We start from the raw sequence: 60,948 nt of genomic DNA, 5'->3' as shown, positions 1-60,948 counted from the left end.
TAGAGGGTGAGAATGGTCCCAGTGCGGCCTCTAATGAACGACGTCATTGGCTTTTCACCGGTGATGAATAGCTTGGGAGCCGTTTGCTAAAGGTACAACCTACATTAGAAGAAACTTTATGACCGGCCAACTAAAACCACCCACCAGCTGTCCGTTTCAACCATCATACTAAATTACAACTAGTAGTGTCTAATTGAAACTGTCGCATTTCACATTACTATTAATACTAAAGTTAATTCGAAATTAAACTCAAAACTATAAACTCATAAAGTTCTAACTGGCTTTGGCTTCGGTCCTCCTCCTCCATTCGATGTTTATTTAGACTTATGACACATTAATATTGATAAGCGTGATTATTTACTGAGTGGTCTATAGGGTAACAAAATAAAAGGTTTTACCTATTTTGTAGGTCAGATTTAAAAAATTAACCGATTGACACACAGCAGAGATGAACAGGATGCGTTTCTGTGAAGGATCTGGGAGTCGAAATTTTTTTTTCCTTCTGTAGTTTCGATTACTTTACATTGAAACAGCCTCAAAAATAATGTGGGGTAAAATATAACCTGATATTGCCATAGTAAATTAATTGAGTTCCTAAATAGATATGCGTCTCCTTGGGTAGCATTCGGCTCTGCTGTAAACTAGCAGTCGAACACGTGATCATCTCATAAAATAATTTCAGCTTCCTATACTTATAAATCCATAAACCACTCTATTTACTTCGTAACCTATGTTTACGTGAGCTTATTTCAAAATAAACTCAAGCAAACACTTGGCGCCATAATTAAAAAAATTAAATCTCTTTAAAAATAGATTCATAATAATTAACTTGCCTCTATTCTCTTTCTATATAATCTCGCTGCATAAATTAAACTTCTCACAGTCGAGAAACCTCAACTTCATCTTCAAGCCTACCTAAAAAAAAAAAAAAAATTGTTCTATCCGTTATAAGTTATTAATAATTTTTTTTTTATTCCTCTGGTAGCTCAGGAGCATTTAAGAAATCGTTACAGCTTTCATCCATCAGTTATACAATAAATTATTTCCTTATTGGTCTATGTCTCTGTAATGATTTACTAGTCATCCAGTATCTAATACCCAGTATTCTATACCTAATACTGAGTACTCAATATCTTATACCCAATACTCAATATCCAGTATCGAGTACCTAATACTCAGTACCTAGTATCTATTGCCTAGTACTCAGTACTCAGCGCCTAATACTCAGTATCTAGTACCTAATACCCAGTACCAGCAACCAATACCCAGTATCGAGTACCTAATAGAATCTAGTATCCATTGTCTAATAATCAGTATACAATACTTAATGCGTAATACTCAGTACTCGGCACCAAGTACTTAATACCCAGTACTCAGTACTCAATACCTAATACCTGGTACTCAGTATCCAGTATTTGATATCCAGTATCGAGTACCTAATATCCAGTATTAGTAACTAATACGCAGTACAAATTACCTAATAATATCTAGTATTCATTGCCTAATACTCGGTATCCAATACCTAATACCCAGTACTCATCGCCGGGTATTTGATACCCATTACCGAATACTTAATACCCAGTACTTAGTATCTACTTTCTAATACTCAGTACCCAATACCTAATATCCAATACCAAGTACTTGATACTCAGTATTCAATACTAAGTACCTAATACACAGTACCTTGTACTTAATATCCAGTACCTAGTCCTCAGTAAACAGTACTTGCTACCCAGTATCCAATACCTAATAGCCAGTACCCAATACCCAGTACCGATACCTAATACCCAGTACCTAGTACCTAAAATCCAGTACCCAGTACTTACTACTCAGTATTCAATACTAAGTACCTGATACCCAGTACCTCATACTTAATATCCAGTACTCAGTACTCAGTAAACAGTACTTGCTACCCAGTATCCAATACCTAATAACCAGTACTAAGTACCCAGTTCCTAATATTCAGTAGCCGATACCCAGTACCGAGTACCTAATACACTGTATCTAGTATCCATTGTCTAATACCTCATATCTAAAACCCAGTTCCCAGTACCTAATACTCAGTACCTAGTACCCGTATCTACTATCGAATAACCCATATCCTGTAAAACATAATGCGCATTGCAGGCTATTCATGTAAATCGTGACGTTGATAACCCAGCTGAGAACTCTGCAAGACAATTTAACTCATAAATATACTCGGCATCTCCCCTTGGCTTCGTCTTCTTTCAGCTTTTAGCCATCTCCAGTTCTGGAAGCTCTACATATATAAGTGCAGATGGTAATTTAGATTGGGCTATTGATTAAAAAGACAGCCAGGCAACCGTTCTTTTATTGTCATCGGCAATCTCCGATCAGTCTATAGATAAATGTACAACTATAGTAAGTAGTATTGTTATCAAGATATGTATAGTGTGATATCGGCACGGGGAATCGAAAATAAACTTTGTGTAATTTAGGATCTTCTGGGGGTCGAACATGCCTTGTTTATAGATAAACAAGATCATTAGTCGTGATCTCGAGTCAGAGACCACTTGGTTATCAAGTGAGTTCTCAAGACTCTGGGTATATAAAGTCTAGGGTCTAGGGTATAGACTGGGTTTAGTCGCCCGCTACATGTTTTAGCGCATGCAGAAGAGGGTTTTCCTCAAGAGACTTAACTTCAAAAGCTTAACTTTAACATCACTATCACATTCACCAAAATTGTAAACCTGTAATATCTACCACAGGAAAATGACATTTGCATACGTTGATTTAAATATTATTATTATTATTTTTATTATTATTATTATTATTATTATTATTATTATTATTATTATCATTATTATTATTATTATTATTATTATTATTATTATTATTATTATTATTATTATTATTATTATTATTATTATTATTATTATTATTATTATTATTATTATTATTATTATTATTATTATTATTATTATTATTATTATCATTATTATTATTATTATTATTATTATTATTATTATTATTATTATTATTATTATTATTATTATCATTATTATTATTATTATTATTATTATTATTATTATTATTATTATTATTATTATTATTATTATTATTATTATTATCATTATTATTATTATTATTATTATTATTATTATTATTATTATTATTATTATTATTATTATTATTATTATTATTATTATTATTATTATTTTTATTATTTTTATTATTATTATTATCATTATTATTATTATTATTATTATTATTATTTTTATTATTTTTATTATTATTATTATTATTATTATTATTATTATTATTATTATTATTATTATTATTATTATTATTATTATTATCATTATTATTATTATTTTTATTATTATTATTATTATTATTATTATTATTATTATTATTATTATCATTATTATTATTATTATTATTATTATTATTATTATTATTATTATTATTATTATTATTATTATTATTATTATTATTATCATTATTATTATTATTATTATTATTATTATTATTATTATTATTATTATTATTATTATTATTATTATTATTATTTTTATTATTTTTATTATTATTATTATTATTATTATTATTATTATTATTATTATTATTATTATTATTATTATTATTATTATTATTATTATCATCATTATTATTATTATTATTATTATTATTATTATTATTATTATTATTATTATTATTATTATTATTATTATCATTATTATTATTATTATTATTATTATTATTATTATTATTATTATTATTATTATTATTATTATTATTATTATTATTTTTATTATTATTATTATTATTATTATTATTATTATTATTATTATTATTATTATTATTATTATTATTATTATTATTATTATTATTATTATTATTATTATTATTATTATTATTATTATCATTTGCAATCTAAAAAATTTTATTTTGAAATTATAATTTTTTTTTTTTTATTTTATTTAAATAATTTTCTGGTCATGCGCGAACTAAAGATTTAGTTTTTGTCTCGATTACAGGGAAGATCAAAATTTAGTAAAAAAAAATTTTTAAGATTTCCATTAAATTTAAAAAAAAAAAATTTCAAATAATTTGTCATCCCCATTTTACCCCTCCCTGAATTAAAATCAAAATTAAAATATTCTCACAGTTTTTTTTTTTAAATTTCAAAAAAATTTCTCAAATTATTTTTATAAAATTAAATAAAATTTTTTGATTATTTTTCACGCCCATTTTCCCCATGCCCACCCCGAAACCCCAGCCGATTTTACCCCACGTAATTATCATAATAAAATAATTCCAGTACTCTTTCCAACACATACATTAAATTGACGAATCAAAAGACAAAAGATAATGAAAAACCCGGGGTATATATTAAAAAAACTTGACTCTTGTTGCGTCATGTCATCGCTTACTTCAAAAGACAGTTCTACGTTTCTCATACTTTATATTATAATCCCCATTTTTTTTTCATTCCTCAGTCATACATTTATACATATTTATATATTTATATATATACCATACTTCCTTCTCTGTTCCTCTTATTGTCAACGCCGGGAGCGAAGCAGAATGACGCTTTTCGCTTGAGCGTAGCCCCGAGTAGCGAATTCAGAGCCGGATACTTCAGTGAGTGACGTTCAGGCGGTCGATGCGACGCGTGCGCCGTCAGCCTCGTGCGGTAGCGTCATGTAGTTAATGACAACCATACCATCACACCAATTCTTACCCTTGCCCCACTCACTTACTGTTTTATTTTTGTCTTATATATATTTATATATTTATAATTAGACTGATCCAGCTTTTAATTAATTCTTGGATAATTATAATTATAAAAATAATACCCGACTATTACACGGCGAGATGGTTTGCAAAAAATTTACGTGGCTTTCAAAAATTTTTCTTTGCCATCCCGCCGTGTCTGTCTTATTTATAAATTTTTTTTTTAAAAATATATTAAATTTATTTTTATTTATTTATTTACAATATTTGTTTATATTATATATATATAAGGTTGTGATTTGTAGTGTGAGAACAATTCGAATTTATAAATTATTTGGATCAAATCAAATCCAACTATTCGATTCGAATTTTCGAAAAATCCGAATTTTTCGATTTATTCGTAAGTTAGAATTTTTTGCTGATTTTCGAAAAATTCGAAACGTGGATAATTGTTAAATTTACGAATAATTCGAAAAGATCTGAATTATTCTAATAGTTTCGAATTATTCGAAGAGCTTCGAGTTATTTTGAAAGTTTCGAATAATTCGAAACTTTCGAATAGTTATAAAATCGATATATAATTAGGATTATTCGAAAAGCTACGAATAATTAGAATTATTCGAAAAGTTACGAATAATTCGAAAAGATTACAATTATTCGAAGAGATTCGAGAAATACAAATAGATTCGAATTATTCGAATAATTTCAAATTATTTAATAAGTTTCGAGTTATTTGAATAGTTTTGAATAATTTGAATATTTTCGAATAACTCGAATAGTTTCGAATAATTTGAAACTTTCAGATAGTTCGAAAATTGATGAATAATTCGAAACTATTACAACTATTCCAAGAGATTCGAGAAACACAAATAGATTCAATTATTCGAATAGTTTCAAATTATTCGATAAGTTTCAAGTTATTTGAATAGTTTTGAATAATTCGAATATTTTCGAATAACTCGAATAGTTTCGAATAATTTGAAACTTTCAGATAGTTCGAAAATTGATGAATAATTCGAAACTATTACAACTATTCCAAGAGATTCGAGAAACACAAATAGATTCGAATTATTCGAATAGTTTCAAATTATTCGAATAGTTTCGAATAATTCAAAAAGTTTCGAATAACTTAAAAATCATCCAATAATTCAAAACTTTTTGAATAATTCGAAAATTCGAATCGAATAGTTATATTCGATCCGAACCCGATTCGCACACCCTAGTAGTAACATTAAGAAAAATTTGACTAGTCATCAGAAGGTCAGCGGTTCGATCCCAGGTCACGGTATTTTATTTCATTTTATTATTTTTTTTTTTTTTCCAAAATAAAAAAAAAGAGAATAATAATAAAGTAGCGAATGAAATTATTTGAAACAAATGCAAGTGTTCTGTCTTGTCGGGAGTAAAATGCAATAGATAAAAAATCGAAGTATGATAAAATAGATAGTTCCCTGAAAAAAAAAAGGTCTAAAACTAAAAAGGATATCGGGTTGCAAACATCTCGAGGATCTTTTATCCGCAAATAGACGGGGGTGACAGAGTGAGTGAAACCTTTTTTACGTGGCTTTTTGCGTTAACAGAGCATCCGTCGGATCGTCGGGGTAAAGACCCAGAAATCTACCACCAGGAATTTGTCAGTCAATTCTTGTTCTTTATCCTCTGCTATTTTTTTCTTACTAAACTCTTATATTTCTTTTTATCTTATATTTTTGTTTAACTCTTTTTATCATACGAAGAATGTCTTCGGGAAACAATTGAATCCTTTAGCAATTCTTTTTGCCTCGGGTAGTTTTTCTCTTCCTTTCCATCTCCATCCTCATTTCCATCTTCATCCCCGTCAGTCTCTGCGTCTCCGTCTCCGTCTCCATCTTTGTCTCTATTTTAATTTTATTTTTATGCTGTCTGCAAAGAGACACATCACTTACTTTTTGTATCAAATACTTTGATATCCGGTGTATGAAATACTTAAATATTTATCATTTCTTTGCTACTAGACTTTACATTTATCGTCGTCTTCATTTGCCGCGGGTATGATTGACTATTAAATAAAAATAATAAGCGAATCAATAAATCGGATGACTGAGACCGAGTGGGGGCTCAATAAAAGGGTATAAGTTATTACCTGGTCAGTCCCGTCACCGAAAGACGTTTCCAAATGCTCGTGGATTTTCTGTTGATTGAATCTCTGACTCCGTCGACGTGGAATTTCAGCGGGCAAAATTTTACGTCTCTGCTTTGGTAATTTACTGCGTGCCTGACTGTGGGAATAGAACATAGAAAAATTGCTGACGATAACGGGTACCGGTAGAGCAATAGTCAATACCCCGGCTAGAGCACACAGTCCGCCGACGAACATCCCAGGAAATGTCTTGGGTGTCATGTCACCGTAACCAACTGTCGTCATGGTTACTAGTGCCCACCAAAGTCCCTCTGGTATACTATTAAAGTCATTCTCCGGATTTTCCTGTAGTCCAATATAATATCAACCCACGTTATCATACATATTTAACTATTTATATATATATCCAGAAAATAATTTATTTTTTAAAGAAAAGGAATTTATTATCGAAATGTTGATGGAATCCCAAGTAAAATGAGTACCAACAAGGCTATGTTATTTTCAAAATTTTTTTTTTCAGTTTTTTCAAAAAAAAAAACGACTTTTTTACTTTTGTTAGCAAAATATATCATGTGACCACTTATTCAACTCTACTCTCAAAGATCTAGGTCTCAAAATAAAAAATTTTCGAAATTTTGACTAAATTTTTTAATTTTCAAAATATATCGATGTGGGTACTCAAATTAGAGGAAATCACCTCACAAATACAGCCGTACCGTCATTTTTCCTTTCAACCCTGACCCTAAAGAAAAAGAGTCCCTAATCAGTAGATCGAGTTTTTAAAAAAATACCTGCAATCGCTCTGCATAGAAGATGAGACTCGCGAACACAACGATCCCAAGTACAAGGAAGAAAACCAGTAGGCCCAATTCTTTTGCCGAGGCCTTAAAAGTGTGGATGAGAATCCTCAGACCCGGAGAGTGTCTGGTCAGTTTAAAAAGCCTGAGAACTCGTACAATAGACAAAACCTCAACGTAGATATTTGATTTGGTCATAAAGAGCTCTGTATAAAAGCTAAGTGTTGCTGCCATATCGATTACATTCACTGGCGATGCTACCAAACGTTTGAAGCTGGGACTGACCTTAAAAAGATTAAAAATTACATTTACGGTCAGTGGTAATTACGATTAATCTAGCGCCCATTGTATTGGCTCTGTTCCAATTTAACCGGTTGTTAAAATTTATAATGAAGTGAAAAGGAATGAAATAAAATATAATTAAGTGAATAAATAAAAATAAATTTACCAGGCACCTGATGACGATTTCCAGAGCGAACCAGGCATTACAAATGTGTTCGATATAATAAAAAACTTTACGAGCAGTATGAGTTCGTGAATGTTTAACGTTTACGTGATTTGTTTTCAGACAAAACGATAAAACTGAAAGACATATAAAGAGAATAGACAAACAGGCAATATATTTTGCGAATTTTGATGAATAAGGTTCCTCTACAACCGCCCAAATACGCGGCTTAAGTCGTTGCCACCGTGTTAATGTTCCACGCAAGTATTCTTCCTCGTATCCGAACAAATGGGCTGTTTCTTGATCAGACAGTTTAACACCCTCGACGTCAAGTTTGTCGAGAATCGCTAGGGTCGCTTTTGTGTCTTTGTAAGTGCTGTAGGTACTCCAGCAGCATGGCTCGACCTGGAACGCCGAACAAGAGCTTTTGTAGAAAATTTAATTTTTTTTTTTGGTTCTATAATTAATTTTGGCCCATAATAGGACACTTACTAGATCTGGGTAATGGGTAAGCGAATTTTAGTGACGTTAATTAGCGTAATTAGTAGAAAATTTGGTCTTGGGGGCGGAACTGGTCGATAGTTTTTGGGCGCCAGCCTGGAGTTCAATGAAAAACTTGAGTAACTTTGGTTCGGGTAGTTGGATTTGATTGGAAAATTTTTTTCGTGTAGTTTAGGGTCTCTAGTATGAGGAAATTTTGGAAATTTATTTTTAAAAAATTAGGTAGCTGTTTTTTTTGACAAAAAACCGAGTCGGGTTTAAAATGGAATTTTTTCTGCGGTTCCGGAGGTTGATTTTGAAAACAAAAAAAAATAAAGTTTGTTCTCGATTGTGGCCTATTAAGAGAGGTTTGTTGAAGTTATTTTGGTGGCAAAGAAATGTCAATTGCGTTAATTATATGTGAATTTTTGTTCAGAAACAGGAACTGGCCATAGTTTGGGCGCCATCATGGGGTCGAGCGAAAAACTTCTGTAAGTTTGGTTCCAATGACCAGATTCAAATAAAATAAATTTTTCCTTGTAATTAAGGGTCTCTAGCATCAGCAAATTTCGAAAATTTATTTTTAAAAAATTAATTAATTACTTTTTAATCAAAAAAACAGTATCAGGTTCAAAATCGAAATTTCGTTTTCTTCAATTTTGGGCCACGAATTTCGAAAAAAAAAATATTGTAGCTCTGATTACTTGAAATTGACATCAATTTTATACTTTTCAGGCCAAAATTAATTTTTTTTCGAAAACATAATTTTTTTTTTCGTCAATTGAAAATTTTTTTTAATATCTAGGTGGCCGTTTTACCCAAGTAATTTGCCTGACTGCGAAATTACTTCGTCCCATATTTTCATTTTTGTGAAAAAAATATTGTATTGGAAAAAAGTGAAATATTTTTATCAAAGAGGAATTTTATTGTAAAATGAGTATATTTATCATTGATAAATATATATAGATATATTAGTCTATATAAATATGGGTAAGATCATAGTGGTGGTTATCAGTAATATTGGATCGGGTGAATAGTCAACAGAGTATAAACTTTTGTGTTGTTGGTACATCCGTTGGAGGTTTAACGTGTCTCTTGTGTGATAAACTTTCTCGTTCATGGATGCGGGGATCACATGCAGAGGCGAAGAATGAGAATAGAAAAACTCGATGCCAAGGAATATTGTACCGAGTTTCTGGCACGAAGAGTGAAAGAACTGTGCAAGTCAAAAAATAAACTAAACTAAACTATAAAAAAAAGATAAATAAAATTCAATAGAACGAAATAAAAAATTCTCAACGTATGAGCGTACTTTAGTTACTCTTAAATACGTTTCACACTTGAGTATTTTATAATGTGTTGGAACTTTTCACGTGATTAAATGAACAATTTTATGGTTTATTATTTTTTTTATTCAATTTTTAAATTTTTTTTTTAAGCAAATTACTGATAATTAGAGAAAAATTTATAATGAAATTTCGTACAATAAATTTAGAAAAAATTTTATATGGGGAATTTTATTAAAAAGTCAAAAAAAAAAAAAAAGAATTCTGAGGAATTTTGAATTTTTTATTATGAGAAATTTTTAAGACGTTATTCATAACCGAAATTTCAAGATTATTGAAAACAATGATTTTTATGGGGAATTTTGACAAAATAATTAGTTATGGGAAATTTTAAAAAATATATGTATAATTTTATTTTATGAGTAATTTTGAAAGATTGATTATTATGAGGAATTTTGACAAAATAATTAGTTATGGGAAATTTTAAAAAATATATGTATAATTTTATTTTATGAGTAATTTTGAAAGATTGATTATTATGAGGAATTTTGACAAAAGCAATTAATTATGGGGAATTTTAAAAATATAAGTAAAATTTTATTTTATCAGGAATTTTGAAATTTTGTTGTAGGGAAGAATTTTTATGGGGTATTTTAAAGGATTAACTATTATGAGGAATTTTGACAATATTAATAAGTTATGGGGAATTTTCATAAAATTAATAAAATTTATTTTTATGAGGTATTTTAAAGAATTAATAATCTGGAGAATTTCGCAGAAATTATTAATAATGAGGATTTTTAAAAAAAAACAAATAAAATAATTTTTTTTGAGGAATTTTGAAAAATTTTCTATGGGGAATTTGACAAGAGTAATGTTATGGGAAATTTTGAAAACATAAATAAAATTTCCTTTTATCAGGAATTTTGAAAGATTTATTGTGGGGAATTTTCAAAAAATTAATAAAAAAAAATTTTATGAGGTATTTTGAAAGATTATCAATCTGGAGAATTTTGACAACATTATTAGAAATTAGAATTTAAAAAAAAAAAAAAAACAAATAAAATTTTTCTTTCATTAGGAATTTTAAAGAATCTTCTATGGGGAATTTTCAAATTGGTTATCATGGTGAATTTTAACAAAAACTATTCGCTGTAAGAAATTTTAAGAAAATTAATATTCTATTTTTTTATGAGGAGTTTTGAAGAACTTATTATGGGAAATTTTGACAAGTGACTTGTTATGAGGAATTTTTAAAAAATTATTTTTTCAAATAACTTAATTTTCATTTATGAAAATAAGAAAAAAGATAAAAGTCTAGTGCTATTGAAAAAAAAAAAATTACCTGATTAGAGTCAAGGCCCCAGAATTCAAGTTCTTCTTCAAATAATGGACCGCAAACATCGCTGGGATAATGAAGCTTGCCGGTACGATAATAATTAAGAACTTGATTAAACACACCGGGATGCCTGTCGAAGAAATATTCATTTAAATTTGAATCATAATTAACAAGCGCTTCTGTTAAACGCGACAGCCGTGTCGCTGGTATTTTTTTAAGTGTCGACTTATAAGTTTCGTGTCTTATACCGCCGACATTTAAAATAACTTTATTCAATTCCATCCTCATATATTTATGGTTTAAAGTCGCCCATTAAATATTATCACTTGATTATTAACCAAACCGATAGAACAAATAACCAATTGATCGAAAATTTGAAAATAATAGAGAGCTAATTTAAAACAAATATTTAGTCACTTGTACTAATTTTATAATTCGTCCATGCAGATCATTAAATTTAAACATACTGATTCTATTTTCCAGCGAGGCCTTTTTACGCTTCTATAAACTCAACATTCAACTGTTTATTTATGATCCCAGATGGCGTTCAGATACGATTATTCAATCTATGTTATCAGATTTAATAAATCATAGAATTATTTATTATTATTATTATTAATACGCAGCCAATATTCATTAACATTTCTCATTTATTATGCATTCAATTTTCCTCAGTGCGCTGCATTATTTATTTTTAATTATTTTATCACAAATAAATTATTAGCCCACTAATTTAATTATAATTATTAATTTTAGTAATTTATTTATCACTCTACAAGCTGTCGAAAAATTTTTGAAATTTTAGTTTGAAAAATTTTCGACAGGTGGCGCATAGAAGATAAATTTCTCACATGCAAAAATTCACACGACAAAATTTCATTACTTTCATCCTTAAATATTTACCACAATTCAAATTTGAAAAACCCGGGAAAATTTGAATTTTTGAATTGTCATTCTTTGTTTTTCGGATTTCGAGATAATGATTTTTATTTAAAAAATTTTTTTGTGCAGCTATTCCATCAAAATTCATCATTTTTCGTCCAAAACTAATTATCGAACTCACTGCAAAAATTTTTTAAATTTTAGTTTTCAAATTTTCCGCTAGATGGCCAACGTCGCAAAATTATTTCGCTAGTAGAAACTTCCTGAAGACTATTACGCGTCAAGCCAGCAAATTTTGGTAAGCATATATCAGAAAGAAGAGGGGGGAATATGAAACCTTAAAAAATTTCCAAATCTCTGGGGTAAGATGGGCCAACTACAAAAAAAACGAAATTTCGTACTAAAAATTTCGAAAAAGTGATTTGTCACGTCCATCTTATCCTGACTTTGTTTCCCGGGTTTTAAAAATTTCCATTTCACTTAAAAAAAATTTGAATATTTTCCAACAATTAAATCTGCAGATTAATAGTAAAAAAAAGTGATGCTGTAAATCTTCTTAGAGTTAAAAATAATCCATTTATTTACATCTCCATAATTCATTATAATTTATTACTTTCATTTTTATTTTTATACTTAAACTACAGTAATTTAAAAATTTTAAATAAACTGACAATGTTTATGATGTAAAGCTATGATTTATATTTTTTTTAAGATTATAAACGAGCTTATTCATAATAACTAACAGAAGTTTCAAACTACTAATTTGTTTGCAACAATATTTCATCGCTGATCCACTCTAGTGCATACAAAACTACTCTAATTCAGCTGCGAGATCACAAAACATTCCTCATAAAAAATATTCAGTCTTGCCAGATTCCCTGATAGCCAAGTTGGCGAGAAACTGACGAGAAACTTGCAGCCACAACTGGACACCAAGTTGACCGCCAACAGTTGGTACCTCCAATAGTTGATAGACATTTTCTGAGAAAGTTGGTGGCACAAGTTGCTTGCAAAAGTTGACAATCATAAGTTGACGGTAAGTTTCTTTTCAATTTCCTCAGAAACTTGCATTTCAGTTGCGGCTCCATACTGGCGCCAACTTTCTGAGAAAGTTGGCGTTAACTTGTAGCCAAAAGTTGCAAAAGCTGAAGTTGCCGAAAACTTGTCGTCAAGTTGGTCGAAAACTAATGAATGACCAACTTTTTCATGATCAACTCGTGTTCCCAGGGTTAAGGTCTCGTTTGATCTCTTACCGGCCTCTGGCTAAAATGATCTCCGGGTAAGCAGGCGCGAGTCTTTTTACCGACAGAATGTTTTATCACACATGGGAAAAAATAATTCCTTCCGTGCCGACAGTCAACAACTAGACAGCCTCAGTTCAGAACACCAGATGGCAGGACAAGTGAAATCCCAGCTGTAGTTAATGGTAACGGCTGGACCAGCGCGCGCGCATCCCTTTCAATCTCCACTCTATCCATCGACTCTCCCCTCTCTGGGGGTTGAAAAAAAGTATACGGCAATTCATCCCTCGATGGGTGAACATCCCTCGGATATGCAGCAGCAGTAATCCCCGAGATGTCTTGCCCCACTTCTATTTCGCGCGCGTGAGAGAGAGTAGGCGTCAGGGCGCGCGTTGTGGACGCCGCCCGTGGTCTTTCCCGGTCGCGGACCCTTGTTATTTTTCTCAATATTTTTATCTTCATCTTCTCCACAATTACAAAACTCGTCACTCCAAATTTGTGACAAAAAAACAACAAACGGGTAAACTAAAGTCTGAAAATGATTTTAAAGATAAATAAAAAAATTTTTCCCCAAGAAGTGAATTAATTAAAAAAAAAAAAAAAAATCCATATCCGTCCGAGTGTAATATTTATAAAATTGCTGTAAGTTAATCCGTCGGTATCTACCGTGAAACAGTCAACCAATCGATTAAGTGAAAGCTCGACAGTCGACGATGTGAAAAAAAATTAATAAAAATATGTCTTTTGGTGTGATGGTGAAATGAAGTGGCCTTGGCACTGTCCAACGTAAAAATGAGTGTCAGGGTGGGGGATTATTATTATAAATAACTGGGTCCATTAATTAGGGCAATTTATTCCCGCCCCATCGGATATTGTTGTCATAAAAACACATCCCCCATAATCACACTTACCCACTTTTCCCGCATCTCCGATCGATAAGCTCAAGGAGTCCGACTGGTTGTGTACAGCGGGTGCGGCTTACAATTGGACATTATTATTAACAAAAGGCATGGCTGGTGTCTCACCAGCAACAATAAGAACACCAATGGGTAGAGCACGGAGTTATCGCGGCGCCGGTTCGCCGGCCTCTGAAATATCAATGGACCCAAGGAATCTACAGGATTCCATAAACTCCAGTTCCAATAATTCATCCGCTGTTTACCTCACCAATAACCCCCAGGTCTGGATAATTACATTTCATTTAAAATATTTATTAATCCCCATATTGCGCGTATATTTCGCGACCGAAATTGTCAGCAACCGCTGGAATCCTCACAAAAATTGCGGCAATTTGTTTGTTTGTTTTTTTTTTGCCGAACCAAAGTATGACCTTTTACTAAACCCGACAGTAAGATAAATGGGGTTCCTGTTAAATTTATCTGACACCGGGTCAGAGTGTCTTATTGTTGTGATAAAGGATGAGGGTGCGATCGTATGTTCCCTCAATGATCACTCGGTCCTTTGACCCTCGTTCAAAATAAAACTCAACATCCAAAAATAATTGTCTTGCCAGCTTGTTTTACCGCCCCAGGTCTCCCAAGAGGGTTTTTCACCAAATTTTTTAATGTCCAGGTTGACGTTTCGACCCAAGTTGACCTGAACGCAGCGATGGTCCACGACTGGGACCGACGTGCGACCCCGATGTACTCACGTGAGGATTTCAAAGAGCAGTACTGCATAACAAGCCGTCAGCTGGACGCGGTTGAGAAATCTGGTGGCGGGATATTCAGTTGTCTCTCCGCGAAAGGATTGTCACCCTGCACAGCCACCAGGGTTTCGATTCTGTCCGCGTGCGTTCGCAGTGCGTCCAGCGATGAAAACCTTTGCGACGCACCATATCCACGGAAACCATTTCAGATATTCTACCAGCAGCCCTATCCATCTTACCACCGAGGGATCACTCGGTATGATCTGGATGAAGACGAATGGGTCAATACTTCGTACTTCCGAAGACGACCTACGTCTTTCTGTACCATAGCAGATCCAAAAAGGTAACCTACTTCTTAAAATCCGATATTTATGAGTGTGAACAAACAAATAAATCCGAAGCACTTTGCGGAGAGAAATTATAGAGAATAAACGTTTGAGTTGATCCTTGAGCCGGTCAACCCTCGGTCAATTTACATGAGGGTTGTCATACGTGTTCACTGTTGCATGATATCCTATTGTCCCACATATATTTTTCTTTTCTCGATGGTCGCTTCCAATACCACGCATCGGAATGGTTATAACCATTTCCGTAATATCGTGTATTGATATTGAAAAGGCAACTTTTGCGTTTTCAATTCAAGATAATGCTATTCATCATACTATAGGGTAAGCATGAAAAGCGGGATATATTAAACTAAGTGAAGCGAGCAAGTGATATAACTGCCATCATTTTGTTTTCCTATTCCTCTTTCCGTGATACTTTGTCTAGTTTAACACACACACACACACACACACACACACACACACGCGCTTAAACAATGACAGCTTAACTGGGTAAAAGTGTGTGGTAGATTGGTAATGGGGGTTGAATTGGGCGGGTAAGAAATTAATTACAATGTTTTGATGTCAGGTACACATGGTTACAAGAGGATGAAGAGTCGATGAGATTAGAAGGACCAAGATCAGTATTGACAGCAATAAACCAGCCGCATGCTGTTGGTATCCATAAGCCAAAGCACGTAAGCTTCGCTCGGTCACATACTTTAACATCATTCGAGATTGCATCACGTAGCAAAAGTCCACCGAGACCTCACGCTCAGGAACGACTGATTGATACTCAGCCGACTGCGCAAGCGTGTATTACACCAGCGGCAATGATCCAACCGTATCCACCTCCAGAACCTAAAATACTTATCCTAGGTAATGTTTGTTGAAATAAATAAACCAGGATTATGTTTTAATAAAATGCTTTATTACAGAAAAAAATAAACGGGGAGTTATGAAAACCCAGGCTACGCAAACGGACTTGCCAACGGGGTTGCGACGAGAACCCCCCGTGACATTGAGCCCTCGGACGATACAACGGGTGAAGATGGTGTCTCAAGGCGCCCAGACCAATGGGATAATTAACGGCAGGAAATTGACCAAGAGTTATTCGGAAGCTGGGCAATTTGGTGCGCCTCTGGGCACTAATGGGACCAATAGGGAAGAGCCAGTAGAGCATGAGCCATTGCAGAGGACGCAGAGTGAGGAGCCACCTAAATCTCCATTCCTTATTGACACACCGCCTAAATCACCAGCTAGAGACTCTGGTCTGCTGGTTAACGGCGAGCTAGAGTTCACGAGAAAGCGGTTGTCAAAAGAAGAGGAAGAAATTTTAATTGATTTCAAACCGGCTCCTGTGTCTCCCGATGCGCGCGCTATGTTGAAACAGATGCCATTGGTCTGGCGGAGGCCTATAACTCTACAGAAAACCCTCTCTGATGGTGAAATCCAGGTTGAGAGACGTGAATTAATTGATGAAGCTGAAGCGCCGAGTTATCCTCACACTTGCCGGCGTAATTATCATGACCCTTGGACTAGAAATATCAGGCCACCCGTCCAATTTTCATCGACGCCTGATGATTTATCACTACTACGTATTCAATCATCTCACGAAGACATTCACGAAGAGGTGACTGAGTATTTCTATCCAATAGTAATCAATAACTTGCATTGCTAACGACATATATATTTTATTTCAGGAATTTCATGAGAATATTATACGTCGCGGATTATTTCGTAAAAGAAGTGTATCATTGGAAGACGGTGTTCAAGATCTGGCTTCCAGTAATTTCATTTTACCCCGATCGCTCCCAACCTCCCCTACGTCACCGACTGCTATTCAGGGAATCAGAAAAATCGAAGACAGCCCACGTTATGAAATACGACGACCTAGTTTCTTAAGAACCTGCCCGATAGTTGGACCAATTACTTCCCCATTTGAATCTAATGATTCACTGAATAATGACATCACTAAAGATCACAGCGATGGGATTTGGAACGAATCCCAGGCGACGGTACTCCAAGCAGACACCCTGGCTCTATTGACTCCGTCATCTCGCAGACGTCATCTCCTGCTTCTCCAGCACCAGCAACGATCTTCCATGGATACTGAAACTCTAGATGTGGAAGACGACTTAGATATTTGCCCACCCAGTCCACGAATCCTGTTGGAGCCTCCATCAATCGTCCATACCCCCAGGTAAGTTCTCAATCACTCATCAAACATCTTATCTGACCAAATGGTTGATCATTTTCCAGTGAACCAATTCTGACAAACGGACGTCCACGAAGTGGCCTTCGTCGTCGCAGTCCTGGTCCCCCTTATTCCTTACCACAGTCGCAGTCATCCAGCGAACTGGCTCTGAGTATCGGACGCACAGATTCCGGACGTACAAACACGACCGATCTCTCAGAAGCCTCAACTACAGAGGACTATGTCACTGCCAATACGTCAACCGGCACGGGAACCACAACCGGGACATCAGCGACCATTAGCTCATGGTCACGACCCAGTGGCTATCATGCGTCATCGAGTGCTGCGGCATCAGCACCCGCTTCTACTACTGCGACAGCTGCCGACGGTAGCTCATTTGAAAGCGCCAGCTCAATTTATAGTCTCGCCAGGAGCGAGGTAAGGAGTAGAGTATTCACTCTACGAATGTGTGGATGATCAAAATCTTGAGCTACCCTAGCAACATCTATTATCTCTTCTCTCTACCCCTTTATTATCCCGCTAAATCATCCAACTTCACTTGGGCAAATGCCTCAATCATTTATACCATGCGCACCCCTAAGGCGTTTCTTTTATAAACTACATTCATCAGCTTTCCCAGAAGCTTTTTATAAACACACCATAATGTATGCTCTTATGAATATTGTATGCGTTATTGAATTGTGTATGCTATGATATTCTGCTAAAAATACACAGGCACTCCTTGAGGATCTACCCGCAAGTCCAAAGGCGATTTTCGAAGACATAGAAATGCCCTTCGACTTGGCAGAACTGGTCCCACCCTCGCCGGCAAAGTCTACCACCAGCAGTAGTTCTGGTAGCTATGACCTTGATGACGCGATGCCTGAGCCATGTCCTGAATCATTTGCAACGGCTCCGCTAAGCGGGCACACTTCTGAAGCCGAATTAGATCACGAGGTACGTTTCATGAATATTCATACTTTAATCTATTAAGACTTTCAAATTTCATTTCTCAAGCTATCATTGTGACATTTCAGTATCACAGAACACCAGAGATGCGACGTTTATCATCTGGTTACGTAGAATCACCCCCAGAACCTCATACATGGACAGATGAAGAGCCACGTAGGAAGTCATTTGTCCTCGACTTTCCAGCTGGTTTGGAAATCGATCATAATCACCATTCAGACCGAATGGAATTGGTGATTGATAACGCGAATATTAGCCCGACTCCCAGTCACAGGCATCGACCGCGCACGAAACTAACAACTGGCAGGAGCCCGTATCGTAATAACAAAAAACGCGATCCGCAGTCGCCTATTTCGACGATTTCGCGAAGCCCCCAGAAAGAGGAATGGAATAGAGAAATAGTTGATGACTCGGTACAGATTCCAACTTCTGATGATTCTAGCTGTAGTCATCATTACCATATGCACCATCATCACCACCACGTTCACAGAGACAATCTGGACGCACGTCATCGTAGACCGAGGGATAGTCCACGTCGCAAAACAAGCGGCTACGTTTCGGCTCGTAGACGAAGCAACGAGGTAATCAATAGTTAGCACTCAGTAGCCAATGAAATACGGACCAATTTTTATCATGATTCCAGGATAAGAATGCAGCATTCACTGGGAGCTTACCAAGACGTAGGTCCCGACCTGTGGATGACTGCTCTAACCGTTTAAGTCCAGGCAGCAGGTATCAACGTAGTCCCGGTCACAATGGTCACACTACTGTCATCGTAAAGTCTCCATCGTGTCTGGAGACCCGTTTGAAGGCGCTGTCAGCTGAATCATTGAGGTCCGTTAGTCCTGGTAGTGACAGCGTTTTTTACAGCGAAAGCGCCGATTTGTGTGCTGCACATCATGACGCCTCTCATTGCCACAGTTGCGGGAAAGAGGTTCGCTTACACATCCTCACAGCAACGTAATCCTTACAATCCAACCAATCGATTTGTTGATGCAGGTAACGGAAGAAATAGTCCAGCCACCAGCAGGATTCGCTGACTCACCCGAGGGGCCACGGATCATTGCCAAGCACTCTGGACATCGGTTGTACAAAAAACTCGACAAGCGATACAGATCCGAAGATCGTGGCGAGCGTAGGTATCACCGCAATAATGGAAGATCAGATGTTCGAGCAAAGTCTGAAGAACGCGGTGGACGATCCTCTAGCAGAGGCTCCATCGAAGACGGAATCAGACGTCGTCTTCATGCCAGAAGTACTGACGTCAGCATGGAAACATTAGCATGTGCGTTGAAGCACTTCCAGAGGTTCCGTGGCTATCTATCAACTGTTCAAGTGCTTTTTCAGTAATAAGTCATTTCTTAATGCAGATCGGGAAGACGAGGATACTTACATCGAGCCATACACCGGAAACGAGTGGATCTATATTGGGGAGCTGGAAGAAAGTCATGTTTGGAAGCGTCCCGACAGCCGTGACGGGGATGATGAATCATCAGAGGGTCCAATAAAAGATCGCAGAGGCTCCCAAGGCTCAACGGAGAGTGAAAAAGGCTTCCGGAAAAAGTACCAAGCAGCGACTCATCGCATGGTTCACCGAAAAAGTAGCGGAGAAATGTACAAAAGAATGCAGAGTAAAAGTTTCGGTAATGCCTATAGAGCAGCACTATATTCTATTATTATGTATTATATATTTTTTTATATTTCTGATATATTATTATTATATATTACGCATCATCTGGGTCACTTGAGCGGATGCTTAACATTCCCGTCCGTCAATTCGCTTGACGTTTTCTCCACCAATAAAATGAAGGTCGTTTTATTTTTAATCCACTCTCTACCACGGTCGGGTCGCGTCTCGGTTGGCTTACGGCAAAGCACAAACGCGTTCCAAGCATCCCTTGCACTTTCTTTTTTAACTTTTTATCATCAGCACATCATATGTAAATTTGTAAACGTGTGTACATACATGTGCATAAACACAATATTTGTGCCAACCCACGATCGCGGTTTTTTTCATTTTTTTAAGCTACATCTTATTGTCCACAAATCGTGTAACCACTCGAAAATGCACTGCAGAGACGACGGATTGTCTATGAGGACGTTTTCAAGACACACTTTACCGACCTCGAGTACTTTTACTTGGCTTTTTATTGTTTTCACACTTTAATGTGCATTCCAACGTCTCGTGTTACAGTTTTAGAGTAGCCGTTGGCTATAAATGACGACGAATATTTTTGAGATTATGCACAACTTGCGTATAATTTTTTTGCTAATTATATAAAAAATTTTATACTTTTTGCAATAAAAATTACTGATTATTTATTTATTTAATGACCTTTTGTAAGTCACTGTTTTGAATGTGGGTTGAAAAAACACAACATTGTCTTAGAGCACGATCACGAACGACTTGTCAAAAAAATCCACGTGGGAATCCAGCTCAGATTTATGTGAAGATTCCAAAATGGCGTTGGATAGATTTCCTATAGGAATTCAGCATAGATTTTTATGTGGATTCCCATGGGAATTTTCACCATGAAAAAATCTATATGGGAACCTAGTTTATGTTCAGGAATCCTAGTAAGGATTTCTAACATGGGAATCCAGGTACCCATAGTTTCCTATGTTAAAATCCTTTATGGGAATTCAGTCATAAATCCGTACATTCCTTTGTTGATTCCCATGGATCCTCATTCAAATTTATAGCTCCTTTTATGGAATCCCTAGTTTCCTATGTAAAATCCCTACATGGGATTCTAGGTATCTATAGTTTTCCATATGGATTTTCTACATGGGTATTCAGGTATCCATAGTTTTCTATATAGATTTCCTATGAGAATTCAGGTATCCATACTTTCTTACATAAATCCCCATAAAAATCTATAGTTTCCGATATGAAATCCCTAAATGAGAATTCGGGTACCCATACTTTCCTTCATAAATCCCCATAGAAATCCATAGTTTCCGATGTAAAATCCCTATATGGAAATTCGGGTACCCATACTTTCCTACATAAATCCCTAGTTTCCTGTGTAGAATCCCTACATAGGAATTCAGGCATCCATAGTTTCCCGTATAGGAAATTCCAACACGGGAATCCAGGCACCCATAGTTTCCCATATAGATTTCCTATATGGAAGTCCAGGTACTCATACTTTCCTACATAAATTCTCATATAAATCCCTAGGTTCCTGTGTAAAATCCCTACATGGAAATCCAGGCACCCATAGTTTCCCATATAGGAAATTCCTACACGGAAATCCAGGCACCCATAGTTTCCCATACAGATTTCCTATATGGGAGTCCAGGTACTTATACTTTCCTACATAAATCCCTAGTTTCCTGTGTAGAATCCCTACATAGGAAATCAGGCATCCATAGTTTCCCATATAGGAAATTCCTACACGGAAATCCAGGCACCCATAGTTTCCCATATAGGAAATTCCTACACGGAAATCCAGGCACCCATAGTTTCCCATACAGATTTCCTATATGGGAGTCCAGGTACTTATACTTTCCTACATAAATCCCTAGTTTCCTGTGTAGAATCCCTACATAGGAAATCAGGCATCCATAGTTTCCCATATAGGAAATTCCTACACGGAAATCCAGGCACCCATAGTTTCCCATATAGGAAATTCCTACACGGAAATCCAGGCACCCATAGTTTCCCATACAGATTTCCTATATGGGAGTCCAGGTACTTATACTTTCCTACATAAATCCCTAGTTTCCTGTGTAGAATCCCTACATAGGAAATCAGGCATCCATAGTTTCCCATATAGGAAATTCCTACACGGAAATCCAGGCACCCATAGTTTTCCATACAGATTTCCTATATGGGAGTCCAGGTACTTATACTTTCCTACATAAATCCCTAGTTTCCTGTGTAGAATCCCTACATAGGAAATCAGGCATCCATAGTTTCCCATATAGGAAATTCCTACACGGAAATCCAGGCACACATAGTTTCCCATATAGATTTCCTATATGGGAGTCTAGATACCCATACTTTCCTATATAAATCCCCATATAAATTCATAGTTTTCTATATGGCTTCCTATAAATTCCCATATAATCCTGCGTAAATTTTTTTCATAAAGTAGTCTACGAAAATTTTCACGAAGTATTTTGTCATGATATAAATCTTATAAATAATGCAGACACTCAAGAATTCTCATGTATTCATTTATAAAACCATAGAGCTATAATTCAGCATAGATTCTCACAAAAATGCCTTCACAGTAACCTCTGGAGGAATTTTCTCTTATAAGCTATTGTAAAGCTATGTCTACAACTATTTCTAAAAACGCGAATTTCTAACAATAGTTCTAATATATTTTTCTACAAATCGTTACCATTCCACCATTATAATAATAATTATATCACTAAAAAAATATACTCGAATAATATATTCAAAATTATTTATAAATTCGGGCTTCGAAAAAAAAAAAACCGATTATTTATTCCAATTAAATTATTTTTTAAAAATCTAAAAATGTAAATCCGCGTGCCAGCCGCCGTCTGTTGGCATATTTAAATAAAAAAAATTTGCGAAATGGCATCTGGTAAATTTCACGAGATAAAAACATCGCAAGGATGTTGATGTTTTAAAAAATATAATAAAGTAATAATAATAATAATAATAATAAAGTAAAAAATCCGACGTTTGTATTTTGAGTTTTCTTAAAATAGTATTCGCGTAATACATGACTAAATATAAACCCGCTGGCTTGTGACTGTTTTCAAGAGGCTTTTTGTCTCTGTTATAACTCCGGTATATTTATAAGAGATCTCTGTCAGGTTCTTCGCCAGATGTAACGGGAAGGGTTCGGTAGGGTCGCGGCTCGTTTAAACGCGTTTATATATACAAGAGTTTAAGGAAAGAAAAAAAAGTGAGAGCAGAAGCACGAAGCAGAAGAGATTAAATTAGTAAGACGACGGGGTAAAGGGAACTGACTCAGGCCAAAGAGCTTTTGGCTCTAGTCAGTGGGTCAGGGCGGTGAGTTTCACATTCCATGAGGCCGTTGGCTGACAATATCGCGACTATTCGAGTTACTTCTGTATCATCAACTCATCCGTTAACTCATAAGTCATAACCAGTCGCTGGTCTTGGTCGTAACCGCGTGTTCCTTGAGTTCATCAGTGGACCCGCGAGTCCGCGTTATTTAAAAAATGGTTTGCGATTCATCTGGTGGATATCCGACGGATCTAGGCGAAGACGTGTCGTTAAAAAGCTCGCTCGAGGAACTTTTGAAGTGCATGCTAAGAGTTTGGTGTCGTGAAGGACAGGCGTTGACTAGACTTGGTGCTCCCGTACCTGGTAAATATTGCATTCGTTGATCAATTTAAATAGTCTTAAGGTCACTAAGACCTCAGTGTCGCTGATCAGTCACTCAGACGATGTTGATCAGCAGAAACAGGAATTTGGCAAATAATTTGACCCTCGACCTTGCTTTGACGTTTTTCGTCAAAACAACGAAACTTCAAACCAAGACCCACCAGGCTAGACTAGACTAGACTAGAAATCAAATTAGGGAGGTGGGGCAAGAAGGTTCACTCAAAAATTTGATCAAATATTTTTTTTTTTATTCTTATTACTGGGAATTTGATTTTTTGCGCAGTTTCAGCGCGACGTGATAAGTGGGGCAAAACGGACCAGCAGAAAATTTTGAAAAAAATATTTCTTTATATTTTTTGTTGTCAATTGTAAAAAATTTAATGTATTTGTCCATTTTTTTATTATTTTGATAAAAATATTAAATTGATAAATTTTTATAGTATTGAGGAAATGAGACTTTTTAAAATTTTTTGGCGGCAATTTTGAATTCAAATTCAATTGTATTTCAAAATTTGAAAAAAAATCATTAGTCAATTTTTTTTTAGTAAAGGGGAACGATTTATTACACCTTAAAATTTTTTTTATAATTTTAAAGAGGTGGGCCATTATGCCCCAGAAATTTTTTTTTAAGTTTCGGCAAAATGTCCATGAATTTGTTGAGGGAACAAAAGTAAACTGATTTGATGGTTGAAAAAAAATAATGACCGGTCTCGAGTGGCCATTTTGCCCCACCCTCTCCTATATAATTTGTTAGCACGTGTTCAATTTTACAATTGTCATTGAATTGATGTCCCAAAGTCCAAGCCCGAATCCGATGTAAATAAAAATAAATCGATGAGTCAAATTGAAAATCGATCACGACCTAGTCCAATTGATTATTTATAATTAAACTTGTTTCTCTATTGCAGAGAGTGACAAAACGGTGATAGTGAAGCGAGAAGCTGGAGGGGAATTCGGGTTCCGTATCCATGGATCCAAGCCCGTCGTGGTCTCGGCAATCGAACCAGATACTCCAGCAGAAAGCTCTGGATTGGAGGTTGGGGACATCATTATGTCAGTAAATGGACGGAGTGTCATGGACGCGACCCATTCGGAAGTGGTCAGATTGGCACATTCAGGACCTGATGTTCTGGAGCTCGAAGTCGCGAGGACCTGCAACGTCTTGGCGCCCAGAGTTCCCAAGAGTCCTAAGGAATCTGCTGAGGTCGCTGTCTACTCAGGTTACTTGTGGCGACGTGCTACGACATTTAATGCCGCGGGTATTGCGACGGACAAATGGGTCCGGAGATGGTTCGCTTTGCGTCGTGATAACTGCCTTTATTACTACAAGACTGATACAGTAAGTTGACAGCTTCCTGGGACTGGGACTAGGGAAACATCCGGATGCTAATTGATGATTTTTTGATCCAGGATTCACAGCCAGTTGGGGCAGTGATGCTCTTAAAGTACGACGTCGAGGCAACACAGGAAATTAGGAATCACAGCTTCGCTATCAGGAAGACTGGAGCACCGTCGCATCATTTGGCTGCTGATAACGACGAGACCATGCAGAATTGGATGACAGTCATACGAGAAGCTGTCGAACGCAATAACCAGGTAAGAAATTGAGACCAATCCGATGATCAATCCAAGATGACGAGGGTTGCAAGTCAACGAGGAAATTTTTACAGACGGACACGTGGCTTGATGCTTCTGTTAGAATGCAACAACTTCCTGCATGTTCAATCCAGCGGCCTGATTGCTTCGGATACCTCAGCAAGCAGCAGGACCGTGCCAAGAAAACTTCCTCGCCGACTGGATGGTCAAGACGGTACTGCGTTTTAAAAGACGCTGCGCTATACTTTTACGATGACGCAAATGCGGAAAAGGCTTTTGGAGTTGCGTGTCTTCATGGATTCCGGGTCCACGGAAGCGCGCCGAGTGGCGGCGGTCGTAAACATGCATTTGAACTGCAGCCGCCTGATCCAACTCAGAGGAGTTACACTTTTGCCACCGAAACTGAGATGGACAAAAAAAGGTGCGGGTTTTTCTCCTAAATTACTACTGGGGTGAAATGGGCCGGTCTTGATTTTTAGTTTTAATTTCTGGTAGGAGGCAAGATAGGCATGTAGACAGAGGGCAAAATGGACATGAAAAATTTTTTACTCAAAAGCATTTTAATAAAGTGGGGTAAAATGGGCCATAAAAAATTTGACGGAAAATTATTTTTGATAAAAAATTTTAAAGAAAAAATTGGGTCGAAATTTTTTTTTTCGTAAATTACTCTTGGGGTAAAATGGGCCGGTTTGATTTTTGGTTTAAATTCTAGTTGGAGGTAAGATGGGCCAGTAAATAAAAGAAAAAATGGGCGATTAGATTTTTTAGAAAGCAAAAAGGGGGTGGGGGGGGGGTAAAATGGACCATCAAAAATTTGACTGGAAAATTATTTAAAATAATAAATTTTTGGTAAGAGGTAAGACGGGTAAGTAGACGGAGGGCAAAATGGACAACAGAAAATTTTTTACTTAAAAGTAAAAAAAGGGTAAAATGGGCCATCAAAAATTTGAATTAAAAATTGTCACAATAAATTTTATCAATGAAAAATTAAAATAAAAAATTCTGCAGAGGTAAAATGGGTCACTTATCAGAGATTTTTATAAAAGCTGGTAATAAATGGCCGATTGTACCCCAGGCTATTTTTAGCATTAAAGAAATTTCTAATGCAATCTATTGTCCCGGTTTCTTATAAATTATTATAATTATAAATCGATAATTTATAATTAGCGGTAATTATTCCCAAGGTCTTAGAGTCTTTAAAAAATTATAAATAGGAAAAATAATAATTAGATCATCGATTTATATGAAGATAATTGTGTCTACATATATATATTAAATTATTTTTCAGGTGGCTGGCCGCGCTCGAGTACTCAATCGATCGATGGATAAAAGTGGGTTGATCGGTTCCGTGGATTGCTTACGATTAGACGTAATTTATGACTTTAATATATTTATATTTATAATCGTAACTAATGATCACGTGGATCTTGAGTCAATCATGGAGATTTTAACGACGATTTTCATCGAATTATAAAAAAAATATGAATATAACAAAAAAAAAAAATTATTTATTAATAGTTTAATTATTTTGTTCATTTGAATTCATAATACGAAATATATATATATATATATATATATATATATATATATATATATATATATATATATATATATATATATATATATATATATATATATGTATATATATATAATATATATAAAAAAAAAAAACGAATCCTCGCCGTCCCTAAAAAAATTATTCATCAAATGTAAAGACAACTATTGTTGTTTATTTGAATTTATAAATTTTAAAAAGTATATTTATTTTTATTTGTTTTAATTATTTATGTATTTATTTATTTATTTATTAATAAATTATTATTTATTAAAAAAAAAAAAGGTTTATTACGCAGGATTTTATCACGATGCTTATCAACAAATAGATTGTTATTATTAACGAATAAAACCTACGATAAATCCATTTATTTGTTATAAATTTATTATTATTTATATATAGAAATATTGTATAGAAAAAAAATTATAATGATAAATATATAAAAAAATACAAATGTTATTTGAAAATAAATATTTAATTATGTGAAAAAAAAAAAAATGATATGAAAAAAAAAGTAAACGGGTGTATGTATTTAAAATATTAAGCAATAGTTTGATAATAGATTTAACTGGAGTATTAATCAGAAATTATAATTCATTTAATTAATAAATTAACTAAATAATTAATTTATCAGATGAGTATTTTTTTTTAAATTTAACCGTAGAATGCTTGCTTGTGGAGATTGTTATTATAAATAATGAGTACGCTGATTAAATGTCTTGAGAAATGGTCATTTTTTTACCGGTTAATTATTTTAATTATTTTTATTAATTGCTGATAATAATTATAAAATAAACCGGGGTAGCAAAATAAATAAATAAAAAGTTTTGTTTGCTGTGATTATATAGAGCGGGCTGTTGAACAAAATATTACGCGTATATTATTTATTTTTTTCGTCGAAACATTAGCGAGGCTGTTTTATCTGCAGGTAAAATAAGTCGCCGCTAAAGATCAGTGGCTCTGATAATTTATTTATTTATCTTAATTATCGTCACGAATTAGTCGCTCGTAAATAAAATAAACATATAAATAATTAATGACTAAAAATATGATAAATACAAGAGATTATTAGAGCAACAAAATAACAAAACGGTCATGTCAATGTAAATGATCAAAGGGGGCATAATGAACATCGTGGTTTGATAATCGGCTCGTTAAATTAGTCGGTTGATAACACAAATAACAGGTCGCGACATTGAAATATCAGCAGACACCGCCGCCGTTAACCGACGTGGATTTCATTTTTTTTAACCCGCGGTATTTATTCAAACATGTGGAACCATGTACTCATCTATGCAGACTCTCATTATAAATATTAAAAAATTAAATTTAAAAGTAGACATTCAAATATATTTATTATTGTTTATTATTTATTAATATTTGTATGATAATTATTTAAATAAAAAATTATCAAAAAATTTATAAATAAATAAATTTAATTAAAGAGACAACTATTAAATATATATAAATATAAATAATATATATATTATTTATTGACAACAAAAAAAGATAATTAAATGCGACTGTATTTAAAATTGAATTTAATTAAATGTGTTCGTGGCTTGGCGCCAATTCAAAAATCTAGCGTCAATAATTTTTAATTAAAATTTAAATAAAACGCTCAACTGAAAATCCGAGATCTACAAATACAAAGACTTGTAATAAACAAAAAACAATTGTATTATACGATCGATTTATTATTGTATTTTATAAACAAAATTTAAATGTGTCTTAAAAAAAAATCGTTCAATTTTTTAAATGGAAAAATTTAACCGGTAATTGCTTAAATTGTAAATTTTTTTTCTCTCTTTTAAGCGATAATAAAATAACAGTCATTATTAACGGCTGTCGATACTCAAGAAATTTTTTTTTTTTTTTTTTTTTTTTAATCAAAAATTTTATTTAGTAAAAAAAATTTTGTAATGAAAATATTAAAAATAAAATTGTAAAAAAAAATTATGCTCACTATGTATTTATGTTGATTAAAAATAAAATATAAAATATATAAAATTACTTTTTTTTTTCTGTTCCAAGTTACGAGCTGGCAATTAACTTAAATTTTTTTTCCTTTATTTCATAAATGAAAAATTGTCGTCCGTTTCAATTAGCGTTTAATTTTTCAGGTACTCGGAGCTTCAGTCCCGCAGTCGTCTAAGTCAACAGGAATAAAAAAACATTTTAAAAAAATCAAGATAACGTAAAAAAAGGCTAGTGTACCAGGTCATGTGTAAATGTTTTAATAGGACCTGCTTTTTTATTTACAAAAAAAAAAAAAAAAAAAAAAAAAAAAAAATATTTTTCATTTTTAAAAAAAAATTTATATTTGGTCCGTTAAAAAAACAATTTTTCAGTTTGTTATTAAAAAAAAAAAATTTATAAAATTCAGCCAAAAAAGTTTTTTCAAAATCCCTGATCATCTTGCCCCCAAAAACCATAACTTCAAAAAAAAAAAAAAATTTTTTTTCAAAGCAAGAAAAAAACCCATAAAAAATTAAAATTTTCATTTTTGATAGAAAAATAAAATTTTTATTTTCCATAAAAAAAAAAATTAATTTTTGAAAAAAAAAAAAAAGTTCATAAAATTCAGCTAAAAAAACTTTTTCCCAAACCCTTTATCATCTTACCCCCAAAAACCATAACTTAATAAAAAAATAAAAATTTTAATTTCCTATAAAAAATAAAAATTTTCATTTTCCATAAAAAATCAAAGTTTTAATTTTTTAATAAAAAGACAAAAAATCATAAAATTAAGCCCAAAAAAAATTTTTTTCAAATCCTCAGAAATCCTGCCCCCAAAAACCATAAAAATTCCTTCAACAATCAAAAAATCAAAAACAAAAACCAAAAATTCCATCACATAACGATAAAATAACCCTTAAAAAAAAGAAACCAAAATTACCATGAAACTGGTTATTGAGGATGAAAACAACGAATAAATCCTTTAGGAATTTGTCTTGGGTCATTCAACGGAGGCACTTGCTACCCATAAAACTCATACTGAATACCAATTTAATAAATTCTTTTTGCTCATCATCAGTCTCTCCCTTACCTCAAATTATTTACCATATATTCCTCATTATATAAAACACTCATACATCTAATACATACATACATACATATATACATATATTTATATTCAATTTAGTATTCCTATTCTCCCATTTTTTCCTCTCTAGTTTCCAGTCTGAATTCGTCGGTTGGAATAACGTTAGCATTAGACATAAAAATATATATCAATATACACACACACATATATATATATACATATATATATATAATAGTGTTATATAGGACTGATGACCAGTAAAGATGGTACGTTCTCATTACGTGTCGTGCTGGTATGCCAGAATAAAATGAAAGAGCTAAGAAACCTCAAGTTTTAACTCTGTCTCTCTCTTCAATACGCAGTATTACCGCTTAAAAAAAAAAAGTATTTGACGTGTTGCCAGTCGAGGGAGCGAGAAAGCAAAGAACCAACTGAGCAAGATAGTAAAGGAGAGAGAGAGTGAGCGAGAGCAAATGAGAGTAAGAAAGAAGAAAATGGAGGGGAATAGTTTGTATCCAAGAGCCACAAGCAATACAAGTTAAGTCCAGGTCCAGATCTACAGGGATCTTGGACAAGTGAAGAGCAAGAAGGGAGGGAACTAGTTCAGTGAACAAAACAACATCAGAGGCGGTTGCACGCCAGGGAACACGCGCGCCACTCTGGACTATACTCAGACTATAAAATCTTACTGAAATTATTTTTATTTATTTTTATTTACTGGTATCCTTTATCAAGAGATTGGCTCTGTTATCTGCTGTTGCCATCTCGATACTTTGTCATTAGATGCTGCGTTTATACTGAGATTTAGAAACCGGGTGACAAAGGCCTGCAAGTAATTAAAGAAAGGCTGTCTATGGCTTCAAGTTGTCATTAAAAAGACAATCCATGTTTCTGAGGTTATGACCTCAGACCTAGATTGGTTCAGATTAGCAGGAATGGACGACGGTAAAAACCTTAAGAGATTTTCAGGCTTTGTCCAGTGGAATGTCGCCAGATTTAATGTATCAGTTCTTTCAAGGGTCACAAAAAACCTGGACGAAATTTGGCTCACAAGAGTTTTTGAGGTGGGGATAGAGGGAGAGACAGTTTTGGTTTCTGGTCACGCAAATAACATGGACTCGTAATCCCCAATAGCTATGAGTGTTTTTTTTTAGAGAAAGCTAGATAATATTTAAGACGTTGGTCGATTTCGATGAGACCGAAGGCTGTCATGAAATGGTAAGAAATGGTAATTTGTAAGATAAAATTTATTGGGGTCTTAGCGGGCCGTAGTGTAAATAGAAGAAAACGGGTTTTGTGGTATAGTTCTATAGGGAGTTAAGTATATTTTTATAATGGTGTTAAGTTTTCCACCTTAAAAATATTACTGACACAGGTGTCTCAAAACACTGGGAGTAAACAATGATCGTAGAGGAAGAGATAGTATTAAAAAAGAAAATAGATCGGCAAGTAATGGAAAAAGTAGAGACAAAGAGCTAAAAGATGTTAATTTTACAGTGTAAAGCCGGCTGGGCGTCGGCGAATATAAGGAATAATATGCAATGTAAAGACTGGTATGGAAGTAGAGACAGACTCCGATCTCTCGAAAGCACGAATGTGCCTCTGGCTGCTGAATTTACCGTCTCTTTTGCTATGGCTCTCCGTCTGTCCGAGGCAGAAATACGTATTACAGCTGGTACGTGGCTGGAATCTAGAGCCAGACGATCACGGTCCGGAATGGTGATCCTGACAATGGAGCATTAGATTAACGGTTGACCAAATTTACCAAGTAAATTTAATAGCTGTACCGAAAACTGGAAAAAGGTGAGATGTCCCGCAGAGAGGGCGAGTTTAATTTATATAATACGGCCCTGATGGTATACGCGGGGTCCGAGAGCCACCTCCAGCAACCTGTGGTCCTCGGAGCGAACCCAGCCCGGTCCCCTTCGCCAAGAAGCCGATTCTATCTCTGTTACAATCTTAGGAGCCAGATCTTGGTTTGCTTGTCGAGCAGCTTCTCCATCTTCCCCATTGTCCCCACCGTGTACTGTAGACTCTAGGCTCTGGGCTCTTGCAGTATCTGGTCTCCACTTACTTCGTATTCAAGGTATCTCAGGTATAACTCCCACCCAGGAATCCCAAGGCACTTAAGCTAGAAAGAGACAGTCGCGGTGAGCAATTGCTGGAAGAGAGGGACAGAGACAGTTTAAGTTGAGGAAGAAACTCTGTAGCAGATCCAGCAGCAGCGCTACTAGCGGCAGCCAAACGTAAAGAAACTCACCGCTGCTTCTCTTCTACCCATCGGTTGCTCGACACCGCTCGCTAGTGTGTGTGGGTGTTGTTGGTATTGCTCGTGTGTACACTTTCGTTCGGCTCGTACACAAGCATGTGGATTTAAGGTGGAGGCAGCTTACCTGACGGCGTCCAACACGCAGTTAAACGCGCTGGTACCTCGAACCTGCTACTTACCACTTGTGTGCTACAGTTATGTCTTATCATTTGCTACTGTTGTACTCTAGTTTATATTACACTATTACGTGAATATTTCAAATTATTCTCACTATGACTGATAGCTGATAAGTTTTTAAAGTAAAAAACTGGTTCTGCAACCGCGAGCTGGACCGCGGATTTTTACTCTGGATTCTGGATCGCAGTGTCAGTGATGTTCTTTTGGTAAAGTTGATTGCGTTGTTGTATACTCGAAACAAGTGTGTTGTGCGAGTGAACAAAAGTGTTGTGTTGAAGAATCGTGAGATGAAAGGCTGGATCCAAGACTGAAGATTTTCGCACAAGGTCACAGGTAATTAACTCTTTGTTTTTGTTAACATTCATTTGAATTATTTTTACCACGAGCGGGAATTGGATTTTGATTTTAAAAATACCATTGTCTGATCCAAGGAGATTTATTTAAGATCTGTGATGATGTATGCAGTGCACGTATATATTTAATCGGTGATTCCATGATGGCGGCTGAGGACCAGCCATGACGGGCCCGCGGAAGCCATGTTGGCAGGTGTGCTTCGTGAGATAACCAGTCTCTTGGTAGATTCGTGGAACGCGCTCGCGTATGAGATACCAAACTATTGCCGATAGAGTGCGCATTTTTATGTACACACATGCACTAATACTATTACAATAAAGTTGAACGATCGTAATTAATACCTGTTGTCATAGAGTATTATTTTTTTTTGTAAACAACATAGTAATCTTTTGTGCATTGGTCTGTTTGTAGGAATCAAGCCACGCATACAAAATGCCTACGGACTTGGTGATAACGTCTTCCGCGGCTGAAGAAACGCGTGCAAGGGACCTGTTGATATCAACAAGGAACACAGGACATGGATCATCAGGTTCAGCTAATTCCGGGGGAGGATCATCTGGATCATCGGGATCTCGACAATTTGATCCTGCCAGTTTGTCGGCTTATCACCATCACCACCACCACCATCATCATAGTTTCGTAGCTGGACTAGGTCATCCTCATCACCGAGAGTCATCGGCCTTTGTTCCAGTAGTGCCTTCCCGGTTGCACTTGGCACCATATCCCGGGGACATGCATTCGCATCTCTCAGGACCTCCAGGACCACCTCCGCAGCCAACGTCCGCTAACTCAAATCAAGATCATGAAAGCCCAGATGGTCCACCAGTGCGCAAATCATCGAGCTACGATATCATGGCAATGATGGCTGATAAACGGAAAGAACTGGCTGCGGCACGTGCTCTGTTGCTGCCACCTCCACCGCTGCTAGAACCACCCCAAGGATACCCAGTATTCACGGGTCCATTTCCTGGCAGCAGTGCCATGTACCCACCAGGTGGACCTCTGGCGCATCAGCACCTTGACCGAAGACTTCTTCGTGCTCCTGGACGTGCGTCACGACCCAAGAAACAGTTTATCTGTAAATTCTGCAACCGGCAGTTTACCAAGTCATACAATCTGTTGATTCACGAGCGGACGCACACGGACGAGCGCCCATACTCGTGTGACATCTGCGGCAAGGCATTTCGACGGCAGGATCACTTGCGTGACCATCGGTAATTATTATAAAATTACTACTATACTAGGGTAACTACCGGATAATTTTACTAATCCATTTATTGATACCTATTCCAGATACATCCACAGCAAAGAGAAACCATTCAAGTGTGGGGAATGCGGTAAGGGCTTCTGTCAAAGCCGAACCCTCGCTGTCCACAAGATCCTACATATGGAGGAGTCACCCCACAAGTGTCCAGTTTGCGCTCGCAGTTTCAACCAGCGCAGCAACCTCAAGACTCACTTGCTGACTCACACAGATCACAAGCCATATGAGTGTACATCGTGTGGTAAAGTCTTCCGACGCAATTGTGACCTCCGTAGACACGCACTCACTCATGCCGTCGGCGATGTACCTCCCGAGGCGCTAGAAGAAGCTCTTCGTGACGACGACAGCCCGGAAGAAGACGGTCCCGAGGGTTCAGGTCCAGGTCCATCGACCTCTTCATCGTCCGTCACTACTAACTCAACCTCTAACCCAACGAATTCCGGCACCTCTTCTACGTACACGCCGCAAAATTTAGCACCTAGACCACAACTACAAATCCGCCGAGACTTGCTGCCAGTTAAACCAGCAACAATAACAAGCAGTAACGGTCAAAGTAATGCTCCTTCTCATCTGCCCCCGCCTCCCCCACCACCCCCACCAATTCTCACATCCTACCGCCGCAGACTCGGGTCACCCGGACCATCGCGAGTCCTCCTGGAGCTTCAAGAACGTGAACGTGAACGCGAAAGACTACAAGAAGAGAAATCAAGACCACCAAGGGCTCCAACTCCTCAGCCTCCACCGCCACCACGACCAGCTCCTGCCAGACAAGGATTCACCATCGAGGACATCATGCGTCGGTAGGACCATCATCAGCATCATCATCATCATCAAGATTATCTCAAGTATACATTCGGCGACATTTTTTTCTGTACTTTAGACTCCATAAGAAGAAAAAAAACTCTATCTTAAGCCCGGCTCTTAACGGAATCATAATGACTAGAAAAAAAGGTTGGATGGCATGCTTCTGTACCATCAATCATCGTGACTCTTGAGAGTCGAGGGTCATCCATTATCTCAAGGACAAAAAGATTTAAATGTGCGTGAGAACATATATATATATATATATATATATATATATAAAGAGACGATTGGACTGACAAAAACTAAAAAGTAAATGGAAATAGCGGCGTCATCTACCCTGCAGAGCTTCCATCTTAAGAACCAGAGCCATAGCCCATAACCCAGAGCCATTGCCGTACTCTTTCATTTAATTATGTAACGCTCATATATATTAACTATTGATAAACATTTAAAATAAATTTTTGTGCTCATCACAATAAAAAGTACAATTAAGTAAAAGTGCAACGGCCCCGGCAGCGGTCGCGGTCGTTAATTCTTAGTGATCATATATTTTAAGTTCCCATTAAAAAAAAATTTATATTGTATTTTTTTATCAATAAGTGCGTAATTTTAGGGTTAAGGACTTGCTTTCAGTGCAATTAGTTGGTGATAGTAACTATTAATTAAAAGCGAAACTCTGTCGGGTTCGATGTAAATACGGCTTGTGCCAATCTTAGAAAAATTATTAAGTGAGCAAAGTGTGATTACAAAAGTGCTTCCAAGAATAATAATAAAGCTCACTAAGGTAAAAAAAAAAAAACCTGTCCCAGACTTGGCGCTCATTGGACAGTCTGTGGATGCAAATTAACCGCTTTTAGAACCAGCTACGACTCAACACAACTAAACTATTTTCTTTACTATGTTAAATCCGGGGTCATGTATGTGTGCTACCGTGTGACAGGTGCATTAGTTCACGGACCCGACTGTAGATGGCGCGCGGGTTTACTTTACCTGGGGTTAAATTTATTCGGTAGAAAATACGACCCTCATCAACACAAAAACCAGATCTACCTGCACTTTCTCATTGAATTTAACAATAAATTTTAACTATTAACTAGTCTCTTTGTCCAGTTCTATGGAGGATAAATGGTAGCAAAATACTTTTTTTTTTTTTTTTTTTTTTTTCTGAAAATATACCTAACAAAGAAATTAGACCTTCAGCTTCTGTTCTCATACTTTTTTTCTACCACTCGATTGCGCCATAAAAGAAATTCTGTTTCTACTACCGGGAAATAGCCGCAGGTTATTGGAATTATTTTTTTTTTTTCATATATATTTGTATATATACATATATATGTACCTAGGGTAAAATAAGTTTCTACTTTTGAAAAAAAAATTTATTTTTCAATGTTGGGTCTTCGTGATCTTTGTTATTGATTGGGGGGGGGGGGCTGAAACAAAATCGGGGGTAAAATGAACTAACGAAAAAAAAACAATTTTTTTTTTAGTCAAAATTTTGAAAATGACATCTTTTTTGTAAAATTTTTAAATGGAAATTTTTTTGAAAATTTTGAATTTATATATATTTTTGTGTTGATGTTAAACGAGCTTGAGTTGAGCGAAACTCAAATTTGAGATCTCTATTCATTTTTTAAATTTTGATTTTTATTTTGAAAAAAAAAAAAAAAAAAAAAAAAAAAAAAAAAAAAATTAATAATAAAGAAATTAGAAAAAAAAATTTCTAAATAAATGAGATCGTATTAATTATGTGATAATTTAGATACATTTATCATGTAAACATTTAATGTATTTTTAATTTTATTACTATTTAGTCATAAGAGAAAAATTATAATTTGTAATGAATGTGTTGATTGTTAAATTTATATGAAAGTGATTCTTGTTTTTGTGAAATACTTTTGAAATGATTGATCAATTTATTGATTTATTTGTATAGTACAATTTTATATAGATATATTATATATTTTCTTAAGCGGTTTGTGAGGTTAATTGCGGCCATGTTTTTACTAGACGTAATTTTAATTATAATTTTATGAGTAATGTGTAATGTATGCTAATGACTATTTGCGAAGTATTGTTATTAATAATACAACTGATGTAATATACAATAAGATTTTTAAATATATAAATATATATAGAACAATAAATAAAGGAATTTTATTATTCGAATTTTTCATTATTTTTTAAAAATATCAGTCAAAAAAATCGACCTTTTTTTTTTCTTATGGACTTACAATTTTGGTGGACCAAAATAGGGTCATGTTGAAATTTGAGCCCTTAATATTGATATTAAGAGATCGCTAATCGTAATTTTTCATATCTCTTTCTTCTAAAATGAAAAATTGTTTTTTTTTTATCATTTCGAATTTTTATAACTCGTTAGCGAATCAGTGAATCGAAAAGGTCAACATGTAGTCTTGTCGGAAATTGAATGCTCTACAAAAAAGGTCGCTTATTATTTTTTGATAAATTTAATTTTTAAAAAGTTATTAACGATCAAAGGGGAAGAACGGTCCAATGACATTTTGTGATAAATCTTCTAGAGGTTTCTGTAGCTGGTAAGAATAAAAATCACAGATATTTTACCGACAGAAGACAAATTTTGTTATTACCAATCGAGAAAAAAATTATTTTTTGTCTGCTCTGATTGCCAAGTTGGCGAGAAACTGACGAGAAACTTGAAGCCGCAACTGGATACCAAGTTGACAGCCAACGGTACCTCCAATAGTTGATAGACATTTTCTGAGAAAGTTTGTGGCACAAGTTGCTTGCAAAAGTTGGCAATCATAAGTTGACGATAAGTTTCCTTTCAATTTCCTCAGAAACTTGCATTCCAGTTGCGGCTCCATACTGGCGCCAACTTTCTGAAAAAAGTTGACGGTAACTTTTAGCCAAAAGTTGCAAAAGCTGAAGTTGTCGATAACTTGTCATCAAGTTGGTCGGAAACTAATGAATGACCAACTTTTTCACGATCAACTCGTTATCAGGGTGATGATTAAAAAGTAATCACTAAATTTATTTTTACCAGCAGTGACTAAAGTCGATATTTTCCTAATAAATTGCAAGTGACAAAATACGTCAACTAAAAAAAGTCATTGCTATTTTTTTTGTTCTTTGTGACCAGATTTTTCTCTTCAATTTCGCTATCAAAAAATGCAGGGTAAGTTGGTACGTTTAAAACGCTAAACATTCTATATGACCCAATTTTCCCCGCATGCAGTTCGCCAGTAAAAAAACTGACCCACTTTGCCCCTGTCGAAGTCTGTTTTTGACAAATTTCACGGACCCATTTTACCCCAGTTAAAAAAACCAATTACTGAAACAAATATAAAAAAAATAAAATAAAAACATAAAGCCTTGAATAGAAACGAAATTCATAAACAAAAATGTACCCTTTCATCAATAACTGTCAGGCCTGAAAATCTGGACTAAATTTTCGTGAAAAGGCTTCACTAAAAGTCAAGGTTCCCGAGTAAGAATAACAAAGGAGTAGTAACCCAAAATGATCCACTTGCTTGATAAATTTATGAGCTAGACTATAAATACGTAAGCCTTTGAAGCATAACCTTAATGCAATAGTGTACCCTTTGGACCCCCGGAAGTGCAAGATATTTAAAGGGAGCGTTCCATCATCTAGCCCTCAACCCTCACTCCCGCCCGTCCCCCAATTCGGGCTCGGGCCCATCTTCGGCTAAAGCTGCTTGAACAAGAATCTGTATGTCGCGACGGGGGGCCTGATGTTTACAGAAACTGTTACGAGTCTCGTTTGGCGTTAGGTAGACACCCAGCTGAAAGATATTAACCTTAACGTTAGTACCGTAGCTTAATGCTCTACTGGAAGCAAAATAAAAGTCCATAATAATATTCGTCCGTGACGAAAACACGTCAAGGTACTTAGTTTCAGGTAAACATGCCTTAAATCTCTGGGCTTAGTCCATTTATTCGTTTGCCTTTTTAACTTAAATAAAAATAAAATAGCTTCTAAATACAAAGCGCTAACTTTAATCGCGAGTTTTATTTTTATCAATTGATGTTTGATAGAGCAGAGCCCTGAGGAAATGAAAAATATTAAAGCTGTGAATATGAATGACATGGGCGTCACCGTTCAGAGATATCAGATCAACTATTTGCATCATTCCGAGAGCAAATGACCCTAGAATTTTCCCTGATATTGATCAACAAGGGTTTGAACTTCTTTTGTAGTCTTCAAATCGTATTGAGCTCTTAATTAAATACTGTTGACACACTGTCAATATATAACCAATATAGCTTTTAATATAACAGCTGATTAAGAAGCGTACGCGTCGTTTTATGGATGTTTGCTGTACATGACACCAGATGTTGACTAAAGATTTTATTTTACGTTTCTACGATAATATTATCCAACATCTTAATTAATGTAAATAAAGACCAATCAATATGTCCAGTTTGGGTTGTGTACTTTTAATTTAACACTTGTCTTCAGTTATTTCGTAAGTTATAGAGTCAATGAGTCATTTCACGATAGACCTGTATCTGGTCTTTGTTTAAAAATCATAAATTAATAGTAAAAGTTACCATTAAGTAGAGCATTTATGGAGTAAGTGACTGAAAAAAACTTAAAAAACGCCACTTTTGAATAAATATGTAATTTTATACATAGAAAGAATCAGCATGCATGGCTGAGACATGATCATGCATGGTTCATGCCAGACCATGCATGTTTAGTCCATGCATGCTTAATGACTATACATTAGGCATGCAAAGGCTTGCCTGATTATGCAAAATCAAGAACTGTCATGCATGATCATGCAAATAGAGTAAGCAAGAATGCTCATATATGATTTTTGCAAGGCTGTGCATGATTTAGGCATGATCATACAAAAAGAGTGAACAAGAATGCTCATATATGATTTTTGCAAGGCTGTGCATGATTCAGGCATGATCATACAAAAAGAGTGAACAAGAATGCTCATATATGATTTTTGCAAGGCTATGCATGATTCAGACAAGTGCATGCATGATTCAGGTATGATTGCACATGATTCAGGCATAATCGTGCATGATTCAGGTAACATTTTTCATGTTTCAGGTATGAGATATGCAAATGCAGGTTTGATTATGCGAAATTATAAATAATCATGCATGATTTTGCATAAATTATTCATGGGGATACATGATTCATGAAAAGTCATATTCAATCATGCATAACGAGAAAAGAATTTGCATGAACATATCGTTCATGCAGAACCATACATGATCATACATAAGCATGCATTAATCATACCAAGCCATGCGTGATCACGCATGATTCATGAAAAGTCATACTCAATCGTACATGACGTGGAAAAAATGCTCATACATAATTTCTACGATGTCATACATGAGGATGCATGACCTCTGATCTCTAGATTTTAAACACGGGCCTGGATCTGTCAAATAGACTCTGTAAGTAGTCTTCGTAATAATATTAATCATTTTTCGCTAATTTTTCGATTGTCCGAGAGTATGAAAGCTTCTAAACGAAAAAAGTAATACATTATTTCTACTGCGTTTTCTAGTTGGTTTTATAATTTTAAAGCAGGTCGTACGCTTTGTGATCTCTGGGTTCTATCACAAGCTAAAACCAACGCCGCGGGACAGCAGATAAAAGCCAATTGAATTTAAATGATGAATACGAACGAGCGTAGCAAGCGGGATTTAGCTAGAGGAGATAGAGGCCAAGGCAGAGGCTGAGGCAGAGGCGGTGAAACGGTTTAGCTCGATGCGCGTACCGACGGCAATCTGGTGGCAAGCTTTGTACCAGTAATGGCTCCAACCCCACCTTTAAAGCTCCCACGCCCAAACTATGGTGCAACCCCAACCCCAATCCCAAACCATCCCGTTTTCTCTATCCAGGATCTCATTCTACAGCTTTCGAGCTGTTTTAGCTTTGGCTTTGGCTTCTACCACTTCTAAAACGAAACCCTCAGGCAACTCGTTCATTGCACTAGCTTTCAGTACTGTGCATCCTACAGATATTTAGATTCCTACATAACTTTATTATATATGTTGTTAAACATACGTTTCAGTTTTTGTTTCAGATTAAAACTTTACAAAATCGGTGGATATCAACAACGACGATGGACATCAGCATGTGATCCCATGAACAACTGGGCCTAGATCTGGACATTACTGTATATCGCTTCAGGTTCAGGTTTTTCCTGGTCCAGGTCCAGTTGTTGGTAGGATCAGTTGATATGGAACCAGATATCAAGATGGCTGACAATCATTCATTGCATTAGAATCACTTTGAAGAATTCCTAGCAAGATCCTTGAAACCACCAAGACGCGTGGTCTTGAAAAATTTATCTACCCTCAGTTTTCGTTCGGATTGAATTCCCTTCATCTGGACAACAGCTTTATAGTTGTCAGTTAATAGCTTATACGCATAGAAGAGCTATTCTTGAGTATTTAAGCATCATGTAATGCCCACCTTGAAAGTTTCCTGCTGAGGGTCGCGTGGCGTTGACGAATCTCTTTACAGCCTGTCATATAACCCACGGCATAGCTACTTTGCACCTTGTTATTTCTTACTTGTTACTTGTTACTCCATTATAGTTCAGCTCTAGCCCGGCCTGTGCATAATCTTACATTTTGAAGGGTACCCAGTTTCTATATATATATATATATCCTCCACAGTATAGGACTGCTTCCGGATACTTCTGATGACTTACAACGGGACACTGATTCACGTCTTACAGCAATGCCATTTTAGGTATTTACCTTTTTTCAGGTAACTGTTTACTCAATAACATCGTAAACGTTAATTTAGGGCACTATCCTAACTTTGGCCACCCAATATCCTCAAGGATTTGGTAAAAAAAAAAAAAATTCACACTTATTACATTCAAATTTTTTTTCAAAATTCAACTTGAGACGAAAACTTAAAAATTTAAATTGAACATGCGAATAGAGGAAATTATTTTTGAAAAATTGAAATAGTTATATATTGTTGCATATATATGTATGTATAGAGAAAGAAAAGTAAAGTGGAGACTTAAAAGTCTAATAACTCATGAAAAAAATCTCAATAAAAATGAGAGGCTTTAATGCGTGGGTGGGTTACGTTTATATATTTTCTGTGGTCATGTAAAGTTAAAACCAGACCACAAATCGTTGTGTTCAGATGTGTAGTTTAAAAAATAAGTGACAAGCACGAATAAATATATGGGTAAAAAACAAAATTAGACTTATTTTAACTTTTTCTAACTTCAAATCAAAATATCTTGAAACCTGCTGAATTTACAAAAAAACTTATAGACACTTTTTTTTAGCAAATTTAATCTTCTACAATTTTATTTCTTATACTTTTTATGGTATCTCCATTATTTTAGTTACAATTGTTATTTAATCAAATAAAAATCAACGATTTTTTTTTTAGTCAAATGTTTTATCAAAAATACTTGACTAATATATTTATATATACATATATACACGTATAATTGTTGTATATTTTTTATCGTCACCGGACTACCTAAATGGAGGTTGGTTGATAAAATTGCATCGATATATCAAAACATCAATCAAACCGCGTTAAAAAAAATTTATAACATACACATATAGATATATATATATATATATATATATATATATTGAGTACACATAATACTTCAAAATATGTAATAAGGCCCATGACGTTCAGTTGATCCTATCGTCTATACGATTGTTAGTTGGGTAAATCTTATCAGTATTTAAACGCGAGAAGGCGCGCCGCCAACATCGGCAGCTTTGATCGTTTGCGGAAAGCCCCTTGCTTCCCGGAAAAAAATTTAGCTCTCTATATACAATATTATATATATATATATATACATTCAAAAAGATTATGTTTATCCATCAACTGTAGACATTACTCATAAACTTAACGTACAGATAAATCCAAGAATTTCTTATCACTACGGATAAGCAGTAGCGCCTTCTCTTTTTTTATACTTTTACTTTTTATTTATTTTTTGTCGTAATATTTTTAATTATTTTTATTTCTTCAATAAAACGTGATTATTTTTACTTCTGATTTTTTTTAGGTGAAATTTTACTTTAATGCGATACATCTAATTTTTTTTCAAAAGATCAGAAAATTTCCGGTTTAAAACACACCGATGAGTTTTATTTTTGACCCTTAGGACCCGAGTTATGAATTTTTTAAATTATATTTTTTGAATTTGAAAATTGGCCTCCAGATCAAAATAAAAATTCTGGGGCATGAAAATAAAAGTCATGGGAGTGTTTGGAACCGGAAATCGACAGGGAAGGGAAAAAATAGATTGATTTTAAAAAATTGAAAGAAGTAAGAAAAAACAGGTTTAAAAAAAATATATATGGAATTTAGTGTTTTTGAATTTCAGAAGCAAACGAGGCCTTGAAGCCACGCGACTCAAGATTTATGGTGGCAATAATGGCCAATGGATTCTGTGTCCTTGTTTTATGCTATGGTTTAGCTCGAGTATTTCTTTTTTTCTGTTGTTCATTCTTATACTCGAGTCTTGAAGCTGCACAAGTATGTTATGGTAAAAATATATACATGAAAATTTTGACAAGAAAAACTTTTATATTTACGACAGCATTGTTACTATTTTACGAGGGTATAATATTTCTGTTTTACTGTTTGTAATATTACTTAGTTTTCATTACAACATCTTACATGGCCTCCATTTTTTCCAAGGCTACTACGAAAAACGTAAGCGTGCCTCAGAAATTTTTAGCTCGGCGATAATTTGAGAATTTTTTAAATTTTCGTCATCAATAAATTTTTATTTTTAATTTATAATACTTCAAAACTGAGTTTATGCATAAAGTACCTGATTTTTTTATAGGAAATCTAATTTGATATAAAATTTGTTCTTATCATTTTTATCATACCTTTGATAGTTTGGCCATCAATTTAAATTTAAGAATTATAATGATCAAAAATTAATTTTTGGTCATTATGAATTTTCAAAATTTTAAATTCAAATTTTGGCTAAACTATCAAAGCTACGAAAAAAATTAATAGAACAAAATTTGTAGCAAATTAAATTTCCTACAAAAATGATTCTAGTCATATTTATCATATCTTTTATAGTTTGGCTGTAAATTCAAATTTAAAAGTTATAATGATCAAAAAATCATTTTTGGTCATTATAAATTTTTAAAATTTTAAATTTAAATTCTGGCTAAACTATCAGAGCTACGAAAAAAATGAATAGAACCAAATTTGTAGCAAATTTAATTTCCTACAAAAAAGGTCTCAGTAATTTTTTACGTAATCCCAATAGTTTACAAATCATCTCCATTATTAAAAAACTAAATCTCACAGCAATAAAATCGACTGCAAACCAAAACTTAATATTAAATAAATTATTTCTCATACATTAGCTATACATTTATCATATATAAATGTATGAATGTATATAAAAATAGCTTTATAAGCCATAAGACAGATATCCCAGGTCGGTTGTGTCGCGCAGGAGGTGGAGTTGAGCATCAAAGGCGCCGCTATCGACTCGCCCGCGACGCAAACCCAACTTATATATATATCTATATAAATATATATAATACACATACATCATACATACCGTATATATTATTATAAACATTGTACCGCTTCACCGTGACTCAATATTAAATTTTATTTATAATTCTTATACGTCTTTAATTTACAAAAACATTTTTTATTTAAAAAAAAAAAAAAGGTTTTATTTTATTTTTATATTTATACTTAATTTTAATACGCTCCAATGACAATGGACAATAGTCAACAAGTGAAACACTATCCGAAATAAAACACATGCAGCGTAAATAGTAAAATTTAAAAAAAAAATATATAAATAAAAATATTTGACGGATTTACGACTTTGTAAGTATCCGAGTTTAAAATGTTTTCAAAATTATTTCTTAGCTTTGCTTTATATTAACTAATTCACAGAATCACAATAAATATATATACATACATATGTATCTCTATATATTTATATACATCATGTTCAAAAATTAATTTTGATCATTATGAATCTGTTAATTCATATTCTGGCTAAGCTATCGAAGATATGATAAAAATGATAAGGACCATTCCTGTAGGAAATTGAATTTCCTACAAATTTGTATTCTTTACTTTTTATCATATTTTCGATATTTTACCCAGAATTTCAACTTTAAGTAATCGGTAACCAAAATATCAAAAAATGAATCCCGTTTAAATTTCCAAATTTTTAAATCAATTATTTTGATCAAAATATGAAAGATATCCAAAAAGTGATAGGAATCATTTTTATAAGAAATCGAATTTCCTACAAAATTGTATTCTTTACTTTTTCTTATATTTTCAATATTTTAGCCAGAATATCAAATTAAGTACCAACTACATAAATTTGAATGTTTTCGTCAATAAAGTCAACTTCTACTTATAAAAAAAAGTTCTTTTATTTAATTTAAATAAGTGTTGAGGTTCCCATAAACTTTTCTTGCATCGTAATAAAATAAAAAAATAAACTTATGGTTAATTGCCGCCACGAGTGAGTTGTTGAGTTGAATGAAAGGTTGTTATGATTTTTAAGTGTGGGAGTGATATTACCAGAAAAAAAATAAATTTCTCCCAACATATATATATATATATATATATATATATATATATATATATATATATATATATATATATATATATATATATATATATATATATATATATATATATAGATTTTTAACCGTTAATTTTTTTTACCCTCAAACGAGTTTTCCTTAAAAATCCAGAATTTAAAAAATTTCCTCAAAAAATGAATGAAAATATTTTTTCAAATTTCCGGAACCTAAAAAGATTTATTGCTAAAAAAAAGTAACCCTTTTTTATTTGAATTTTCATCCCCGCATTTTTTTACTCTACAAAAAAAAGGAGCCATATTTTTACACCCATTTTTTTTAGCATCCAACAGTAAAAAGTTCAATGCATAAAGTAAAAAAAAACAGTTTCAAGTATTTGGGTAGTAGACTGAAAAGCGTAAATGGCAAAAAGGTCTTTAAATATTTGATTTTTTAAAAAATAAAAAACAATTTGTGAAAATGTAAGCGTCTATGCCACACAGGAGGCTCACGATCACAAATAAAACCTAAAATACCGACAAGTCCTGCTGACCTGCTGTTAGAAACTCGACATATATACATATGTATTAGATTAGACAAAAGTGAGAGAAGTCTTGAGTGTGTAAGGATAAGGATAAATTTTCTAAAGGGACTAGTGTAGTATAGATTGTCTAGTGTAAAACTGGGCGGTTTTAAAGGGCATCTGTTTTGCTTTGAGATTTAACAGAAACTTATTTTATTTTATTTTATTTTATTACTTACACGTTTACACTTGTCAGCTAATAATAATAATCATGACTCAAAAATGACCACCCAATTCATAGAAATTTTTTTTTTAGGTTATTCGTATACTGAAAAAAATTTTCCAGGGCACGCGGATTAGAGGTAACAATCCCCATTATTGACAGGGCCTCTACTATTGACATATTGTTTTAATTTATTAATTTTTTAATAAACTATGAATAATCACATTGCTCAATACTTGTTATCAATTTTTTGATATTTTTAAATGGAAAAATAGTTCAATTTTATTTCTGGGTATAAACTATTCGCTGTAAAAAAATTTATTTTCCCGAGTAGACCACCATCTAGAATGTTTTTAATTTATTAGCAATTGGGTTAAGAGAGACCGTATTTTTAGAAACGGATTTCCCTATACAGTTCTAATGTAAGTGCATCATTCAAAATTTTTTCAAGTCATTTATAGTCTAAATAACCCCAGAATCATTGATTGAGACTGATAAATCTTAATTATCATTTAAAAATATCGGGTGTCAATAGTCGGTACATAAAAATTCACGTGTGTCAACTTGCGACAGGCCACAAACTAAAATAATTTAATCTCCTTAACATACATATCGATATATTTATGTTAATACGCTGTCTAGTAATTTCATAACAAATAAAACATTGAATAAAAAATTGTCGAAGCAAGAATAGTGTCGTCGAATTTATAAAAAAATAAAACTGTGTCCTATATTAATTTTTAATTGTAATTATCGTATTTTGTCGTTTTTAATTAAAAATATTTATAATTAATTTGAACCTAATTGACGGTGGTCTTTAATAATTTTTTATAAACTGCCGCGCATGCGCATTAGATCTGTCAATAATGGGGTCCATGGTATGTCAATAGTTGGCTCTGACACTATTTTACCCTGTCAACAATACCTACGCTCGACTTGTTGGTTTTAAATTAATATATGATTTAATTGATTTATTGCTACTTAAGTAAATTAATTTAAATATACAAGTAGAGACATCAATTAAAACGTTAAATGCAGAACAAGTTGATTATATTAATTTTAAATACGATAAAAAAATTAAAACAATCAGATATTCTCATAGTGTCAATAATGGCGGCTGTTACCTTATAACAGAAAAATTTTGCTCCGTAAATGTATAACAAAGTTAAGAAAAGGCTTCTGACAGAAAAGTACAATAGGATTCAAAGTATATATATCTTGAAGAATATAGAACGTTATATATTTTTCAACTCTACTCTACATATAACAATGAATAGTAAATATACAAGGAGTAAAAGTCCGTAAATAATAAATTTCGGAAGTTAAAGCATCATTACGTACTTGTCTGACCCTTTTACGTCGACTCAATAAATCACTACTTATATATAGATATACATATATATAATTTATGTCGAAAAATAATTCATAACAAATAGAATAATTTATTTATTATTTTAAAATGTCGAAATTTTTGAAACAAGAAAAAAAACTCAATTTTTTTAACACTTGATTAGATAAAAAAAAAATAAAGTGATAAGTAGGCTGTAATTTATCTTAGTATTTATGAAGTACTAAAAAAAGTCATGCAGTCTGATAGTCTAGTCTAGTATTTTATTTTTAAATTGAGTGTTAGAATTTTTTTTTTTTTTTTTATGTGAGTGCATTTTATTCTGTAGATTATTATGATGATTAATGATCGGTGATTAGAAATTTTTTTATGGAGGCTGCTGGTGAACGAAAAGAATGTGGAGTACATAGAGAGTATATATATTTTATATATTTTTAATACCTATGGATGTTAAATATATAAATTTAATTGAGTTATGAAAAGATGGAATGGAAGATAATGGAAAGGTGAAGGTTTAAGGTTTTATATAATATATATATATATAGAAAAGGGATGAGTGTTTGATGGAGATTCAAAGTTTATTAACGAACCCCTTGAGCGGAGCGCAATCTTGATAACAGGAGTAATTTAAAGGTGGGGTAAAGTGAGCGCGTTTTTAGAAAAATTTTTGAGAACTAGAGTGAATTTTAAAAAAAAAAGTTGGTGGCCATACTGCCCCCAATTTGTAAACAGAAATTTTTATAGAAAACTGGGGGAGGGAATCGTGAATTTTTTTTTTTTATTGATGAGTTCATTTGAGTCGGGGTAAAATGGACAGTTCAAACTTTTTTTTTGAATAATTTTTTTAAATTACAAAAAAGTGGGGGTAAAATGGTCGGTTTTTTTAGAAAATTTTCTGAAGTGAATTTTAGAAAAAAAAATTGGTGTTCATATTGCCCTAGTTTTTGTAAAAAAATTTTGTAGAAAAATGGGGGAGGGAATTGTAATTTTTTTTTTCAATTGACTGTTTGTAATTTTTATTATTTTTTTTAATTACAAAAAAGTGGGGGTAAAATGGTCGGTTTTTTTAGAAAATTTTCTAAAGTGAATTTTAGAAAAAAAAATTGGTGTTCATATTGCCCTAGTTTTTGTAAAAAAATTTTGTAGAAAAATGGGGGAGGGAATTGTAATTTTTTTTTTTCAATTGACTGTTTGTAATTTTTATTATTTTTTTTAATTACAAAAAAGTGGGGGTAAAATGGTTGGATTCTTTTAGAAAAACTTATGAAGACTAGAGTCAATTTTTCAAAAAGAAGTTGATGGCCAAATTACCCCGAATTTATAAACAAAAATTTGTATAGAAAAAGTGGGGAAAGAAGTAGTAAATTTTTTCATTTTTATTTCTTATTGATGAGTTTATACATGAAGGGGTAAAATGGACGGTTTAGAATTTTTTATAATTATAAAGAAGTGGGGGTAAAATGGCCCGAATTTTTTTTAGAAAAATTTACGAGGACTAGAGTGAATTTTCAAAAAAGATTTGATGGCCATATTACCCCATTTTTTTTAGTTACAGAATTAAAAATATGAACAAAAATTACTCGGTCTTTTTTTTACCCGAGTATTTTTTCAGTTTCCCATCCCATCATTTGCTAAAAAAATTTTGGTACAAAATGGGGCAAAATGGTCAACTAAAAATTTTAGTAAAAAGATTTTTCGATTTTTTTCAAATTATTTCCTTATAATAGAAAAAAAAAATATAAAAAAAAAAATTCAAAATTTTTGAACAAATAAATTTATTTATTCAAAATTAAAATTCACTTAATACTTACCCGTAATTACTTTCAGTTAAATATTCAAAATTTTAGTAAAAATAAACAATTTAATATAATTCAAACCATATGTACATCTTTTGTATATTTATTTTTATTCCAGTGTTAAAATGTCTCTGGTTTACTAAAACCACACGTTATATATATGGGATTTCCCAGTTATATGTCAATTTCTGTCGTCATTTAAATTTATTCATTAAATAAATTGTTAAAAAAAAAATACGTGACATTAAATATTTAAAGATCGTCATCGTCAGCCTCGGGCTGTCAAATATTTTTAAATATTTTCTCCTTTACTCAAAAAAAATAATAATAAAAAAAAGTAAAGGCGGCACGAGCCTTGACAATTTTCACTCGTTATTTTATTTCTTTATTGACCGGCAGGGGTAGCCGATTGGAAGAAAGGCAATAAGACGGTACAGTAATAAAATAAAATAAAAATTTTTATTTGAAAATATATATATTTTTAAAATTACTACTTTTTCTCCTTTCTTCGGTTATTTGATTTTTACTCATTTGCTTTCTTATTTTTATGATTCAGGTAGCAAGGGTTCGTTTTTTTTTTAAATTCTCCAATTCATACTTTTTTTTTTATAGTCAGGGAGTTTAAAAATTTTTAAGTTGACGTGGAAATTTTTTTGGTCATAAAACTTTTTTTTTTTCATAAAAATTTATAAAATAATTTTTAAAAATTTATAAAATAATTTTTAAAAATTGAAAATTCAAAAAAAGTGATTTTATTTTTTTTTTACGGTAATTATTTTTATTATTATTAAATATTTTTTCTGAAAGATAATTTTGTAGGTCAAGTAAAATTTGCAATAAAAAAATAAAATTTTAAGTAGTTGTGACAATAAAAACCGAAAAGAATTCAGTCAGTCTTTGACTGCCGCTACTGCGTAGTTGTTAAAATAATAATAAACATAAAATAATAAAATTTATTGTTTGTTAGGGATTAAAATGAATGAGAAAAGAGAGTCCGACTGGGTATTTAGTCTTTGTTAGATACCCGAGCACCCAAAGCTACTATATTTGTTATATTACACTAACCTTAATTGCTCTTTGCTAAGTCTAGGTCCAAATATTTTTCCTCGCTCTCAAATCCGTCCAAAAATATATAAATATTTTTCTTTATATTTTAAATTTTGACATTTTAATTATTTTTCGAGTTCACGGTAAATATTTCGCCAAACTATTACAGTTACGGTGAAAATGCTTCAGAAGAATTTTGTAGGAAATTTTATTCCCTGTAAATTTGCTCTCATAAATTTTCGACGTATCGTAGATAGTTTTTTTGAAATTTAAATTTTGAACTTGAATTTCATCAATTTTTTTGTATGTAGAATTCAAAATCAAAATTACGAGTAAACTAACGAAGTTACGATAAAAAGTCATAGGAACAAATTTGTAGGAAATTTAATTTGCTACAAATTTGCTCATATATATTTTTGTCGTATCTCTAATACTTTAGTCGAAATTTAAATTTTAAAATATTAAATCAGACAAAATTTGGACTTTCTGTACATCAATAATTTCAATTTGATTTTACAAGTTAACTATCAACAATATGAGAAAAAGTCATAGGAACAAAGTTATAGGAAATTAAATTTTCAACAAATTTGCTCTCATATATTTTTGTCGTATCTCTGATAGTTTCGCTGCAATTAAAATTTTTTAAAATTGAAACATTGAATTAGACAAAATTTTGATTTTTTTCATACCAAGAAATAAAAAATAGAATTACAAGTAAACTATCATAGTTACGACAAAAAGTCACAGGAACAAATTTGTAAGAAATTAAATTTCCAACAAATTTGCTCTCATACATTTTTGTCATATCTCCGATATTTCAATCAAAATTAAAATTTTAAAAAATCAAATCCAACCAAATTTCAATTTTCTTCAAATCAATAACTTCAAATTGATTTTACAAGCAAACTATCAAAAATATGAGAAAAAATCTCAGGACCAAATTTGTAGGAAATTAAATTTCCAACAAATTTGCTCTCATACATTTTCATCATATCTCTGCTAGTTTCACCATAATTAAAATTTAAAATCAACCAGTGCATAATTTAACCAAACCCAATTTTATCAAAGCATTAATAAATATAAAAATAAAGTAAAAAGAGTCACGTTAAAAAATACCATCCGTAATATTCTCTCAAGTTACACCTGGACATCCAGCTGTGAGGTGTTGTTAACGCATAATGAGATTACCAGTCGGCAGAGAGTGAAAATAAAAATATAAACCCGTTAAAAAAGGTCTGGGTAACAAGGATTGAAATCATGTTCCAATTAGTAATGGGTTTTATTTAATCAATTGATCTGTATCCGTGTTAATAACTTCATCTGATTGGATTACACACATGTTAGAGTCATTAACCACCGGGAGGTTAATATTATGCTGTATAAAATGGTTCAGTGGCCAGAAGTTGAGCCCACACTTGATAAATTATCCACACTCAGTATTTTATTTTTTATAACCAGTTAAAATCGCGAGGTGACGTCACGCCGCCATCTTAATTCCTGCTACAGTACTCGGCCATGTTGTTCATCGAGTATTGCCGTACCTAGTCAATAAATTTCATCAAGTGATGATTAAAAATCACCAGATGTTCAAGTACGCTAATTAATATCAGCTAATTACCGTTTTTTTTTTTTTTTTTTTTATGAGAATAACGAAACTCTTGTTGGTAAAAAAAAAATTAAAAATTATCTGGTGGCTTCTGTCACTAGACCTTGAGTGTTAATTTAATATAAACAAAAAAAATTTGATAACAGCTCAAGTTATACGTAAGCAGCGTATCGGCTGTCACGTGAAATCGTAAATTATTAAACTTTAAATAAACCTTCAGCTATTGGCCGTCGGTTTGTTTATTATAAGTGTCGATATAAATTTTATACAAATGTTTTAACCATAAGTTTTTATTATTTGTACCCATGGAAAGTTTTATTTAGCTTAAAGGGAAAAATGGGTCGTTTGAAAAAATACGATATTTTTTTTTTTGACTTAAAAGTCAAATTATAGCTAAAGTATCAAAGATACGGAAAAAATTAATTAGTCAATTTTTGTAGAGAATTTAATTTCCTACAAAAAAGGTCTCTTTTATTTTTTCATAAAATCCAGTATTTAAAATTTTAAAAAAATTTTAAGACCGCAGACTATTTCGGCAAGATGATTTCCGACTACGGAGCTTCAAATTGAAATTCTGTCAAAAAAATCACAGATACAAAAAAAATGAATCAATACTTTTTTGTAGAGAATAAAATTTCCTACAAAAAATGTTATAATCATTTTTGCCTGAACTCAACAGTACGACCGGAAATCCTGGACCAAGTTGATGGCCAGTTCCAGCTTAAAATCTATGACTGGAATAAAAGATCTGCTTTGACATTTGAATAAAAACATAAAAAACTTAGCTGATGCAGACGCGTGGGAGCCTAAAAATGAAGACAGAGCTCACAGACATAGCACACAGACAGACAAATAACGTGACAGACTTCAGAGTCAGTAAATGTAGAGCTGGTATTATATCTCTGTTGCCAGAGCAGATAAGAGTAGAGAAGTTCCGAGAGCTGGGAGTTGTAAGTTGGGTGGTTAGGTAGCGTCGCGACGCCTAAGGGGCTAACGAAACCTCGGGAGCAGAAGCCACGCCCCAGCAGTAGACTGGCGCCCAACCGGCAGCTCGAACTCTTGAAACAGGAGGAGCTCTGGCTCGGAATCAGCCAAGGCAACTTATCCTACCTCAGGTTCTACTGCTTACTGAAACCTCAGTAACGTCTAGAAGCTTGAACAGTGAGGTCTTGTCTTATCGTTTTATTTAAATATTTAAATTTGTTATCAAATTATCATAAAGTGGTTAAAAAAAATTGATAGACAATTCAATAAATCAATCGATTGCGTGAAGTGATACCATATATATACGATATATTTATTTGATCAGTGAATTAAAATGATGGAGACTGTTAAGATGGAGCCTTTGACGCCTCCACATACGCCACCGTCACTTAATCCAGGATTGGGACGATGGATTGGCTCGAGAATGGGACACATGTACCCGGGCGCCCACTTGCCGGGATTCAATGCTGCCTTTTTGGACCACTGGGTCCGCGGGGCTGCATTGATCGCAGCTCGAGGTTACCCCCATGGACACCCGACACACCCAAGTCACCCTGGGCATCCGGGGCATCAGATCCACACGGGTCAGCCTGGGCTTCCGATACCCCCGGCCTCGTTCCTCACTCGGCGGCTTCCTGGTCAGCGTCCCAAAAAACAATTTATTTGTAAATTTTGCAATAGACAATTCACTAAAAGTTATAATTTACTTATACATGAGAGAACTCACACCGATGAAAGACCGTATTCTTGTGATATTTGTGGAAAGGCTTTTAGGAGACAGGATCATCTTAGAGATCATCGGTAAGTTTATTTAGAATTTTTTTTTTTAAAGGAATTTTTTTAAAATTAAAGATTGATCATTTAGTTAAGTGACGTTTAAAATAATAAAATTTTTATTGTTTTATGATGAGATTAGAATTGAGGTTTGAGAGATAAATTTTTCGCGGTTAAATTTCGATTAAGAATTTAAAATAAAATTGGATGTCAATTAGAACTGTTCAAATTTTTTTTTAAATAATTATTTATTGAGAAATTAATTTGACGTCAATTTTAATATTTTATGTAAAAAACAAATTGAGGTCAATTTCGATTATTTATTAATAAAAGAAATTGAGGTCAATTTTAATTGTTTATTTAAAAAATAAATTGAGGTCAATTTAAATTGTCTAAAAAAATGAAGTCAATTTCAACTGTTACTTAAAAAATAAATGGAGGTCAATTTCAATTTTTTATTAAAAAAAAAGTGACGTCAGTTTCATTTGTTGATTAAAAAAATGAGGTCAATTAAAGTTTTTTTACATTTTTTACAATTGACATCAAATTGTTGATTTAAAAAACGTAAAAATAAATTAATAAAATAAAAAATGAATTAATAAATTGATAAAATATTATTTCAGATACATTCATAGTAAAGAAAAACCATTCAAATGTAACGAGTGTGGAAAAGGATTCTGCCAAAGCCGAACCCTAGCAGTCCACAAAATTCTTCACATGGAAGAGTCGCCGCACAAGTGTCCAGTCTGCTCGCGCACTTTCAACCAGCGTAGCAATCTCAAGACCCACTTACTCACCCACTCGGATGTTCCCCAGGATTTGAGGATCGACACCCAGTCCACCCAATCTCCTTTGCCCTCAAGGACCGACGCGATCCTCAAGAAACCCACGAAACTCGGGTTCAGCATCGAAGACATCATGAGACGTTGAAGTTTTTACTTTTTAAGTTGACCTAGACTTTTAAATCCAGACCTAAGACCCTGGATCCTGGATCCTGGATCTGGAACTTGGATGTACTTTTAGATTTTTATTTTTTTTGTAAATAACCAAAGTGTCCAGGACTAAAAAGACTAAAAGTCGACCACCCAGTAGGCCAGTGGTCACTAGCTCGTTCATTACTTATCCGAGGAAACCTTTTAGTTGATAAAATTAACTGCGTTACCACTTATTCAGAGTAGAATAGAGTATAGTCCAAGTGGAGTCAAGTCGAGGTGTAGAGGTTTAGAGCTATAAGGTGTAAATACGATAACGATAGCTGTTTATATCGATGTTTTTATGTTTATGGGTGAGTTAAGTTAATTGTGCGTGGGAGGTTTATGTATAAAGATTCGTCTACACATTTAAATAACGTCTTTCTTATCAGTAAATTAATATAAATTATTTAAAGACTAAATAAAAAGAAACTTAGTACCTTTTTGTCGTTACCAATTTTTATTAAATTAGGGAATTTAAAAAAAAAAAAAAAAAAAAAAAAATTGCTGGTTAACTTAATGGAATTTTTTTGGAAAATATTTTCTTATAATTTTTCATATGAATGGAAATTAAAATTTAGGAAAAATTTTTTTAAAAATTTAATTTATTTATTTAAAGTTTTTTTTTTTTGTAATTTTTTAAAATCGATGTTAAATTTTTTACTGGAAAAATTTTTTTGATATGAATTGGAATCAAAATTTGGAAAAATTATTTTTTTGAAATTCAATTATAGGAAAATTTTTTTTTTGTTTTTTTTTTTTAAGGAGAAAATTAAAAATTTTTAAATTTCAGTTAAAATAAAATTTTTTAATGGAATAATAAATTTCAAATTTTTGAAATTGGTCACGTATAAAAATTTGGAAAAACAAAAAAAAATTTTAATTTTAAAAAAAAATTTTTCATTTGATTTTTTATTGAAATTTTTTCAAAGAATCAAAAATATAAATGAAAATTTTATGAAAAATTTTTATACAAAAGTCGGAATCAAAATTTTTGAAAAATGATTTTTTAAAAATTCAATAAATTGACTAAATGTTTTAAAAGAATCATAAAAATAAAATTTTTGAAATTTGGCATAAAAAAATTTAATAAAAAAATTCAAATTTTGATCTAAAAAAAATTTCAATAATTTCTTGCGTAGTAACAGAAATTTTTTTAAAAATTAAAAAAAAACCGAATTTAAAATTTTGTATTTAAAAAAAAAAATATGTAGACTGTAATTTATTACAAGACATAATATACCAAAAAAGTATCTCCGTAGTTTAAGTGCAAGTATATATACATAAATATATACATATATATTTAAAATTATATACACTAAAAATAATAAATTATATCCTAGTCGTATAAGCGATAAAAAAATTAAATTATAAATATATAAAGTTATAAAATATAAATAAAAGACTTAAACATGACTCGAATTTATTTTAATATATATCAGTAGTTGAAATTTTTTTCAGCCTAATTTCGATAATTTATGGAACCATCGTCATCCCGATACAAAATATTATATTTCTTGTAAAAGTATAATTTACAACCTTTTATAAAGTTATTTAAGGTCTTTATTACCCTTAAAATATTAAGGGAACAGGAGCAGAATCTTTTGTTTGAATTTTTCCAGGTCATGGGTTCGAGTCCCGTCTGCAGTCGGAGGAAACAATAAAAGTGTAACTATTTTCTACTCTAGTCTATTTATTATTTTTATTGTTTCGGCAATAAAAAATAATATTTTCAAGTTTAAAAAAAAAAAATTGAGACAATTATCGAAACGTGGGAGTAAGGACTGGAATTTCTGAGGCATTTATTTGAGAAAAAAAAAATTTCACCCTTAGCTGAGGCCGAAAAGTTGTAAAATGTTAACCATAGACTGCGCGTGTGCTCTGCAGGAAATTAAGGTTGGGTCTATTTTTATTTTATTTTATTTTTTTGGGTCAGAGATTCGAGCGGAACATATGTGTACCCTCTTATTAGGGCGTGGGTCTTATCTATAGGGTCACCGAGCGGCCGCGACCTCGAGACCGGTCCCACAGACGGGGTCGAATTCCAGGAGTTAAGATACTTGACTGATGCAGTCCTTTATTTTATTTATTTTTTTTTATTATCCTTGAGATAAATTTCTCTACCTCGCGGCGCCAAACGTTAACGCCTACAACTCATTTTTCTTTTAATTGTTTCCCCCTAATTTTTTTTTTAACCAAATTTCGATCTTCTATCGAAATTTGACTTTCAATATTCTCAAATTATTTTCTTTTAATTTCTTGACCCATTTTACCCCACAACTGGAATCTATGACAGTCAATTATTTTCTTCTAAACAACAAAAATAAAACCCATAAACTCCCAGTTCCCATAATAATAAAAATTCTCAAACAATTTTTTTTTCAAAATTTTTTTTTAAAAATCATTTTCCGGCCCAACTTACCCCACAACTGGAATCTATGACAGTCAATTATTTTTTTGTAAACAACAACAATAAAACCCATAAACTCCCAGTTCCCATAATGATCAAAATTCTCAAACAATTTTTTTTCAAAATTTTTTTTAAAAAATCATTTTCTGGCCCACTTTACCCCACAACTGGAATCGATGACCGTCAATTTTTTTTTTCTAAACAACAAAAATAAAACCCATAAACTTTCAGTTTCCATAAGCATCAAAATTCTCAAATAATTTTTCAAAAAATAATTTTTTGGATCCATGACCGTAAGTTTTTCTTCTAGACAAAAAAATTAAACCCATAAGTTCCCATAATAATCAAAATTCTTAAATAATTTTTTTTTTTTGATAAAAAAATAAAACCCATAAACTCAGTCTCCATAAGAATCAAAATTCTCAAATAATTTTTATTTTCAAAATTAAAAAAAAAATCATTTTCCGGCCCATTTTACCCCAAAACTGGAATCAAGACCAATTTTGTCCTTCAGCTAAACATAAAAAATATAAAAACCCATAGACCATTCTTCCCTATAATAAAAATTCTTAAATAACTTTTTTTTCAAAAAATCATTTTTTTTAATTTTTCAGTCCATTTTCCCCGCAACTGGAATCAATGACCGTCAATTTTGTGCTTCTAAACAACAACGAAAAAACCCATAAACTTTCAGTTTCCATAAGCATCAAAATTCTCAAATAATTTTTCTTTCAAAATTTTTTTTAAAAAAATCATTTATCGACCCATATTACCCCACGACAGAAATCAATGACCGCAATTTTTTTTTCACCTAGACATAACAAAAATAAAACACACAGACACCCTGTTCGTTCCCATAATACCCACGGGCCGATTGTTAGCCTGTGGTTAGGGCGGTACGGATTTTTTGTGACCGGCAATTAGGTAAACGTCTTTTCGACCGGTATATTCACCCGCCACACTCCTTCACAATGTAGCTACACTACATTTACGACCTATTATTTAGTAAAACTAAACTCTAGTGTCTAGTGTCTAGTCCATATCTTTCTCACCCCCTCCGTCTGCCGGAGCCCTTTTCCCTGATCGGCAAAAAATAGACCAGACCCTAGTCTAGTCTCTAGTCTAGTATAGAGTAGACTCGTCTGTACCAGTTCGACTAATTACACATCACACATTACATGTCCCCTTTATATCAACAGCAGTTGCCCCATTACCGATCGAGCCAATTTGAATATGTAAATTATCAGCCTACGCCCACGCAATCGATCGCTAAGGAATCCGCCAGGTGCTGCCACCGATCGGACAAACGACACACTCCGCTGTCCAATTTACCCGCGTACTTAAAGTTATTTTTTAAAAATCGTGGGAACTTTTCTGATAAATTAACAGCCGAATCTTTATCGCTCTTTGTTGTTATTTTATTTATTTTCACGGCTTATTTATTTATTTAGTTTTTTTTAGGGGGCTCTGCTCCGCGGGCAGATAAGAAATGAGGATAAAAAAAATTGTGCGCCCGTGCGAAACTGCTCTGGAGTGTTATGTAGGAGTAGGCGTGACGGGTGCGGTCATCTTTTGGCCTTTCGGATAAACTATAAACTACTTTGGCATACTTTTGTTGCCGTTTGAAAAAAAAATTATGTATATAGGGTAAGTGAGGGCAATATGGGTCGGTCAAAAAATTTTGAAAAATTTTTTTTTGTCTTATGGCTCTTGAGATTTTTCTACTTTCAAGTTCACAAAATTTTTTTTGAAAATTTGACAGTAGACTCCAAGTGTTGAATTTTATATAAGTCATTACTGTTAAATAATGTTTTTTTTTTTCTTTTTTTGAAATTTTAGTTACTGAGAATTTGGAAAAATTTTTTTTTTATGGCAACTGTAAATTCGGTTTAATTTTAATGGGATTAAAAAAAAGAAAATTCGCTGGATTTCTAGATACAAAAATTCATTATTTCCTTAAACGGCCCAAATTACCCCCCCCCCCTTTTCCTGACAGTCTTGACTTCTAATTCTTATCCCCGAGAAAATTAGAGTATAAAGAAGAATTAGGAAATTTGAGGTCAAAAATTGAAATTTCTAAAATCACTGAAAATTTTCAAAATTTGTGAACCAAAAAAATGAATTTGGTTCAATAATTTTTCTTGCAACCGAAAATTTCACTATATATAGGAGAGTTTTTTTAAAAATTTTATTGAAAAATATAAATTTTGAAGACAGGCCCAAATTTTGAGTTTCCAAAATAATAAAAAAAATCAATTTTTTTTATTTTTCAATTTTTTTTTTTGCTACGAAAAATTTCACTACATGTACAATAGATTTCCTGAAAATTTAACGCGCGAATAAATTTTACCCGCGAAAAAATTTAAAATTTGAATTTTGGCGCGATTTAAAAAAATTCATATTTAGCGGCAAAATTTCCAAGAAAAAATTAACAAAATTACAAAAAAATCTTTATTTTTGAAATACTGAAAAATTCTCAGGCTCTGGGGCGAAAATTACCAAAACACTAATCAAGTAAAATAAATTTCGAGCTCTTTTTCACAGACGAGATTAAAAAATTCCTGTCTCTGTTAGACGTTTAACTATTTCACGTTAAAAGTGCTCGAATTCCTGGGAGTTAAATTATAAGGTAAAAAAATTAGAAAACAATTAGAAAGCAATTGGCCATCAATCATGAGTGGAACGAAATAATTGACGAGTGAATAAAAAAAAAAAAAAATAAATAAGCGGATAGTTTAATTGGCGTTGAAGATGTCGGATTCGGTCTGCTGGTGAAAAAGAGATAATATTTTCCTGCATTTAAGTGAGCGAGTAGGGAAGGAGTAAGTGAGTGAGTGAGTGTGTGAGAATCCCTTTCGTGACTGCTTGCGAGGTCCCCACCATGAATAAAAGCCCCTGGAGGCACGCGCTCAGCCGCGGGGGATCCCTTGGTCGTCGTGGTCCTCGTCGTCATCCCACACCAAAGCCCCAACCCAATGCCGTCTTTTTTCTCGTACTCACTCAGTACGCGGCGGAGAGTGAGAGCTGCAGATAGGCATGCGCGTTAAGACGTCCTCGTTCGTGCGCCATATTTCATCTCGAGGCTCCCATCTCTTATTCTGGTTATTCTTATTCTCCTTCAACATAACAACCACCAAAGAGACCAGGGCGCATCATCCGACACATAACATTACTGCCACCAGAGAGACCACTAAGTAATGGTAGCTAGTCCAAAAAATATATATCGACAACCACTTTATCCTATTTTTTAAATTTAACTTTTTATTTATTACCTTTTATTTATATTGACCTTAGTTTTTGTAAAATTTTAAACCCATTCGTTATTTTTATTCAATTCGATATATCGAATTTGTACAATCGATATGTGGAAATTGTGAAAAGTCGATACATCAAATTTATAGTGGATTTGGTGAATTTTTGAAAAAATCGATATTCGATCCTATGTTCGATAGATCGAAATCCCTGAGAATCGATGTATCGAATTATTGGACTTCAAAATTCGAAAATCGATTAATCGAATTTGGTATATTTTAAAAAAAATCGATATTTGACTCCACGTTCGATGTATCGAAATCACTAAAAGTCGATGTATCGATTTCATTGATCTCGAAATAGTGAAATCGATATATCGAATTTGGTATATTTAAAAAAAAATCGATATTTGACTCCACGGTATCGATGTATCGAAATCACTAAAAGTCGATGTATCGATTTCATTGATCTCGAAATAGTGAAATCGATATATCGAATTTGGTATATTTTCAAAAAAATCGATATTTGACTCCATATTCGATGTATCGAAATCACTAAAAGTCGATGTATCGATTTCATTGATCTCGAAATAGTGAAATCGATATATCGAATTTGGTA

At 33.1% G+C, this 60,948-nt stretch overlaps 6 protein-coding genes across 7 annotated transcripts; 4 read left to right on the top strand and 2 right to left on the bottom strand.

The window, feature by feature from the left end:
• Positions 1-3,507: 3,507 nt before the first annotated feature.
• LOC128667309 (myb-like protein D) lies at positions 3,508-3,888 on the bottom strand (the record flags this gene model as incomplete). Its single annotated transcript, XM_053736912.1, has 1 exon — positions 3,508-3,888. A coding segment is annotated over one exon (381 nt), but the record flags the coding sequence as incomplete, so codon positions are not given.
• A 2,191-nt stretch (positions 3,889-6,079) lies between these two features.
• Positions 6,080-11,616, bottom strand: LOC103578420 (potassium voltage-gated channel protein Shaw). 2 transcript variants are annotated; one of them, XM_008559517.2, is made up of 5 exons: positions 11,174-11,616; positions 8,066-8,467; positions 7,612-7,902; positions 6,824-7,165; positions 6,080-6,739 (listed from the first exon to the last, which is right to left on the bottom strand). In XM_008559517.2, exons 1-5 carry the CDS (start codon positions 11,453-11,455, stop codon positions 6,692-6,694), a joined length of 1,365 nt encoding a protein of 454 aa, XP_008557739.1. In that variant the 5' UTR covers positions 11,456-11,616; the 3' UTR covers positions 6,080-6,691. The 2 variants fall into 2 exon arrangements, with proteins under 2 accessions (XP_008557739.1, XP_008557740.1); XM_008559518.2 differs by lacking the exon at positions 6,080-6,739 and having other exon boundaries at positions 6,887-6,959; positions 7,025-7,165.
• Positions 11,617-14,351: 2,735 nt separating this feature from the next.
• On the top strand, positions 14,352-20,795 carry LOC103578423 (uncharacterized). The gene is made up of 12 exons (XM_053743191.1): positions 14,352-14,470; positions 14,863-15,281; positions 15,851-16,140; positions 16,200-16,894; positions 16,965-17,464; positions 17,524-17,896; positions 18,194-18,415; positions 18,496-19,008; positions 19,071-19,361; positions 19,427-19,712; positions 19,798-20,070; positions 20,773-20,795. The coding sequence occupies exons 1-12, from the start codon at positions 14,390-14,392 to the stop codon at positions 20,793-20,795; spliced, it is 3,966 nt and encodes a 1,321-aa protein (XP_053599166.1). The 5' UTR covers positions 14,352-14,389.
• Positions 20,796-23,319: 2,524 nt separating this feature from the next.
• Positions 23,320-26,846, top strand: LOC128667282 (gamma-2-syntrophin-like). The gene is made up of 5 exons (XM_053742874.1): positions 23,320-23,747; positions 24,674-25,104; positions 25,176-25,361; positions 25,436-25,782; positions 26,650-26,846. The coding sequence occupies exons 1-5, from the start codon at positions 23,600-23,602 to the stop codon at positions 26,699-26,701; spliced, it is 1,164 nt and encodes a 387-aa protein (XP_053598849.1). The 5' UTR covers positions 23,320-23,599; the 3' UTR covers positions 26,702-26,846.
• Positions 26,847-32,224: 5,378 nt separating this feature from the next.
• LOC103578424 (protein bowel) lies at positions 32,225-35,001 on the top strand. Its single transcript, XM_008559520.3, has 3 exons — positions 32,225-32,741; positions 33,174-33,976; positions 34,056-35,001. Exons 2-3 carry the CDS (start codon positions 33,195-33,197, stop codon positions 34,828-34,830), a joined length of 1,557 nt encoding a protein of 518 aa, XP_008557742.1. The 5' UTR covers positions 32,225-32,741; positions 33,174-33,194; the 3' UTR covers positions 34,831-35,001.
• An 18,032-nt stretch (positions 35,002-53,033) lies between these two features.
• LOC103578425 (protein odd-skipped) lies at positions 53,034-55,144 on the top strand. The gene is made up of 3 exons (XM_008559523.3): positions 53,034-53,105; positions 53,249-53,724; positions 54,321-55,144. The coding sequence occupies exons 2-3, from the start codon at positions 53,258-53,260 to the stop codon at positions 54,625-54,627; spliced, it is 774 nt and encodes a 257-aa protein (XP_008557745.1). The 5' UTR covers positions 53,034-53,105; positions 53,249-53,257; the 3' UTR covers positions 54,628-55,144.
• The last annotated feature ends 5,804 nt before the right edge of the window (positions 55,145-60,948 follow it).

Source organism: Microplitis demolitor, chromosome 2 (assembly GCF_026212275.2).
Source record: "Microplitis demolitor isolate Queensland-Clemson2020A chromosome 2, iyMicDemo2.1a, whole genome shotgun sequence".
NCBI classification, from domain to species: Eukaryota; Metazoa; Arthropoda; class Insecta; order Hymenoptera; family Braconidae; genus Microplitis; species Microplitis demolitor.
The sequence above is the reverse complement of the archived record's forward strand: the minus strand, read 5'-3'. Positions and strand labels throughout refer to the sequence as shown.

Coding starts and splice junctions, on each gene's coding strand:
- LOC128667282 (XM_053742874.1), top strand. CDS start 23,600: ATGGTTTGCGATTCATCTGGTGGATATCCGACGGATCTAGGCGAAGAC. Junction 23,748..24,673: donor ACTTGGTGCTCCCGTACCTG/GTAAATATTGCA, acceptor TCTCTATTGCAG/AGAGTGACAAAACGGTGATA. Junction 25,362..25,435: donor CTGTCGAACGCAATAACCAG/GTAAGAAATTGA, acceptor AAATTTTTACAG/ACGGACACGTGGCTTGATGC.
- LOC103578425 (XM_008559523.3), top strand. CDS start 53,258: ATGATGGAGACTGTTAAGATGGAGCCTTTGACGCCTCCACATACGCCA. Junction 53,725..54,320: donor GATCATCTTAGAGATCATCG/GTAAGTTTATTT, acceptor ATATTATTTCAG/ATACATTCATAGTAAAGAAA.
- LOC103578420 (XM_008559517.2), bottom strand. CDS start 11,455: ATGAGGATGGAATTGAATAAAGTTATTTTAAATGTCGGCGGTATAAGA. Junction 8,468..11,173: donor GGGGCCTTGACTCTAATCAG/GTAATTTTTTTT, acceptor TCGGCGTTCCAG/GTCGAGCCATGCTGCTGGAG. Junction 6,740..6,823: donor TCGGTGACGGGACTGACCAG/GTAATAACTTAT, acceptor TTTATTTAATAG/TCAATCATACCCGCGGCAAA.
- LOC103578423 (XM_053743191.1), top strand. CDS start 14,390: ATGGACCCAAGGAATCTACAGGATTCCATAAACTCCAGTTCCAATAAT. Junction 17,465..17,523: donor TCAATCGTCCATACCCCCAG/GTAAGTTCTCAA, acceptor ATCATTTTCCAG/TGAACCAATTCTGACAAACG. Junction 19,713..19,797: donor CAGCATGGAAACATTAGCAT/GTGCGTTGAAGC, acceptor TTCTTAATGCAG/ATCGGGAAGACGAGGATACT.
- LOC103578424 (XM_008559520.3), top strand. CDS start 33,195: ATGCCTACGGACTTGGTGATAACGTCTTCCGCGGCTGAAGAAACGCGT. Junction 33,977..34,055: donor GATCACTTGCGTGACCATCG/GTAATTATTATA, acceptor TACCTATTCCAG/ATACATCCACAGCAAAGAGA.